The following is a 72089-nucleotide window of genomic DNA, read 5'->3' on the forward strand; positions in this document are numbered from 1 at the left end:
TACTGTCTATGCTGTGCAGCCCAAAGATTTGTCTCTTTTTTCCTCTCCAGAACATGCTCTATGATTCCATTAGCAGATAATACGCTTCAAAAAAGTGATTTCACACGTAGACAAATTCCAGCTCAGTAGCAAGCAATTGTGCGTCAATGTTTCTGAAATGGAATTAAAGGTTGAAAAATGATAGGAATCCTTCTATTGTCAGGGTAGATATTTAGAGTATTTTTACCCAGGAGCTTCCTCAATACATTATCCATTATAGAAAAATGGAATTTTACCTCATCTATTATGCCAGGCAGGTTCAAGGAGCTTTTAGGAGACATCAAAGACCTTAAGTCCCTATTCTTCATGGATTAAATTATTTTAGTAATAGTGTCTATAATTCCTAGTCTTTCAGCATTTGAAATAGGAACATTATACCATAATATTCTATGGGTCTTTAGAGTAGTTCGAAGGTGCTCCTACACAGGCTAAGTGGTAAGTGTTCACAGGATTCTTATAAATGATATCAAACACCAGCAAAGAGTAAATCAGGTTGACACCTATCTACCGGTGGAGGTACTTCTTACACTTTGAGTTCCGGGCAATCTATAGAATAAAACATCACATTAGGGAAATAATGCTTAAAATAGCAATCCCATAATACGAGGAGGAGGACAGGACTATCACATGGAATGGTGAGAGACTATAAGGCCAAAGTATTGGACACTAAGTGCCTGTTTATACTTCTATACCGATGCATGCTGAAGATTTTTATTTGACTAAGGTGAAATGAGAACAACATGGACAATGTGTGTTTTTCACAGTCCTAACAATTCAGTTTTTTGTTGTTATATTATGTTCAGTTTGATTCTTTTAAGATTCTTTCATAAAATGATAATATGATGAGTTTTTTTAATGTCTTTACTTGGCAAGATAAAATGTTAGTAGTCCAACATTTATTTATTTGGTAAGGTTTAGGAAAACTCAGTTTATGAAATTTAAATTTGGTGACCACTGACCTAGGTGTCTTAAAATACACAGACTACTGAATGATTAAGCCCAGGGAAAATATCACATTCACCCTTTGAGTTCTCATAACATTGTTACCTGGAAAAACATTATGGCATTGGCAACCTCTGACTTTTTTGTTTCCTCCATTACTATGAAATAAAGGGGAATGAGCATTGTCCTTACCTCTTCCAGTGTGGCTCTGCAGCTGATGTTGCCTATGCATGGGCCATGAGAGCAACTCCAAGATCCCCACCACAGAAATGACATTTTTGTACCTATTGAGTGCAAAAGGAAAGCATCTGCCTGTGAATGCAGCCAAACTATATTACATGGCCACTCATTCAACTGTTGGCAGTCCAGGTGGTTAAAAAGTGTTTCTTTATATTGAATTCAAACATTCCACCCTGTAATTTTCATCCGCTGGTTTCAGCTCTGTACCATGGAACAACAAAAATTCAGGCTAATCCTTTCATTGTAACAGAATATATCCAACATGTCTACCTCTGTCAAAGCATTTTCCCCTTCAGATGCCTCCTTTGATAGACACTTATTTAAATTTTTCTTGTGATTATAAATACTTTTCTGAAACTATCAGGTATATTAGTATCAAAATATGGATATATATAAAAATCATAACTATTAACTTGTTTATTGTTTTAGGAAGCACTATATATCTTCTGTATGTATGACACTATCATCACAGAGGAAGGGTGTGAATATTGAAACCATGCTTCTTGCCAGGTACACAACTGTAATCCCAGTAGTTGGAGACTGAGACAGGAGGATTGCAGGTTCATGACCAGTCTCAGCAACTTTACAAGAGTCTCAGAAACCTGCTGGTGAGGATGTGGGGAAAGAGGAACTCTTTTACACTGTTGGTGGGAGTGCAAACTAGTTCAGCCACTATGGAGATCTGTGTGGAGATTCCTAAGAAAGGTGGGAATAGATCCACCATATGATCCAGCTATACCACTCCTCGGTATCTTTCCAAAGGGGTTGAATTCAGAGAAATACAGCAACATATGCATACCTATGTTCATAGCAGCACAATTTGTAATAGCCAAAATATGGAACCAACCCAGACCACCATCAACAGATGAATGGATAGCAAAACTGTGGGAAATACACACAATGGAATTCTATTCAGCCATAAAGAAGAACAAAATTATATCATTTGCAAGAAGATGGAAAGCCCTAGAGAACATTATGTTAAGTGAGATCAGCCAAGCACAGAAGAAGATACATATGTTTCCTCTAATATGCCCAAACTAGGAAACACAAAGGATACCAGTGGGGCTCCAGATAATGGAGGGGAAATACCAGCAAAGTTTGAATGGAAAGATAGGAGAGGAGGAAGGCTGATCTTGATTAATGAGGGTCTACATCTGAACATGTGTAAAATTATGAATAAGATATGGTTAACCTGGATAACCATTGGTGGGAGGGGGGAAGGGAAAATGGGGGCAGGTGGGGGAGAGGACACCAAATATAATATACCATTTATGTTCAATAAAAAAATTGTAAAAAAATAAAATAAAATAAAATAAATAAAAAATAAAATAGGGCTAGAAATACAGCTCAGGGGTACAAAACCCCTGGGTTCAATCCCCAGTACTACAAAAAAAAAAGAAAGAAAAATAAAATGTGCTTCTTGTTTAAATCATCCCTAAAAATAATACAGAAATGAGAAACATCCAAACACATAAAAATGAAATGGCTGGCATATATATAACACTATCAGCCAAGATAGTTTAAATTTGCATATTGCAACTTTTTAAAATCCTTATAATCCTATTAGGAGGGTGCTATTATTATCCCTACTTTGCACATAAAGAAGCTTAGACATGAATAGGTTAACTGAATTGCCCCAAACATATTACTAATATATGGAGGTGCTAACACCAAACTCTGATGGTCTGCCTCCAGTACTTGAGATTAACCACTTACCTTTAATGCAGAACATAAGTATATAAAACATATTGGGGTTTTTTTTGTTTGTTTTTTGTTTTGTTTTGTTTTGTTTTGTTTTGTTTTTGTGGTACTGGGGTTCCTGAAAGCCCTTCTTCCTCCAGGCTACACTCCCAGACCTATTTTATGTTTTTGAAACAGGGTCTCTTACGCCAGCACGGCTGGCTTCGAACCTGCGCGATCCTCCTGTCTCCGCCTCCCAAGCACGGGGATTACAAGCGTGTGCCACCATGCCCGGCTTAAACATATTGTTAAAGTTAGAACTCTACCTAAATGCCAAAAATATAAATGAAAATAAAATTATATTAGGCATATGGGGGGAGCTGTGTGTGAGTATGGGTGTATTTGGAGAGGTGGTTGGTCAAAGAATAAATGAATCTCATGCCAGACTTTGAATGCAAAAGAATACCCTTGATTGTTGGACTTTCTGTTCTTAACCTCAGCCATTCTAATATAGAAGGGACCTTAACAGGGTTTAAAACATATTATTATATGATAAGGTTATCTGGTTCGTGGCCTCACAAATAAATTTGAAGCAATTCCAGCATATGCATTCTATAAGGACAAATAATTAAAGGAAATAAGAGCTGATTTACAAGACTTTATGAAATGGACCATAAACTTTAGAAATTGGCCACAGCCGTTAGAGATGTAGTTAATCTTGTAGGATTGAAGAGTGAGTTGGCTATTCAGAAAAACTCACTGATATAAAAATCAATGTATCTTGAGTAGGACCCTGGGATAGAAATGGTGGGAAAGTGTTGGGGGGGCTGCATAAGGTCAGTTTTTACAGTAGCAAATGTATTGGTCATTAATTACCAACAAATGTTATTTGAAAACAGCAATGAATTTTCTAGTTGTTTTTTAACTTTTAAAAACAATGGCCAATTCACTTAAAGTTGATGAACCTTCTCTGGTTTTTATCATCATTTTGTATCAACTTATAGTTTTAATCACTAAAAAACATTGCTCTTATTTTCTGTCTTCTACTTGTAAATTTCTACATTGTATATGGGAATATTAAAAGAAAAAAAATGAGAATAACTGTTATCTTGAAAACGCAGTTCCATTTGCTTTCAGAACCATGATTCTTCTTTGAGTAGTTTGTTTAAATAGTCAAACAGTTGCTTTTCATTAAACCCATGGTTTTGATTTTGGAGCTCTGGAACTTTGAACTTCTTTTCACCAGGTTAGGCTAAAATTAATTATGAAAACTAAAATCACACTCACTATTCGAAGCTATTCATGATATATTCTTTCACCTATTATTAGCACATGACAAAATACCTGATTCAGCAAAGAATTCTTTTTAAAAATAACCCATTACATTTTAGTCTCTTTGGAGCTAATTTATGCATTAAATATGTTTAAGAGAGGTGAACATTCTGCACCTAGAACAACGTGGCTATGTTTCTCTGACAAACATTTCAATAAAAGTGAAAATTTTAAATTATACAGAGAATTTCAAATAACTAGATTGTTTATAGCCATTAGCAGAATGTCCTTGCTAATGTTGTTAGTGTGGCCTGATTTTTTCCTATTCATCCTTGTTTTCTGAGTACTTTTAATTTGTGACAAGTAGTATGCTTCTCAGGATGACACACACATGTCTTGCAGCCCAGATCTTAAGGCAGAGTCTATATATCTATCTTGCATCACCAGAGTATAGCAAAAAGTTGATCTCTCTAGATGGTGCCAATGAGAATATATGGTCTTCAAGGCTCTCAAGGATCAACAAGTGGGAACAAAATTGGCCATGTAAAATTATATATATGCACATATTTATGCACAGAATTATACATTGAGGCATTTTCTTTAGTTATGCCCAGCAATTAGCAAGTAATCAGAAATCCTCAACTAGAATTTATCAAGTCCATTAAGGTTCCCATTACTGAGCAAGCGTCAGAACAATACCATCAAACATCTAAAAAGCAAATATTTACTAAACAACCATTAAATCTCAAGTCTTGTACTGAGTACTAAGAATAGGAAATGGAATCAAGACATATTCCACATTCTCAGAGTGCTTTCAAACACTGAAGATGACATACAAATGAATAACCATTAATCATCTGTAGTAGAGCCAGTTGTACAAAGGCTATATTACAGAGTAAACCATAATAGGATTCAACTTCCAGTCCCAGTCTGCTTTGACCTACACATATCTGTTCCAGTTTTTATCGGAATGCCCTCCACAGAAAGAGAAAAACCCAACCATGGAAGAATGTTCCAGCTTATACCCATGTGGCTAAGCAATTTTGTCCAAGGTGGAGTTAGAGAATGGAAGTTACAATAAGGAGACCATGAATGCCCAATATATCACATTTCTGCTGCATATGATTAAGACATAATTGTTTAAGTCATATTGGACTCTTCAAAATGGTTACCAAAGTTGATGGATGCAATTACTAGACTTCTTCCTACATTGGCATTTTATTCCACAGATGGCATTTTTGGCTTACAAATAAATTAAAATTAACCCTTTCCCAGGAAAGATGAACTTAAAGAACTTGGACTTTCCTTTTTAATTGCCTTATCTATCAGCAGCTGGGCCAAACTTGCTAGATAACACTCAATCTCATCTCTTGCCTAAGAAAATTGCTGCCACCTACTGATAAAAATGAAAAATATATCCCCCACCCAACACAAAAGGAATAATAATAACAGATAAACTTCCCAAAGTGTTCAAATTTCCCATGCAGTAGCTTATAGTTCACTTTATCTTATTATTTATTATTCCTATTTCTTTCTTGGAAGAATTTTTCTTAGGGAAAGCAGTGTTGTTTTGGTTTGAGTTTTCAGGTTCAATTAAGTAAAGAAAAAGTCTCAGTAAACATTATGCTAAGTAAGATCAGCCAGACTCAGAAAGTCAAAGGTCATATGATTTCTTTCATATATGGAAGCTAGAGAGAAAACAGGAAAGAAAATGAACTTCATGATAATAAGGAGTGAGACCAGTAGAAGAGTGGAGAGGTATCAGGGGAGGGAGAAGAGGGGAAAAAGGAGGCTTAAGGAAGGAAGCAGACCAAATAATATTATATCCTTATATGGAAGGTATCTCAAACAAAGAGATGCTGTATGCATATATGCATGCATCACTTTGACTCTCACTACAATATATAATTATATCACAAAAATAAAACTATTTTTAGAAAAAGAAAAACCCCCAGCTGATCATTGTATCTTTCTGTCATTACTGAGAAAAGAGTAAATATGGGGAAAAACAGAGATCTTTCAATGCTTAATCCTGCTGAATTCACATATATGTTTATGTAGAGATATAGACATTGATATAGATATGGAGAGAGAGCAGCAATGTGGAGTAGTCACAAGATTCCAGGCTCTAGACGTACTTCCATATAGGGCTGAGTTCCACCTTCATCACTTTGTCATTCATTCATTAGGCATGAACAACATTCATTAATTCTATGTTTGTGATTGTTCCTAGTACAAAACATACACTGATGGATTTAACAGAATGTCTGCCCTCACAGCATTTCCATTCTGGCATGGAAAAAAAGTAATCAACAGATAACAAATGAATGAATTAATTTCAGATACTTAAGTGATGGCCATGAAGGAAAATAAAACAAAGTAGAGAAATGGACTTGGATGGGAGGTCCTCTTTTGGATGGAAAGCCTTTAAGAAAGTTTGTGAAAGGGGGCAAATCACCAACCCAGGAGGGTCAGCTTTTCTCATCTAGAAAATGGAAATAATAATAGTTCTTACCTTAAAGATTCATTGTGAGTTAGACATGAAACATCTAGGGCAACCCCTGGCATATCATAAGCACAAAATGATTGGGAAACATTGTTATGGGTACTAGTAATTGAATCCAGGGGCATTCTAGCTCTGTGTGATACCCTCAACCCATTTTAACTTTTGTTTTGAAACAGAGTACCATTAAGTTTCTGAGGGTCTTGCTAAATTTCTGAGGTTGGCCTTGAATCTGCTATCATCTTGTCTCAGCCTCCCAAGTACTGGGATTATAGGTGTTCACCACCATGCCCAGCTGGAAAATATTATTAAATGTTGTTTTGTTATTGTCATAGGACTCCAATGAACACAGTGGACACCAAATGCTCCAAGGAGTCAATGAGCATTGTTCTTCTTGGAATAAATATTGAGCCTCTCCTCTTCTTACTGTGTTTACAGAACACTCTTTGGATATAATGTGATTTTCTGTAAGACGAAACACTCTGAATGTAATTCATTCTTCTAATTGCATTCCTCAGCAACTCTGAGGTCTTGGGTGACTCTAGTCTTTTCCCACAGCAGTCAAATGCCATGACTATTTTCTCACTTCTGGCATTGAGAAGTGATCTTATCTGTGTGTGCTCTCTTAGAATGGAGCTCCTCTGAGCAAATGTAACTCTCTATGTAGAGTGCTGCGTTCTTTCACAGCCTCATGCATGATGCACTCTGATTTCCACCCTATTTCTTCTCCTTCAAAGGCTGCGAGCCTGTCAGGAAAAGGCAAACCACTAAGATCCACAAGAGAAGAGCCAGCTCACCCTCAGACCTACCTTTTCTCTTTGTTCCTCTGCCCTTGACCTGCCAGTCTGCTTTCTACTTTGTTAGGTTCCCTTGGCGTGTGCAGAGGTCAGCTTCCTTCCACCCTTCCCTAGCCTGAATTTGTATTAATCTTCCCTTTCTTTTATCTTAAAGCCTGTGCTGTGCCTTTCTTCCACTACTGCCTGATATTTGAGACTCTTCAACACTGAAACAGAGAAATTCAATAGAAAGAAGTTTTAAATAATTACCTTCAACAACATTTACTTTACATCTCACAATTTAGGTGGGTAGGGCAACTGTTATTAGTCACTGTTATGGTTAGATAAAGGATGTCCCCTGAAGAGCTCATGTAGTAATGTTCAGAGGTTATAACATAATTGTTATTAGGGTTATGATCTCATCAGTGGATAAATCCATTGTAATGGATTTACTGGATTGTTACCTGAGCAGGTAGGGTGTTGCTGGAGGAGGAATACCTGGGGATGTGTCCTTAGGGGTATATATGGATTCTTTTTCACTTGTACTCTCTTGTTTCACTTGTACTCTCTTGTTTCAGCCTCCATGATGTGAGAGTCCAGCCTTTGTGCTCTCTCCCTCTCTTTCATTCCCACAACTATGCCCTGAGCTCTGCAGACCCCAGCCTCACATGGACTGAACCTCCAAATCTCTAAAAACTGGAGCAAATAAATCTTTCTTCCTCTAAATTGCGTGGTCAGTTGTTTTGGATTACAGTCCCTCTTTCCCCGCATCTTTGCCAGAATTTGTTGTTATTTGACTTCTTTATGCGTGCCACTCTAATTGGGGTTAGATGGAATCTCAGTGTAATTTTGATATGCATCTCTCTGATGATGTTGAACATCTTTTCATATATCAGCCATTTGTGTCTCTTCTTTTGTGAAGTGTCTATTCGGTTCAATTGCCCATTTCTTGATTGGTTTATTTGTTTTGCTAGTGTAGAAACTTTTGAGCTCTTTGTATATTCTGGATATTAGCCCCCTATCAGAGTGGTGGCTGGTAAAGATCTTCTCCCATTCTGTAGGTTTTCTCTTTATGTTCTTGATGGTTTCCTCGCTGACAGCAGCTGGGAGTCAGTATGTGCAGTTTTTAAGAGCTTTGGAACCATAACCAGATTCCCAAGGTATTGAAACCATACTACTGCCATTTTACTAGCTGTGGTAACTTTTCAAGTGTCTTTACTTCTCTCTTCATGGGTGTTTTCATCTATTAACTTGGGAAAATAATAGTACCACATCACTGCATTGAGTTAAATATTACATGAGTAATGCTATCTTGTTTATACAAATGCCTAACACATAGTAAGAATTCAACAAATTCTAGTTATTATTGTTGCCACAGAGGTCTAAGGCCCTAATATTCTCACTGTTGATCAATTCTGTCAAGGCAAATTCTATATTAAAGAGATCATTTCTGGTTCTTTGTTCAGGTCAGCTTAGCCCACCAGGGGCTAACTATAGTTGAAGGTCTTTGTTCACTGGTGAACACTCCACTGGTTGTTCTGGACATATCAATAAATCTATATGAAAGGGAGCAGATTAAAGTGATATCAACTGTTAGCAACGTTGCAAAACACAACAAAAAGACAATGATGGTGACCCAGTAATAACTCTCCAATGAATGCTGAATTGGAGAAAGTCTCTGAGCTGGTGGTCACTGTTCATGGCACAGCTATTTCAAGCAATTGTAGGCAGGTGCCAACCTAGTGGCCAACTGGAAAGGCACTCCATGTACCCTGGGCACTAGTACATCTGCTTAGATGCTATGTCTGCCTGATTTCTGAATCTCTGGGCACTATCACGCAAGGCAAAAATACCCAATTTTAGACACACCATAGATCAAACTGTGTTCCCTAAAATATAACAATTCCACTCAAATCTGCCTATAACAGTCTTAGAGTACATCTAGATGGTTATGGTGGCACATACCTGTAATCCCAGTACATGAGAGGCTGAGACAGGAGGATCACAGGTTAAAGGCAGGTTCAAGGCAAAACTCAGAAACTTAGAAAAACTCTTAGCAACTTAGCCAGACACTTTATCAAGTGAAAATAAAAAGGCTGAGAGTATAGGTTGAAGTAGAATACCCTTTCAATTATGAGGATTCAATTGTGTCACTTCCAGGAAAATGGATGGAACTGGTGAACTATTATGCTAAGTGAGAGTGGGTTAGTTACAAAAAGTAAAAAATAGGATACTCTCCCTAATATGTAAAAACTAGGGAGAAAATGGGTCATAGGAGAAATTCTAGATGAAGAAGGAGAAATCATAGGTGAGAAAATAAAGTGACATCATCTAACAGAGGTGGATGGGAGGGAGAAAGCGAAATTCCCTAGTATACATGATGTACATTCAGAAACATCAAAGTCAATCACTAAGCCAAACATGAGAAGCAGGGAAGAGGGAGGGAATAGGGTGTGGGTTGGGGAAGGACTAAATGAGTGGTGTGTGCATGAATGTCTCTAACATCTTGCACCCCATTAATATTTTTAAAGAATTTATTTATTAATTTTTATTGTACACTGTATTCATACATCATAATGGGATAAAAAAAACTTGTGTAGAAATACATGCACACATCGCCCAGTTAGCCCCTACCCAATCCCCACCCCATTCCCTCCCCATCCCTCCTTCCCATGCTTGGCATAATGGTTGACATCTAATATTATAGCAATTTATCCAAAATTAACAATGATAATCTCACATAACAGATTCATCTGTCTGATATCAAACCTTTGATCACTTAGAGATAACATTTCATATTTCTTTTTGCTTTCTTTCTTACCAGAGGATATTTTTTTTCTTTTCTTTTTTAAGGTAAAACTATCATACATTTATTTTTTTTTCAGAAAATGTCTATCGTAACAAGAAATATGAACTCTAAATACCCAAACCACTCTCGAAAAAGAATAAACCTAGTAGATGTACATTTTCTGATTTCAAACCTTATAGAGCTACAATAATTGAAATAGTGTAGTACTGCTATAAAGGCAGATTATAAACCAGTGGAGTAAAATAAAAAGCCTAGAAATAAATTCTTCCATATATGGTCAAGTTATTTTTTACAAAGTTTCCAAGAACATTTGGTGAAGGAAATAGTAATCTTTTCACTAAATAGTTAAAAGATAATAATTACATGAAAAATTATAAGATTGGACCCATACCTAACACCATATACAAATATTAACTCAAACTAGATAAAAGATCTAAATGTAAATCTTAAGACTATAAACTTTTAGAAGAAATCCTGAGACATAATACTTCACAACATTGAAATTGGCAGTGATTTCTTGGATATGATTTCAAAGGCACAGGCAACAAAAGAATAAACAAACTTCCTAAAAAATAAAAAATATTGTACAATGTAAACAGAGTTAAAAGTTACTGATAGAATGGAATAAAATATTTCCAAATGCTATATCTGAACGTATATTACTATTCCAAGTAGAGATCCTAAAAATTAGCAACAATAGAAGCAAACAATATAATTTAGAAATACAATTTAGAAATAGGTAAAAGACTGAAATAAATAATGAATCTCCAAAGATTGTAACCTGTAAACCCATGAATATATTCCTCTTTGCTTAGTTATTTGCTGGATAGAAAATCTTGTTTCTCTGGTTCTGGTGTGTATTACCTATTTCTTCTTTGTAGTTAATTTCTTTTAATGTTTTATCTAGTGCTGGTTTTGAAGACATAAATTCCTTCAGTTTCTGTTTGTCATGGAAGCTTCTTATTTCCCCATCGAATTTGATAGATAGTTTTGCTGGGTAGGAAAGTTTTGGCTGCAAGTTGTTTTCTTTCAGAGTTTGGAATATGTTACTCCAAGCCCTTCTGGCTTTCATGACTTGGTTTGCGAAGTCTGGAGTGATTCTAATTCGTTTGTCTCTGAATGTCACTTGGCCTTTTGTTTTTATTGCCTTTAAGATTCTCTGCTTGGCTTCCACATTGGTCATTTTGACAATTATGTGGCATGGGGATCCTCTTCTTTGATCCTGTCTAAAGAGAGTTCTATAAGTTCCCTGGACCTGTGTATCGACCTCTCGCTCTATGTTTGCAAAATTTTCTGCTATTTTTTCTTTGAAGAGATTATTGATCCCTTTGGTTTCACCTTCTTTTCCCTTCTCTATTATGATTTTTCTTAGGTTAGCTCTCTTAAAATGGGCCCATATTTCTTCAATGTCAGATTCCTGCTGTCGGATTTTTTTCTAAGTTATAAATTATGCGCTCGTTTTTGGAGTGATCATCCTCTAGGAGCAAGATTCTATTTTTCATGTGGTCTAATCGATTATTTATACTTTGAATTGAGGCCTTTACCTCAATGATTGCTTCCTTTATTTCTTTAGACTCTCTAAATTCTTTTCAAAAGTTCTGTATTATTTCTACAGTTATAGTCCTGATTTGATCTTCTGGAGATCCCTGAATTTCTGTGTTATCAGGTTCTGATAATATGGGGTTGTGGGCATTCATTGCTCTATTGTTCCTCTTTCCCATGATTTCAGAAGTTTGTGCCTTCCCTAGGTCACTACGACTTCACTTAGGGTGCTCTGTATCTCAAGTCTGTTGTAATCTCAGCTGCCACTACTCCTTTACTGGGTTATATCTCAAAGTCTCATACCCAGGAAGTTAATTGAGGCTGTGCGAGACTGTAGGGGTGCCAGGCTGGGTGTTTTCATACAGGAAGCTGCAGCTAGGGTGTGGTATCTCTGCCACTGCTACTCCTTCACTGGGTTGGACTGCAAAATACCCGACCCAATGAGATTATCAAAGATACGCAAGTTCCTAGGAGTGCAGTACAGAGATTTCTCCATTAGGGGCCGCAATTACACTCATGGTTATTGTGCGCACAGATCTGGAGCTGTGGTGAGGCACGGTAAACTTGCTGTAGCTGCTGGCCTTGCACCCCATTAAGATGTATGACTACAGTGTACCAATAAAAAAAAATGTTGATCCTATCCTCCAACCCCAAGTGTTATAAAAGTGGCCCCTGATGAACCAAAAGACCAGGACTGTCCAAAGAAAACCCCAGTGCTTCACAATGCATCAAGTACATACTTTTCTTACACAATATAAAAACATTCTATATTCATTTCAGGGGAGAAATATTTGCCATATTTTATCATGATGGGAATGTGCCTCCATGGTGCATTTATGCCAGGTGAACTTCCAAAGGGAATTGCAAGTGTAGTACCTAGAGAGACACAGCTGCAAGAAATTTACTAGGTGGGAGGAAAAAAGTCTTCATGGCATTCTCCCCAAAGGGAAATTTCTGTAACCTTTTTCTGACAGGCAAGTAATAAGTATTCACACAGGAGCATATTGCTTATATTCCCCTGACAGGCAAAAATGTTTTTACCCTGGCAAAAAATATGGAGGATAAACTGCAGGTATATTTCTTGTGCTAATCCAGGTGCAAAATTTCATTGCTTGAATGAAGCCAAAGGCAAAGAGTCAATAAAGTACTCAAAGACTATAATAGAAGAAAAAAGTAGATCTTAAGGTAAAGACAAAAGACAGGTCTTCAGGGATCCTAGTTGCTCAAGGTAGCTTCAGTTCCAGAAAACAGACAACTCTTTTGGGTACCTCTCTGCTTATCTCTAAATGGAGAAAATGTAACTATTAAGAGTTATAGTCTCTAACAGATCATGGTTACTATCCACTAATAAGAGTTATAGTCTCTAACAGATCATGGTTACTATCCACTAATAAGCAGCATTATACTGGCATCCTCTTTTTGTAGTAATATTTTTATTTAGACTGCCATATATATGAATTGTGATTATTGCCATTGTTGAGATACATATATCAACAGCAATAATATTAGTGATTAGCCTTGAGGACTACAAATAAAATATGATTAGTTTATTTTCCAGGGTCAGTGAATATCATTATGAGTTGCTAGTAATCCCTAGCAATGGTAGCTGTGAGTTAATAGAAGGAACTACACAGAGAAGAAAGATTTCAGCAGAAATTTCATGGGGACTGATAGGCATCAGTCATGGAATGTGCATTTTATCTCTAACTACATGTGACAGTGTCTGTAGTCTTAGATATTCACTGAAAAGATTCACTGGATATATCTGAATTGCTGATCTAGGCACTGCCATAACTTGTTCTGTGGAGTTTCACTGTCTGTCGAGCTGGTTGCAGGATGGCTTCAGCAGGCTCAACAGAAATGCTAAGAAAATAAGCAAGGCACAGCATTATATATTTGCATAATGTGTGGGCCAAAGGAGAACTGGATTGGTGAGGAAGAAAGGGTTTGATGGTAAAGAGTTGTGATATGTCTTTATTCTCCTAGTGATGTGACTTGTTCAATTATTCTGTTATTTCCTCCAGACATTCTTTCCAAGAATGTGGCTTAATCTGTTCACATCTCAGTTTTCAAATGTTTGCTCTTGATTTTCATTTTAAGCTTCTCATTCCTTTTCTGTTTCTGTCCTTTTTTGTATCATTCCAAACTGCATTCTTTGCTTTAGCTCCCGTGATGTCCCACCATTCCTGATTCTCTATAGGATATACACTTTCCAAGGTTCTCCAAGGCAAAGTCCAAGGTGCACTTTTCCCAAGTTTACCTAGGCTTTCACTTGGCCTCAGAGATTTTAAGGAATCTTTTCTCTTGTACCCAGACATTCCACTGAAGCAGAAAATACCCCACTGGTTCAGCTTTTTCCACCCTGAGTGCCATATTATCCATATGCAATTTTTATGCAGTGCTAAGAAGCAAATGTGCATTAATGGCTAATGGGTTACTCTGGCCCTTGTGACTTATTACATTTCTTTTACTGAAAACTTGCTGGCGATAATGTCATGATCCTCAAAAAGGTACTCCCAAACTGGGATTAGTAGGCATCTTGTCAGGACAGAGAATTTCTTCTGGTCAGGGAAAATCTCTAGGGTAGGAAAGTGGCATCCAGATCACAACTTCAACAGGGTCAAATAGCAAGAGAGCTTTAGATAACAAATCTTCTGGCTAGCAGTCAGCAGGGTTCTTCTGCATCCATCCCTGTAAAGCAGATGGCACAATGTGAAAAGATACTGCCAGGCAAGGTGAACTGCAAAGTGTCCAAGGCCAGGTGGCATCTGTCCCACTGGAAGGTCACTCTTTTATACTAAAAGCAATGATTAATAAAAATTAAAGTGACAAATTCTGTGGAAAAGTATATACAAGATACCCATCACAGGGAACAATTAGGTAACCAACTAATTATAAGAATTCAAATGGTAAGACATTCACAAGTTTCTAAGTCAATTGCTAATGTCTAGCTCTTTGCTCTCTTCAATGGATTAAGAGCAGGAACATCATTATGCCAAGGCTGTTTTTTTACCAAGTGCTTGAGGAGGCACTTGAATTTAATTGCAGCCAGCCAACCTACTTCCCAGGAGCTGTTAGGCAGGTGTGGAGCAAGAGAAAGGCAGGATGTGGGTGGGAGATGAATTAAGTCTTTCCCAAGACATGCTAATATGCTTTCAGCTACCCTTGCTTTATCTAAGAAGGATTAAAAGGGTCCTGAGAGCCCTTCCTTATCACACTGAAATTTTTGTTTCCAGATCCTTTACTTCTTGGCAAAGGGATCTAGAGGTAAAAATGTGTCCAGCTAGAAGACCTGATAATTAAAGATCACACAGAAATATAAACAAAGCATTTTTTAAATATTGATATGAATTCTAGGTGTGGTAGTGCACACCTATAATGCTAGTACTCAGGAGACTGAGACAGGACGATCATGGGTTCAAACCCCAGCCTCAGCAACTTAGTGAAACTCTCAGCAACCCAGTGAGACCTTGTTTCTAAACAAAAAATATAAAAAGGGATGGCAAATAGATCCGGGATAAAATGCTTCTGTGTTCAATCCCTGGTGCCTCAAAAAATGTGAGACATTTTTAATGTGTCATAAAACACATTACCTGGAAGACCATATGTAGGTTTGATGCTCATGCATTAATTCTGGATGGTGATGAGCTTATAAAATATCCACAATTATTCCAGAAATTCTCTGTCTTGGTCACTAAGGTCCCCTCACTGTTAACATTATACTAAAACCCAGTACTTGGGAATTTGAGATAGGAGGATTGCATGTTGGAGGCCAGCTTCATCAATTTGGCATTTTTAATAAAAAATTAAAAAGGATAGGGGTGTAGGTCAAAAGTAGAATGCCCTTAGGTTCAATCCCTAGTGCAAAAGAGAGAGAGAGAGAGAGAGAGAGAGAGAGAGAGAGAGAGAGAGAGAGAGGCAGGCAGAGAGGCAGGCAGACAGACATGGTGTGTTGCCTGGGGTGGTGTTATATGCCTATAATACCAGTGCTTGGGAGTCTGAGACAGAAGTATCACAGGTTCAAGACCAGCCTTAGCAATTTAGTAAGACCCTGTTTAAATTTTAAAAAATAAATATATTGAAAGGGCTAAGGGTATAGCTCAAAGGTATAATGCCCCTGGGTTCAATTTCCAGTGCCAAAAAATAAAAATGATTATACTAGAAGCTCTAACATAAAATCTCTGAAATCTCAATAGCTCAACACAATGGAAGCCTCACTCAAATGAAACCCAATATGTGTGTTTCTGTGGGTGACGGGTGTCACAGTCATCCAGGCGGCCACATTGGTCAACTTCACCAACCTAATTCCATGATCACTCTGAGCAGCAGCATCTAGCCAGTTGATGGGACAAGAGAAATGGTGGAAGATCACAGGAGATTTTGAGAGAGGCCTAGAAGTGACGCAACTTCTCTCTGCATTCCATTTGCCAGGACTCAAACTCTGTGGCTGCTAGAAAACGCAGTCCATGCGCCTAGGAGTAAAAGACAACAGATCTGGTGACTAGCCAGCCTCTGCAACATAACACATTCTCATCCCCTCCTCCAGCACCCCTCTCTGAATCGCTCCTCATCACCTCTTTTCCAAATCCTTCCCACTCTTCCAGACTTTGTCCATCGCTCCCTCATGTCTCCCCATTTTCACAAATATTTTAAACTACTACTTCCCTAAATATGATTTAGGGATCCCCAGTCGCAGAATCACTTTGAAAGCTTGATTACATGCATATTCCCAGACACCACCCACATCTTGCAGAATCAGGCTTTCTGGAGTTGAGGAATTCGTGTGTTGAACAGGGATCTTGAGCAACTCTGAAGCACACGAATGCATATAATCATTGACCTAGAAAGCTTGCAGTCTGTGCCCTTGATTATACAAGATTTACAGCCCTCTCTAAATTTTTTCCATCTTCAAATAATCTCCAACAAAATCTTAGGCTTTCTGTAGGCCAAGGTGATATTTTTCCCTGCTATCGCTTCCCCCACAGTGTCTAATGTCACATTGGGCAAATAATAGAAGCTTGAAATGTATTGCTGGTTGATTGTGAATTGATCAATGGAATGGGCAGCTGCCAAATAAAATGTGCTAAAGAGGTTTTTCGAACTGGAAAGATAAAGACTTAGACGGGACATGATGAGAGCCCAGAAATCATGAAAGGCAGAGTTAGAGGGAATTAGAACTGGGTCATTTCTTCCTGGAAACACTAGAAATGTTCTTCTCTTCCTCAATAATGACAAAAAAAAAACTAATCACACTCTTTTTCGTGGTACTGGGAATGGAACCCAGGGGGATTCTACCTCCAAACTACACCCCCAGCCCTATTTTTCTATCTTTTATTTTTGAAACAGGGTCTCACTGAGTTGCAAAGGGCCTCACTAAGTAGATGAGGCTGTCTGTGAACCACCATTCTCTGGTCTCCACCTCCTGAATGCTGGGATTACAAGCATGTGCCACCACGCCCAGCCAATCACACTTTTTAAAGACAAAGAAAAAAAGGAAAGAAAAAATACATACATATACTGCGAGTGTTATTGCATTGGATCTACACTTTTGAAAATTCTTTGGAAAGTATGTATGTAATTTTTTTTTAATTTTGTGGTTCTGAGAATTCAAACCAGGATCATTCTATCTCCAAGCGACATCCTTGGCCCTTTTTATATTTTATTTTGAAATAAGGTCTGGCTAAGTTGCTAAAGGTCTTGCTAAGTTGCTGAGGCTGGCCTCAAACCTGCAATCCTCTTGTTTCAGCCTCCCAAGTACTTAGATTACAGGTGCCTTGCCTCTATTCTTCCCCCTGTTCTTCTGCTTCCCTGTTTCAAACAAATTTTGCCTAGTTTCTGGGCCTTTGCTTTTATCTTCTGTTAATGTTTCACTCTCGCCCTTTTGTACTCAAAATAGGAATTTGTTTCCATTGCTTTGGATTTTAGAAATTACACTTTACCACTTTGAAAATAAAACCTCATCAGTCCTGAATCGAGCCCTGAGGCCCAAGTCCCAGCACCCAGCTGGACCCACTTTCAGCCCCTTAGAAGGAACACTCAATTCCTAGATGCCAAATTTGGGGCCATTTCCAGAGGTGAGCCCTGCCATTCTTTCCCCATTCTAAAGTCATAAAATGATTTCTAGGAGACAATCAGCCACTGTACTCTGAACTTATCTAAACCAAAGGGAGGCAGCTTTGTGGTGGAATCTCTTATATCTCTCAGCCCCTGGTTAGGGGCCAATATTCACAAGTACTATCCACAATAATAGTAGTTTCATGGAGTATATATCTTGTGCTGGGCACTGCATTGCTTTACATGATCTAACATACATTATCAAATAATTTATTATGTAATTCAACCACACAATGACCCATGAGGTAACTACTATTGTCTTCTTTAGGAAAGAGGATATTGTGAGGCTATGTATCAAAGGAATTAGATAACTTGTCCATAGTTACACAGCTAGGAACCAGATAAGCTGAATTTGAACGCAGACTTGTTTGACTCCTGAGCTAATATAATGCCTATGCTATAACTGGGTGTTTTTTTTTTTTTTAGCCATACTACGGATAGAACCCAGGGGCATTCTACCTCCAAGCTACACCCTCAGTCCTATTTTTTACTTATTTTGAAACAGAGTTTCACTGAGTTGCAAAGGACTTTACTAAGTAGCTGAGGCTGGCTCTGAACCACAATCCTCCTGTCTCAGCCTCCCAAATGCTGGGATTACAAGCTTGCACCACTACTCCAGGCTTGCCATAACTTTTAAAAGACATATCATAGCCAGGTGTGGTGGTGCAGGCCTGTAATCCCAATACATGGGAGCCTGAGACAGCCTTAGCAAGTAGCAAGACATAGAAATTTATCAAAACCCTAATTCAAAACAAAAATAAAAAAGAGCTGGGCATGGTGGTGCAAGCTTGTAATCCCAGTGTTTGGGAGGCTGAGATAGGAGGATCACAGGTTTCAAAACCAGCCTCAGCTATGCAGTGAGGCTCTCTGCAACTTAGTGACACCCTGTTTTAAAATAAAGAAAAAATAGGGCCGTGGTGTATCTCAGAGGTAGAATGCACATGGGTTCCATCCCTACTACCACAATAAATAAATTAATTAATTAATAAAAAATGTCTGTGGGTGTAGCTCAGAGGTATAATACCCCTGAGTTCGATCCCCAGTGCCACATAGCACACACACAAAAGATACATCAGAGATATTAATGAATGGATTTGAAATGGAAAAATCCCAAGGACTCTATTTGGACATGATGTTGTCTGTCAATGAACATATATATTCTAAAGGCCAAGAACACATGTAATCTGTGCATAGGAATAAGGAAATAATATTATAAAGTTATTACTGGTGCATGATGCTAGGGAAGATGTTGCTATCTGAAAAAAAATTAAATTTCAGATGCTGGTTAAAGAGTAGAGCAAGGAGTGGAGTTTGTGTGGAGGGATGAGGTGAGAGGGAGTTCTTCATCTAGAATAAGCCTAACCTGGAGTTTCAAAGAATGTAGATCTTCAAGAGAAGATCACTTATAGCAATCCCAGCATTTGGGAGGCTGAGTGATCACTTATAAAAATCACTTATAGCAGCACTATAGGATAAATTTTGTCATCACTTCAATTCTAATATGTGGAAAGAGGGGGCAGATAAGAGAATAGAACTGACATACCATGAAGGCTCTTAATTGGGAAGATATAAAACTTACATTATCAAAGATGGGGCAACAGCTTTGAAATCATCCTTAACAATTCCAGTGAGTCAAGTTCTTAAAATTCCACCAGCTCAACAATAGGAGTATTATAGTATTTGCTCCTAAAAATGTGTCTCAAATTGCTTTAGGAACTCTTTTAATCCTAAAGTGACTTGATAATAGTCATAACTACATCTTTACATTATAACATCGGTTCAGGACAAGAAATATTCTTAGCCCACAGAAAGGATAGTTTAAAGGTCAGAACCGGTTTCTGGGTAGTAAAATAAAAACTCATTTAAATGAAATAACTGACTGGTTAAAAAATAAGTACCTAAAGACAGCTTATGAATAGTATCTTGGTATCCTAATAAATTAGTAAAGAAGCAACGAAGGAACAAAGATATTTGTTAATTTCCCATTACTGTCCAAGCCAAATAAGAAAAAACCTCTATATATACAGTTTTGTATAAATTGTTGGTTTACACTTTTTTTAAATGTCCTTGATCCCATTTCATCATATAAATATGCAATACCACTAGAGGTACTTATTATATTTTCATATAACTTAGTAAGCAACTTAAGCCACCAGTTCCTTATTAGAAGAGATTAATAACTTTCAAACAACTGAACTTTCAAACAACTGCTTTAGCAGCAAACCATACTAGAATCATGATCGCAGCTGTCCGCAGCAAAATCCTAATTGAATTAAAAAAGAAAATGCCCCCAAAAAGGGTCTCATTACTTTTTCAATTTAAATCACCATCATCACATACACAGAGTGTAAACGAGCAAGAGAGCAAAAGGCAAAAGATACAGCATGTCGATAATGTCAAATGTTTTTATACTGTCACATCAAGGATTTGGAAATGTTTGGATAGATGACATTTTTACATTTAACTAAACAGCAACATTTTTTTAAAAAAAAATCACTTATTTAGAGCTGGGCATGATGACACATTTGTAATCCTAGTACTTGAGAGGCTGAGATAGGAAGATCCCTGTTTTCGGCCAGCCTCAGCTACTTAGTAAGGCCCTCTGAAATTTAGTGAGACCCTGTTTCAAAATAAAAAGAATACAAATAAGGCTAAGCATGTATCTTAGAGGTAGAATGCTTCTGGGTTCAATCCTCAGTACCACAAAAATATCACTGATGGACTTCCGGGAAGATGGCGACCAAGAAAAGCAGCATTTACGAGTCCTGCTAAAACTAGATTTCTATTGACATAAAATCAGTGCTTTTCATAGACAGAAAACACTAGCAACAGAGAAATAAAAATATAAATACAAGAGACAGAGAAAAAAAGACTAGAAGAACAACCAGAGACCAGAAAAGAAATCAAGCCCACAATGCGGCGGCAGAGCTGCACCTGCACCTGCACCATCTTCCCTCACAGCACCAGGCTCCAGAGAGGAAAGATAAACAAGTAGCTGAAGTAAACACCTGCAGATCATTCAGGTGTAATTCAGTAGTTCTTTCAAGCGCAAAGAACATCTAAAACTCCCAGTGGCCAAGCTCATCACGCCTTCCAGGGACTCAGGACAGCTCAAAATCAGAAAAGAAATACTCCAGCCTCACGGCCGAGGGTATGGCAGCGGCGCCATATTGCCAGCAGTGGTGGCAAGTTCACTACACTTGAGACAGCTCTAAATCAGCACAAATAATAGCCATAAGTGAAATTGCAGTAGAGAAATCCCCAGGGACTTGCACAGCTTTGATAATCTTCCTGGGCCTGAGATTTTGCAGTCCAACCAAGTGAAGGAGTACTGGTGGCAAAGTTACTACACCCTAGTCTCAGCTCCTCATAGGAAAACGCCCAGCTCAGCACCCCCATAGTCTTGTGTAGCCTTGATTAACTCCCTGGGATTGAGACTTTGCAATAAAACCCAATAAAGGAGTAATGGCATCTGAAATTACCACAAACTTGTTCCAGAGCACGCTAAGTGAAGTCGTGGTGACCCAAGGAAGAACGCAGAGAAGGCACAAACTTCTGATATCATGGGAAAGAGGAAAAACAATTGAGCAATGAATGCCCACAACCCCACAACATCAGAACCTGATAACACAGAAATTCAGGGATCTCCCGAAGATCTAATCAGGAATATAACTGTAGAAATAATACAGGGCCTTCGAAAAGAATTTAGAGAGTCTAAAAGAAATAAAGGATGCAATCATTGAAGTAAAGGCCTCAATTTAAACTATAAATAATCTATTAGACCGCATGGAGAATAGAATTTCGCTCCTAGAAGATTATCACTCCAAAAACGAACACATAGTTTATAACAAAAAAATCAGAGAGCAGGAATCAGACATTGAAGAAATATGGGCCTATTTTAAGAGAGCTAACAGGGGCAGGGGGAGAGGGCACCAAATATAGTTTAAATGTATACTATTTATGTTCAATAAAAAATTGTTAAAAGAAAAAAAAATAAAAAATTTAAAAAAAGAATAGAGAAGGGAAAAGAAGGTAAAACCAAAGGGATCAATAATTTCTTCAAAGAAATAATAGCAGAAAATTTGCCAAACATAGAGCAAGAGGTCGATACACAGGTCCAGGAAACTTATAGAACTCCCTTTAGACAGGATCAGAGAAAAGTTTCACCATGTCACATAATTGTCAAAATGACCAATGTAGAAGCAAAGGAGAGAATCTTAAAGGCAACAAAAGGCCAAGTGACATTCAGAGGCAAACAAATTAGAATCACTCCAGAATTCCCAAACCAAGTCATAAATGCCAAAAGGACCTGGAGTAACATATTCCAAACTCTGAAAGAAAACAACTTCCAGCCAAAAATTTCCTACCCAGCAAAACTATCTATCAAGTTAGATGGGGAAATAAGAAGCTTCCATGACAAACAGAAACTGAAGGAATTTACAACTTCAAAACTAGCGCTAGAGAAAATACTCAAAGAGATCAACTACAAAGAAGAAATAGGTAATACACACCAGAACCAGAGAAACAAGATTTCCCATCCACCAGACAACTAAGCAAATAAGAATAAACAGTATTTCTAATAGAAATAAAATCTTAACATGTTAGGAATTAAAAGTTATCTCTCAATAATTACACTTAATGTAAATGGCCTCAATTCCCCAATAAAAAGACATAAAGTGGCAAAATGGATTAAAACCCAGAATCCATCCATCTACTGCTTACAAGAAACACACTTTACAAGTAAAGATAGGAACAAACTCGAGGTAAAGGGCTGGAGTGAGATAATTCATGTTAAGTAGCCATTCTAACAAATGTGAAGTAGTATTTCACTATAGTTTTTATTTGTATTTCCTAAATGATTAGTTATATTATGATAATGATGAGTGATATTCATGTGTTTATTGGGCATATAAAAATCTTTGGAGATTCATTACCTATTTTAGTCTTTTACCTATTTCTAAATTGTATTGTTTGCTTTTATTGTTGCTATTTTCTAGAATTTCTATTTGGAATATTAGTATACCTTCAGATATAGCATTTTGAAATATTTTATCCCATTCTATCAGTAACTTTTCTGTTTACATTGTCTTTGGATGTACAATATTTTTCTATTTTTTATGAAGTTTGTTTGTTTATTCTTTTGTTGCCTGTGCCTTTGGAATCATATCCAATAAATCACTGCCAATTTCAATGTTGTGAAATTTTATGACCCAGGCTTTTTTCTAAAAGTTTATAGTCTTAATATTTACATTTAGGCCTTTTATCTATTTTGATTTAATATTTGAATATGGTGTTAGATAAGGGCCCAATTTTATTCTCTTTCATGTAGTTATTATTTTTCAACAATATTTAGTGAAAAGATTAGTATTTCCTTCACCAAATATTATTGGAAACCTTGTCAAAATAACTTTACCATATATGGAAGAAAAAACACATATCAAAGTTAATCAGGAAATCAAGCATGGGTACGAGGGAGGAGAAGGGAAGGGTTTGGAATTGGGTAGGGGCTGACTGGGTGATGTGTGCATGTATATCTCTACAAGTTTTTTATCCCATTAAGATGTATGACTACAATGCACCAATAAAAATTGATTTAAAAATCTCTTATTACTACACTATCCAGTTTTTTTGTCTATATATCTTTTGTTCCAGAAAGCCTAATTTGAAATCAAAACACCAAGGGAGGGGCAAGCCAGTAATCCTTTAATACAAACTTGCTCATTAGATTTGCTTTAGTCACCAAGAATGGCAGAAACTAACTAGCAATCTATTAAACCCCTTCAGCTAGAGTATATTTCTAGACACACCAAAGAGGCCAGCAGAAAGGAAGGAGTTACCTGGTTCTCCCCTTTCAAAAATCCACACAGCACAGAATGAAAAAAGACCCCTCTGATTAAGGAAAGGACAGAGAAATAAGTCCAGGCCTTATGCCAAGTACCAAGCCTGACCTAGTAAAACCCAATGCCAAGCAGAGTCCTATGTCCTCTACCACCAATCAAATACCCAGAGACTGACTGAGCCATTGCAACTGAATTAGTCAGGTGGCAAAAGTACTGATTCTACTAGCCCTTTTCCAACATCTGATAACAGAGCATAGAGCAATAGTCCACCCATCTGCTTTGTCCTGGAGGCCAGTGCCAGAACCCCAGCTATGAGACCCAGAACCTAGAAGAAACCAAAGGCTTCCCAAGTAAAACTTACAAATGGAAACTTTAGATTAGCTCCATCATCATGCAGAGATCTGTGCACCAGCAGGAACAACTCAACTCTCAGCAACTTAGCACCAACCTGATTTGAAATAAGTGAAAAGGGTGGGGTTATAACTTGGAGGTAGAATGCCGCTGGTTCCATCCCCAGTACCAAAATAAATAAATAAGCTGCCATAAACAGAACAAGCAGTAATCACTAAGGGAGAATGTCCAGGTACAAAATTTAAAACAGCTGTTTTAAAGAATCTCAACAAGGTTGAAGAAAACACATAGAAATGATTTAATATTTTAACAGAGAAACTTTACGAGATGGAAGCAATTTAAAAATAAAATCAAAGTCCTCAAGCTGAAAAAATATTACCAGTGAAATTAAAAATGAAATAGATTGTATCAAAATCAGGAATTATTCACTCAAAAACAAATTATTTGAAAATACATAGTCATAGGGAAAAAAGAATGAAGAGGAATGAGGAAAGTCTACAATAACTTTGGGATAATACTGAAAGAACAAATATTGAGGTAATTGGAGCTCAAGAGGGTCTTGAGAATGGCAAAGGGATAAAAGGCTTATTCAAGAAAATAATAACAGGAAACTTTCCAAACTTAGAGGATACAAATATCCAAATGTTACCAGTAAAAGTTAAATCAACCAAATATACTTCAAGTTATCTTAAAACCAAGCTCTCAAAGGTGAAAGATAAAGAGATTATCAGGGCTAATAGATAAAAAGAAACAATACATAGAGGTTCCACAATTCACCTGACAGTAGACTTCTCAGGACAAACCTTACAAGACAGGAAAGAGTGGCATAAAATTTTCGAGTACTAAAGGGAAAAAATTCTTCATGAGTATTGTATCTAGGAAAACTATTCTTTAGAAATGAAGGACATATTAAGATATCTGTAGACAAATCTTGTGTAAGGAAATATAACTCTACCAGACCTATCCTACAAAAAATTCCAGAGATTTTTTTTCAAAATGAAAGAGATGTTAGTAGGACAGAAAAATGGTGATTGTGAGATGCAACACATCTCAGTAGCATTAACAAACAAAAATCAACTACCAAGAAGGAAGTTCCTTGACCAGAAAAACAAAGCAGCAAAGATACATACAAACAAAAACACAAAAAAGGGAACAGAACCATGACAGAATAAAATCCAGTAGTCAGAATAGGAGATAGCAAACAGCCAGAGTGAAGCAGACCTGGTGAAAGCCATCGCTGCAGAGGGCCATGCCATCTTGTGCCTCTTGCCTGAGCCACATCTGCCAACTATGTAGCCCCAAGAAATCCCAAAAAAGGAAGCCAAGGACTTGAGATTAAGTAAGCAACAGCAGAACTCCAATATCTTAAGCGATCAGCACCTCCTTCAAGAATGTAAAAATGATCTAATAGTCTGAGGGCTCACCAGAATCCTGCACCTGCAGAAATGCACTGTGCCTTCCAGAAACCAAGAGCCCCATAGGACAGAATCAATTCAAGATGGATCAAAGACCTGAAAGTCAGACCAGAGACTGTGAAGCTATTAGAGGCAAGCATAGGTTCAATACTCTAACATATATACACAGGTAGTATTTTTCCAACAAGACCTCCAATGCTCAGGAAATTAAAACAATAATTAACAAGTGGGATGGTATCAAACTTAAACATTTCTGCTCATCAAAGGAAACCATTAAGAAATTAAAGAGAAGCCAGGTGTGGTGGCACATGCTTGTAATCCCAGCATTTGGGAGGCTGAGACCGGAGGATCATGGTTTACAGACAGACTCAGCTATTTAGTGAGGCCCTCTGCAACTCAGTGAGACCCGGTTTCAAAATAAAAAATAAAAAAAATAGGGAAGGGGTATAGCTCGGAGGTCGAATGCCTCTGGGTTATAGAACTGATCAACAAATTCAGCAAAGTATTTGGATACAAAATCAATCTTTAAAAATCAGAAGCTTTCCAGTACACCAACTATAAATCCACTGAAAAAGAAATTCAGAAAACACTTCCACTCAGGATTTCCCACAAAAAAATAAAATACTTAGGAATAAACTTGACCAAGGAGGTAAAAGATCTCTCAAAGAAAATTATGAAACACTGAAAAAAAGAAATTGAAGAAGTTCTTAGAAGATCAAAGGATCTTCCATGTTCGTGGATTGGCAGAATAAATATCATTAAAATGGCCATCCTTCCAAAAGTGATCTACAGATTTAATGCAATGCCCATTAAACTACCAAGATCATTCCTCACAGACATAGAAAAATCAGTCCTTAAATTTATCTGGATTTTAAAAAAGCCCAGAATAGCCAAGGTAGTTCTCAGCAACAAAAACCATGCAGGAGGAATCACAATACCTGACTTTAAACTATACTACAAAGCCACTGTAATAAAAAACAGTATGATACTGGCAAAAAAAACAGATACAAAGACCAATGGAGCAGAATAGAAGACCCAGAAACAAGTCCACATACTTTCAGCCAATTGATTTTTGACAAAGGGGCCAAAAACATACACTGGAGAAAAGATAGCCTGTTCAACAAATGGTGTTGGCAAAACTGATTAACCATATGCAGAAAACTGGAAATTAATCCCCATATCTCACCCTGTACAAAAGTCAATTCAAGATGGATCAAAGACTTGGAAATCAATCCAGAGACCTTGAAGCTACTTGAAGAGGGCCAACACTGCAACACATAGGCACAGATAAACACTTTCTCAACAAGATCCCAAAGGCATAACAAATTAAAAGGCAAATCAATACGTGGGATTGCATGAAACTGAAGAGCAAAGGAAACTATCAAGAACCTCAATCGAGAGCCAACAGAATGGAAGAAGATTTTTGCCACCTACACCACTGATAGAGGACTAATACCTAGAATATACAGAGAACTCAAGAAACTCAACACTAAGAAAACAAAGCATCCAATAACAAAATGGGCAAGCAAACTAATAGACACTTCACAAAAGAAGAAATTCAAATGGCCAATAAATGCATGAAGAAATGCTCAACATCACTGGCAATCAGAGAGATGCAAATCAAAACTACCCTGAGATTTCACCTAACTCCAACTAGAATGGCAATCATTCAAAACACAAACAACAACAGATGCTGGAGAGGATGTGGAGAAGTGGGAACTCTAAGACATTGTGGGTGGGATTGCAAATTAGTGCAACAACTTTGGAAAACAGTATTGAGAATCCTCAGAAAATGGGAACAAATCTACCATTTGATCCAGCAATACCACTTCTGGGTATCTACCCAAAAGATAGCAAACCAAACTACCAAACTAATGCATGTATATCTATGTTCATAGCTGCACAATTCACCATAGCCAAACTATGGAACCAGCCAAGATGTCCATCAACAGATGAATGGATTACAAAACTATGGAATATGTACACAATGGAATTTTACTAAGCCATTAAAAAAAATCTCAGTTACATCATTTTAAGGGAAATGGATGGAACTGGAGGACATTATGCTAAGTGAGATTAGTCAGTCACAAAAAATAAGAAAGCAGATGCTTTCCCTAATGTATTAGAGTTAGGGAGAAATGGGTCATAGGAGGAACTCTAGATGAAAAAGGAAATCTTATAGAGGAGCAAAAAAGGCAACCTAAAGGAGGAGAAAGGAGGGGGGAAGAAGAAAATCTCTAAAAAACACAATGTACTTAAACATATCAAAGTCAACCACTAAGTGGAGCAAGGAAGGAGGGACGGGGAGGGAATGGGGTGGGAATTGGGTAGGGGTTAAATCAGTGATGTATACATGTATGTACACACAAGTTTTTTTCACCCCAATATGATGTATGAATATAATACATCAATAAAAATTTAAAAATTAAATAAAATAAAATAAAAAAGAAGAAAACAGGAAGATATAAAACTCAGTGGTAAGGGTAATTACACAAATTCAAGTTTTTCTGATATTGTAAGTATGGTGTATAAAGCATATCTTTAATCTGAAGACTGTAAAAAACAATTGAAAATAAAAATAAGTACATTAATATGTCAGGAGATAGTCAATATAGAAAGATATAAGATAGGGTATCAAAAATTTAAATTGTGGAGAGGAATTAACTCTAAGTGTGAAGTTTTATTAGTATATTATTTATTGTTTCTATTTTTATCATGTTGAATTGCTATAATTTCAAAATACTTTGTTATAAACAAAACATGTTTTGTAAGCCTCATGGTTAACCACAAAGGAAAATACATAGGCAAGGATTCAAAACATTACTAGACCAAATGATTTAACCAACAAGGTAGAACATAAGAAAGTGAGAAAAAATGAAGAAAAGAAGTTACAGAGTAACTCTAGTAAGACCTCACTTGTCCATAATTACCTGAATGAAAATGGATTAAATTTTTAAATGAAAAAGGTAGAGTAGCTAAACAGATTTTTAATAAAAGCAAGACCCAACTATATGTTTCTTGCAAGAAACTCACTTCACATCTAAGAATACATGTAAAGGAATATTTCATGAAAATGGTACCCAAATAAAAAGATAAAACCCATACTTATATCAGATAAAAAAATCTTTAAGTCAAATGCAGTAGAGACAGAAAAGTTTATTATCTAAAGTGATAAAAAGGTCAATTATGCAAGAAAAATGGTAATTCTAAATATATGTGCACCTAATATTGGAGCACCCAAATATTAATAAACCTGATAAGAGAGGGAGACTCTAATACAATGATAGTAGGGGACTTAAGCCCGCATTTTCAGTAACATATCAGAAAGAAAATAAAAAAGAAAGTTAAGTTGCACCCTAGAATATTTCCCATTCTCCCTTGGCATTACATGTGGTTACAGTCTGTGAACACAAGCTATACTGCCATTCTTAGCTCATAAAAACCTCACACACATGATTCTCCGTGTTCATTCTTCTTCCAGTTTGATGCAGAAGGCCATGGTAGCCTTAGAGTAGACATATTGAAGATTATAGATACTCAAGCTACAATAGCATTAGTCACTACATAGGGAACCTCCAGCCAATCAGGTGTACCCAGCTGAGACTTTACATGTATGAGAAATCAACTACTTATTCAAGCCATTGAGCTGTTGGAATTTTACTATTACTGTAAATCTGTAACTTGGACGTTCAGCAAAGTACTTAGAGCATTAAATACAGGACAGATGCCAGGCATGGTGGCGCACGCTTGTAATACTTGTGCTTGGGAGGCTGAAACAGGAGGATCACATGGGTTTGAAACCAGCCTCAGCTACTTAGTGAGGCTTTCAGCAACTTAGTGAGACCCTGTTTCCAAATAAAATATAAAAAAATTAAAATAAATAAATAAATAAATAAATACAGGGCAGATACATATTTGATCTCAGAAGGAATAAAAGAACTGGATGAGTTCTGACATAGGACATAATGGCCAGCCATAGCAAAACTCAGATCTGGAATACTGGAAAGTGAAGAGGCAACAAAGATACACTTCTCTGCTTTGCTATTTTGCCTGAAGACAGCCCTTGTTACAGTAATAAACCTGAAACCACAAGATGAATTGCCTCAGCATGGCACTATTTATACCTCTGATCTCTACTCATGTTCCTGTTCAAAGAGCATAGATTTATAATTTTAATTATCTAAAACTTGTAGAGATTTAAACATCTGTTTTAAATGTTCAATAAGTATTAGAAAAGCAATCCATTTTTCTTTAAGCCAAGCAATAATTTACAGTTTTATGCAACTTGCACAACTCACTGCAGCCAATGCCTAAGGGAAAACCTGACAGAGAAGCAGGGAGCACTTTAATTAGCCCACAATTAATTCTATTTAGGCTGCCTCCATGAAATGCAGCCACCTTAAAGAACAGTAAATCATTCAATTACTGATATTGATGCATTATTCAGCCCTAAAGACAAAAGCAATAGTATTGATGGTGAGTGTTCTCAGCATTGCATTTAGGTGGCAATCCTATGACCTGCTCAGGCCAAGGAACATTTAGTAGATATTTTAGCAATTCAGAAGGTAACACCTGGCTCATAGGATGAAGGCCTGATCTAAAAGTAATTTTGATTTGATTCAGGAGATTTGATGTATCACCTCCTCTAGAAAGTGGAGTTTATTTTGTTTTTTTGTGGAATTTTTTTAGAGTAGGGGCACAATACCAAAAGGAAAACACAGGAGATTTAAAGGGTCAGATTTTCAGAGTTAAACAGCTATTTTTGAAGTACCCTTAATTATACCATCTCTATATTCCCTCTCTGCAGAAGGAACACATTCAAATGGAAATAAAACTTAAATAAAAAATGTACAGTCCTCCTTTCAAAACAATAATTTAGTATGGTGCTACTACTCAAAATCTTTTAGAGGCGTCTCTGTACTTTAAGGATAAAATCTAAAATTCTTATCATGGTCTAAAAATTTGAAATCATGTGGCTTCTCTCTACTTCCCCAACTATATCTATTTGTTTCATTCAAATTGACCTTTTATTTCCTCATTAACACCAAAATATTTACCTCTGGGCCCTGGAAAAGATCCTCTGCCTGGAATGCCCTTTTACACTTCTTTATTCAACCGACTCCTATTCATCCTTCAGGTTTTTGCTCAAAATGTCCCTTCCCCAAGATCTTCCTCATTCCCCCAAAGGCGGCTCAGGCCATCCATTATCTGCTCTCATAGCCCTTCTCTGTTTCTTTCATTCCTAACTACCTACAATGTGATCATCTTAATTAAAGTAAAATTTTAAAGTGAACAGACATTGACATAATATGCAATACTACAGTATATCAGCCAGCTGGAGGTTTGGATGTTTGGTTGAGGAGGAAAGAGGACAAAGAACAAAGATGGATTCTGAGGCACTTTTAAGGAGTACAGCAGCAAAAGAATATCACTGGGGAGAGCCTAGGAAAACCTGAAGAATGGAGACCCTGCCTAAACTTCTAGGAGGCATCTTGCTTCTGAATTCAACTCAAAAACCCTTAGGAAGAAGGATCCTGAGGTAGAAAAGAGAAAGGAGATGAAGACAAACCTCATAATTTGGCTAATTATCTCCCTTTCTCCTCAAGTCAGTGATATTGGACTGGACTATAGGAGGCGATATTTTGATGGTCCCCTTCTAACTCAAAGATTCTGACAAAGCCTAAAATAAACCATTTGGGACTCTTAGTTTGGGTTTTAGTTACTGTTATAATTCAGACCTGGAATATCCCCCAAAGTCTTGCATTGACTTGCATTGGAAGGCGTTATTCCAAAGTGGCAAGGTCCAGAAGTAGAGCTTTTAGGTGATGATTGGCTCATAAAAACTCTGACCTCATCAGTGCATTAATTCCTTTAATGGCTGAAGGGACCACTGGGAAGTGAATATCTGGTTAAAGGAAGGGCCCTGGGGGAATATCCTGAAAAAGTTTCTTTTCTCCCCAGCCCCTTCCTCTCTTTCTTGGCTTCCCAGCTGCCAGGAGCTGAGGAGGTATTCTCCACCATGACCTTCTGCCATGATGTTCTGCCTCACCTCAGATCCATAATACTGGAAGTACTGACAATGGACTGAATCCTCTAAAGCCATGAGCAAAAATAAATCTTTCCCCTTCGAATTTGTTCTTATCAGTATTTTTATCACAGCAAAAAAATGAACACACCAAGTAATGTGCAAAATAAAGTCAAAGATAAGGTAGAGATGAGATGGGGGTCAGGGGTTGGGTGGGAGTCAGGCACATCTTATGGTCACTCCACATTTAACCAAAGTTCCATGATTATCACACATACTAACTCAAAAAGAGCTACACATTGATCATACAGAGCAAAGTGTCGAAGGAATTTATTTGCTATCTGAATAGTCTGCTTCTCAAATTTCCTAGTATTCCTTCAGGATAATAATTTTTAATGACTAATGTAACTACTTAATAAAATTTACAAATATCAATTGGAAAATCTAGAAGACGGTTCCCTTTGATTTTTGTAGGCTTCCTAATTATACAAACTTTATCTAGTCAGATATCTGATAGTATTAAGGTAATATACAATAGGCCCACAGGCAACATCATATTAAATAGGGAGAAACTGTTAAAAGTTCCCCCTAAAAACAGGAACAAGACAAGGATGCCCATTATCACCACTTCTGGTTTTTTTTTTTTTCATTTTTTATATGGAACATATTGAAAATGGTGTACATTTAGATTGTACTTTGTGCCCTCTCCCCCCATTTCCCTTCCCCCTCCCAATAAAGAGTGTCCAGGTTAACCATGCTACATTTATACTATTACACATATTCAGATGTAGCTCCTCCATTGAACAACCTCAGCTTTCTTCCTCTTCTATCCTTCCATTCTAGTTTTGCTGAGATTTCCCCTCCATTTTCTGGATTCCCTCTGGTATTACCACTACTCCCTAGCTTGGGCATATTAGAGAAAACATATGTCCCTTCATATTCTGTGCTTGACTAATCTCACTTAACATAATGTTCTCCAGTTCCTTCCATCTTCTTGCAAATGCTATTATTTTATTCTTCTTTATAGCTGAATAGAATTCCATTGCGTGTATTTCCCTTAATTTTGCAATCCATTCATCTGTTGATGGAGATCTAGGTTGGTTCCATATTTTATCTATTACAAACTGTGCTGCTATGAACATGGGTATGCATATGTTAATGTAGTTCTCTGATTTCAACCCCTTTGGAAAGATACCCAGGAGTGGTATAGCCAGATCTCTATTCCCAGTTTTCTAAAGAATCTCCACACTGATCTCCATAAAGACTGAACTACTCTGCACTCCCAACAACAGTGTAAAAGAGTTCCTCTTTCCCCACATCCTCACCAGCATTTGTTGTTATTTGATTTCTTTGTTTGCCACTCTGATTGGGGTTAGATGGAATCTCAGCATACTTTTGATTTGTATCTCTCTGATGGCTAGTGATGTTGAACATCTTTTCATGTATCTACTAGCCATTTGAATCTCTTCTTTTGTGAAGTGTCTATTGAGTCCAGTTGCCCATTTCTTGATTGGGTTGTTTGTTTTGCTAGTGTAGAGTCTTTTGAGTTCTTTGTATATTCTGGATGTTAGCCCCCTATCAGAGTGGTGGCTGGTAAAGATCTTCTCCCATTCTGTAGGCTTCCTCTTTAGGCTCTTGATGGTTTCCTTTGATGAGAAGAAACTTTTTAGTTTGATGCAGTCCCACTTGTTAATTATTGCTTTAATTTCCTGTGCTTTGTTAAGTCTTGTTGAGAAAGTCATTGCCTGTGCCGATATGTTATAGTGCTGATCCTATGCCTTTCTCTAATAACTTCACAGTCTCTGATCTAATTTCTAAGTCTTTGATCCATCTTGAGTTGATTCCTGTGCACGGTAAGAAGATTCAGATCCAACTTTCTACAAATAGATAGCCAGTTCTCCCAGCACCATTTGTTGAAAAGGCTTTACCACTCCTGGGTATTTTTCCAAAGGGGTTGAAAACCGAGAACTATAGCAACATATGCATACCCATGTTCATAGCAGAATTCTATTCAGCTGTAAAGAAGAACAAAATCACGTCATTTGTAAGATTTAAAGTGCTGGAAAGCATTATGTTAAGTGAGATCAGCCAAACACAGAAAGAGAAGGGACATATGTTTCCTCTAATATGCCCAAACGAGTGAGCATTGGGGATACCAGAGGGACTCCAGATAATGGAAGGGAAATCTCAGCAAAGTTTGAATGGAAAGCTAGGAGAGGAAGGAGGCTGAACTTGATTGATGAGGGGCTACTTCCAAATAGGTCTAAAAGTATGAATATAGCAGGGTTATCCTGGGTATTAATTGTTGGGAGGGGGGAAGGAAAAATGAGAGGGGAGAGGGCACCAAATACAGATTAAATATATAATATTTACTTTCAATATAAAATATAAAAATAAATAAATAAATAAATATAACCAATCACTGAAAAAAAAAAGAAAAATAAGAAAAGGCTGTCTTCTCTCCAGCATATGAGTTTGGCCCCTTTGTCAAAGATCAGTTGACTATAGATGTGTGGGTTTCTGTATCTTCTATTCTGTTCCACTGCTCAGTCTGCCTATTACTGTGCCAATTCCATGCTGTTTTTAATACTATTGCTCTATAGTATTATTTGAAGTCCAGGATTGTGATGCCTCCTGCCTCATTCTTGTTGCTGAGAATTGCTTTGGCTATTCTGGGTCTTCTCTTTCTCCATACAAAATTCATAACTGATTTTTCCAGGTCTATGAGAAATGTTGTTTGTATTTTAATGGGAATTGCATTGAATCTATAGATCACTTTTGGCAGAATGGCCATTTTGATATTTATTCTGCCTATCCATGAGCAAGGGAGATCTTTCCATCTTCCAAGGTCTTCTTCAATTTCTTTCTTTAATGTTTTGTAGTTTTCTCTGTAGAGGTCTTTTACATCTTTGGTTAGGTTTATTCCTAGGTATTTTATTGGTTTAGAGCCGTCCCGTGAATGTGCCACTGCTGCTGGCAGTATGGCACTGCTGCTGCGTCCTCGGCTGTGAAGCTGGTGTATCTCCTCTCTGGTTTTGAGCTCCATTCTGAGTTCCCCTCCTCTCTGGAGCCTGGTGCTGCGGGGAAAAATGACATGAATTCTTTTAGCTTCTCTTTGTCTTTGAAGATTTTTATTTCTCTGTCAGTTTTGAAAGATATCTTTGCTGGATAAAGTAGTCATAGCTGTACATTGTTTTCTTTGAGGGTTTGGAGACATTGTTCCAGGCCCTCCTAGCTTTCATGACTTGGTTTGAGAAGTCAAGAGTGATTCTTATTGTTTTACTTCTAAATGTCACCTGGCCTTTTGCTCTTAATGCATTTAAGATTATATCCTTGACTTCTACATTAGTCCATTACTTCTACATTAGTCCCTGACTTCTACATTAGATCCAAACTCAGCACTACAGATGGTCACAACATTGAGCTGCACTTTATCACCCTGAGAGATAGCAGGTATGGTCTGTGTACTGTCTCACATCACCCCCTAACCTCATGCTAATCTGCCAGCAGTTCACAAGCACTGTGTTGCAGCTCCCTCAGGTCTCAATTGGGGGAGCCAACTCCATCAGCTAAAGACATGCTAATAGGGTACAGGCTCTGCAGAAACACTAATCACAACTTTCTGTTAAGTCTTTATTATCCTGAGAGATCTCCACTGCAGTCTATGTCCTGTATACCTCTAGCCTTCTGTGAGGAGTGGCTGGTTCCACCTGTCATCTATGATCACACTGGTGTTAAGAGACCCAGCGCTGGCATGTCGATCAGGTCCAGGCTTAGTGGTACGGGTGTTCACAATTTTCCATTGTGTTTTATCACCTTGAAATACCACAACTGGGGTCTATGGACCCTGGTTTCTGGGTAGCCTGGGGGAATGAGGTAGACTGCTCCCTCTGCCTGCCCTGGTACCACTAGGGGCTGCAAGCAAATTCTTGCTTTCCAACATGTCTGGATTTAATGGCCCGGAGTGAGTCAATAGTTTCCACAACAACCTAATCCCCACTTCATAGCCACACAGTCTCCCACTGAAACTGACTATAAACTCAATCACCGCAAGGCTTATTAGAGTCTCTTAGGATTCTGTAGAAAAAGTCCGTTTCCTCACAATTCCAATTCTAATGAGTTCTGCCACAGCCACAGTGATATTCTCTGGGCAGCCTGGCTAAACTGTCTAGAGGTTTGCATGTGTAGAGATCAGATTACACTTGTCCTTTTAGCTGGTACTCTGTACCCACTGGGTCAGTATTATTCAATTTCTTCCTGGTGATCTTCTCCTGAGGGTAGGGAAGGCCCGTCTCTAACCTAAACTGCAAATCAAAGCTAGAGAAGCAGTCTTTACACATATCCCATAATATTCCCCCCACAAATATCCATATTTTAACATCAGTACATTTCTTTTTTGGGGGGAATGGGTACTAAAGCCACAGGTGCTCTACTACTGAGTTACAACCCCATTCCTTTTGATTTTTTTATTTTGAGACAGTGTCTTGCTCAATTCCTCAAGCTGGCCTCGAAATTGTGATCCTCTGCCTTAGCCTCCTAAGTTGCTAGGATTACAGGCATGTGCCATCATGTCCAGATTTATATTGATTATTTAAGACAGGACTAGAGGCTTATCCATTTCTTATCCTTAATGATTGTTTTCTTTATTGATGTTTAAGTTAATATATATTTATGCAATTGTTAAAAAACTTGAATATAATAGTAGTATCATCTGATATTGACTAAACATTTACTAAGGAAGTACACTAGCCAGTATACATCCATAGCACTACTACTATGATCTCCATTTTTCAGAAGAGGAAATTGAAACTTAAAGACATTATATCATATATTCTTCCTGAGGTCACATAGCTGGTAAGTGGTAGATAGTACTTGGACCCAGGATAGAACCTAATGGCTAACATGGCTTAACCATTACTCTATACTACTAAATAGTAAACTAGGGTTAAGCTCAAGGGCCAAGGATATCTTTTGTGAACATCATTTACTTTTACAAATAAGCAATATTTTATAGTTTGGCAGGATGTTTTTTATGCCATCTATTTCAAAATGACTGTAAAAGTACCCTGCTTCTGAATTCAACCCCAAAACCCTTACAGGTAAGGGTCCTAAGAGTAGATGAAATACTTAATGGCCAGCTTGTGCCCTGGTTCCTTGCTCATCCTGGGTTTAGCATAATGACTCATCTCTCAGTTTCTCAGGAAAAATTGCCACTACACCGACTGAATCTCCAAAACCAGAAAAATCCAAATAAGGACTATACCAAAGGATAAGAGATCTACTGATAATTAACTTTTTGCTCCTTTAATGTAAAGAAGACAAAACAGAGATCTATTGCTCTCGCTGAGATATCTCTCTCTTTCTATTTCTCTCCCTCTCTCTCCCTTCCTCCCTCTCTCTTCTTTTTCTCCTCTCCCCATCCCTCCCCTTCTCTCCTTCTCCCTACCCCTTTCATCCTCCCTTCCTCTGATCACCCTAGAAAAGAATAATGACAACCATTTCAAAGATAAGAGGATTTTCATTCTCACCATCAAGCCAAGAAATACTCCAGCTTCTTGAAATTGAACTGAGGGCAGCAGTTGCCTGGGTCCCTCAAGTCACTGCTTTGTGCAAAATACACACAGCAGGAACACTTCTGCTCTTAACCATTCACAGAGCTCTTACTGCAGCTCTGTGATATCTCTAGATGGGTGCAGGAGAGAGTGAGACCTCAGAGCCTTTTAAAGGATATTATTTTTGGCAACTTTCCTCATGTGAACCTGCCCTAACTAGAATCCTAAGGAGAGCTGTTGAACAGCATCTGAGAAGACATTTTCTTAAAAAGGTAAGGGGCTATCATCTGAAATACAAATTTTCTTCAAAATGATCAATAGGCAGTTAGTGTTTCAGGAAGTGGGATGAAGGGCACCTGTTTGAGTCAGTTAATTCCCCCCCAAAAAAAGTGTCAAGCATAGATGCTGTCCTACCACACCCTGAGGTTTGTACTGCCAAAAAACACAAATTAAAGATAGGTATGGTAGTGCATGCTGTATACCAGTACTTAAGCTGAGGCAAGAGGATTGCAGGTTCAAGGCCAGCTTCAACAACTGAGCAAAATCCTGTCTCAAAACATAAATAAATAAAGTAGTTTTGAAACTAGCTCAGAAATAGAATGCCCTTGGGTTCAATCCAAAGAAAGAAAAAAGGAGGGATAGAGGGAGGGGAGAATAAAAGGGACTTAGTAAAGAGAGACTTTCTTCAAAAGGATTATTGTGAGTGAAGAAAGAACACTGTTGTTTTAAAAAAATGATCAGCTATTGTTTTCATATTGTTTAATGCCCAGGTGCACTCACACAAACATTACACCCTGATCAATATATGAACATCATCAGGGAGAAAAGAACAGGGAAAAGCTGAGGTATATTGGAGCTGATATAAATGTGGACACTGCTTCCACTGCAATACTTTCAACTGGTGGCTTATTATTTTCTCACAACTCAAGTACCTCAAGGACAGGAAGTTTGCTGGGTGTCATCCTTGATCCCCCTTGCTATTTCTAGTCCTCTTTATTCTTATAACCATCCTTTTGGCTTATGTCATCTAACCATACTGACCTCTCTCCCTCTTTGTGTAGCTGTCAACAATTCCTTCATGTATTCAGACTTTGGCATTTTCTTCCCCAACCAACACCCTGCCATTATTCTTGGTGACATCTATATCCATATAAATGGCTTTCAAATTAGTGGCTTCTTAGTTCCTCATTTTCTTTTACCTTTCCCTGTACTTTATCTCAAACATGCATCCCTAAGATCCCTGAATCTGCTTCACTTTCCATCTCACTAACTCCAGCTTCCTGTTCTCCATCTAAAATCTCTTCCCCTATTTTTTTGCATTTTCAAGTATATCTATTATAACCATTGTTCAACTTCATTAAAGTCCCCAGTCCCTTGACTTACCCACTTTTTCCCAAACCATCAGCTAGCTTCCTTTCTTTTTTTATTTTTTTTATTGGTGCATTGTATTCATACATCTTAATGGGATAAAAGATGGTGGAGACATACATGCACACATCACCCAATTCAGCTAGCTTCCTTTCATTCATTCAATGATTCTTATTAATGTCCTAAACTCCCTTGTCTTTCTGTCATTCTGTCCCAACCATCTGGCACAATCTGAATGAATGCTACTGCCCACTTTCACCTTGCCTGCATCAGAGTGCTCAATCACTGATAGACAAAGATGTACAACAGGAAGGCTCAGACCAGATGTGCTCATGACTGCCATCCCCATTGGTGTACTCACCACCACCTGTAATTCTAATGCACTCCTTTAATGATTTCCATTTCCCACTCTCCACAGACAACTTGACATTTTCTCTATTATTCTCAAATCTCCACCCCTTGACTCCATTCTCCTCCCTCTCTACACAGGTTACAGAGAAAATTTAAACTACTAGACAGAAATGCCCAGTGCTTCATGATTACAAACATAAAAGTCACCTACACTTGAGTGTGTCCTTTTGGTTAAGAGCCAGCTCTACCACGTATTGCCTGTGAGAATTTTGTCAAACCACATAGCTTTTCTGTGCTTTTTGTTTTCTATAAAATAGGCTTAGTAGTGTCATACAACTAACATTAACATACAACTCTGGACTTTCTGAGACTAGCTGATCACACTTAGTGTAATATTCTCTAATTCTACCCATTTTCCTACAAATGACATGATTTTGTTCTTCGTGGCTGAATAAAATTCCATTGTGTGTACATACCATTTTCTTTATCCATTCATCTGTTGACATACACCTAGGTTGGTTCCATAATTTGGCTATTTTATTTCGTAGGTGGAAGCTAGAGAGAAAAATGGGAAACAAAAGGAACTTTAGATGAGTGAGGAGAGAGACCAGTAGAATAGTGGAGGGGTTTGGGGGAGGGAGGTGGTGAAAGGACAAAGGAGGATTTAGGAAGGAAACCATTCAAATAATGTTATGTTCATATATAAAATGATCACAACCAATATCACTAACATGGACAGGGAGGGAGGGTGGAGTATGGTGGGGTTAGGAGGGAACCAGGCCAAGAGATGTGTACATATATGAATGTATCACTTTGAATGTCACTATGATATATAATTACAATGAAACAGCAGAAGTATGAAAAAATTAAATTAACATATGTAAAGCACTTAGAATGGCGCCTGGCACATGGTAAGTCTTATTTAACTGCTTGCTATTTTAGATGTTCTTATCCTCCTTTCCTCCTGTTATAATAAAAGAATTATCATTCCTTCTAACTAAGGTAAATTCCTCCACCTGTTCTTAGTAGCCCAGCTCTTTCATTTATACCAGGGCCTTCTCATCATTCAACAATATTGAGTGCTCAGTGTATGCCAAACACTTTCCTAGGCATTGGGCATATAGGCGAGTATGAACTTGTAGTATTCAAAGTGCAGTAAGAAGTCTTATCAGGCATGGCTAAAGCAGACGATGAAAGGCAGCTGTACATGAGATATAAGAGGTAGTTGGTAGTGATTTACAGAGTTATTATTTGATGGACTCTCACTAGCTATCATTTGGTTTCAAGATTAAGGACAAAGCCACAAATTAAACTTTACATATGAACTGATAGTTGATTTTTTTTTTTGCAGGTCTGGGGAGGGAACCCAGGGGCATTCGACCTCCGAGCTACACCCCCTGCCCTATTTTTTATTCTTTATTTTGAAACAGGGTCTCACTGAGTTGCAGAGGGCCTCACTAAGTAGCTGAGGCTGTTCACAAACCGCGATCCTCCAGGTCTCAGCCTCCCGAATGCTGGAATTACAAGTGTGCGCCACCACGCCCGGCTAGTTGATATTTATTAAACATACAAATCAACTTCTTCAAATGATGCTATGGAATGTCAGGATCTACCCCAAAACCCACTTAGAAAATAGAAGGTGCTTATTCAGTGATTAAAATAAGCTAAATCAAGAACCTACATATGGTTTAATCAAACCTATCAACCATCATCTGTCCCTGGTGGGTGTGACTTGCACCTTGGCCTCTCAATGATCCACTCCTCATCTTCAATTCTATACCATCTCTGCTTCAGAATTTTACTTCTACCTCACATAATTTGCCTTTTATTTATGCTGTAGTGGATAAGAACACCAATTCTTACTGTTAATGAAATAGGAAAAGTTTTCAACTTCTATATATTTCTGTTTCCTCATCTATAAATGTTAGATAGTAAGAGCAACTCAAAGCACTGTGGTAAGACTTAAATGGTACTTGTTTGAGTGACACTCTCAAGTCTATACCAAATTAGCCATGTTAACTCAGGTAAGTTCATTTACATCTTTAGGCCTCCATTATGTCACTTGTAAACAGGAGATAATATTAACATCTGATCTAAAAGTCTTTGTGGGAATTAAATGAAACATAACACATGGAAACTACATACACAACAGCTAATCTTATTATGACTAGTCTCAAATTTTGCCTTTATTTATTTATTTATTTATTTATTTATTTATTTATACTGGGGATTGAACCCAGGGGCATTCTATCTCTGAGATACACCCCCATCCCTATTATTTTGTTTTGTTTTGTTCTGCAACAGCATCTCAATTAGTTGCAGGGGGTCTCGCTAAATTGCCGGGACTCTTCTCAAACCTGTAATCTTCCTGTCTCAGCCTCCCAAATACTGGGATTACAGGCATATTCCACCATGCCCCACTTCAAATTTTGCCTTTATAAGTCATGCTTCCTAGCCAAGTGTGGTGGTGCATGCTTGTAATCCCAGTACGTGGGAAGCTGAGGCAGGAGGATCACAGGTTCAAGACCAGCCTCAGCAACTTAGTGAGACTTTCAGCACCCTAGTGAGACCCTGTTTCAAAACAAAAAATAAAGAGACCTGGGGTTATACCTCAGAGGTAGATCACTCCTGGGTTCAATCCCCAGTACCACAAAAAGTCATATTTCCTGTGTCCCCGGCCTTATATAAAACTATATTATCTAACATCCTTACCCACTGGCCACTTTTTGAAATCCTAATTTTCTTTTTTCTCATTATAGGATCTCTCTAAGATTATTCCTATCCACAATCTGATGGCATATCTAACATTATATGCAAGTTCTGTCACCAAAACAAGGACTTCAGAGAGGAATAAACACATTCCAACAGTCTTTCTTCCATCTTTACCCAATTTATTTCCACAGGTGATTATCATATTTTGAAATTCATTTGCAAACTAAAGTAGTAGTACTCTGGCAACATGACAGAGTGGGTCTAAGAAAGGTCTGGTGCCTGACTGTGGGAAACTCCCCCTAAGGAAGTTCAGCCTTTTAGAGGATATGTCTAGAAATCCTCAGGGATGCTTACTGGTACCTATATCATCCCAGTCATCCCTTACTGTTGCAACTGGTATGAAAGGTAGCTAGGAGAAACCATTCCACCTTGAAAATTTACTCTGGCTGAAGTCACTACTGTCTAGGGACTCTGAACATTAGAAACTATTATGTGCTCTAGGCAGCCCGTTATTTTGATATGACCATCACAGCTTCTGCCAAGTCAATTCAGAAGATGCCACAGTCAGTAGGAAGTCATGTCAGGAAGAGAAAACCATTGCTGTCTATTGCATAGTCTTAAACCTTTAATAGGGCAGGTGACCACCTAGCCTTCAAACCAAATGTCCATTGACCACAACAAACTCTCCAGGGGACTCAACTACAATCAGATGCCCATTATCCAGGCCTTCCTTCTACTCTGAGGAGCCAAAAACAAGTGACAGAAATAACTAAAACCAATTATACTTCTCCCACCCTATAGGAAAGCTCATTCCAGGAATGCTTTTTTTCACTTTGATCATCTTCAAGGGTGCTCAGATTATCCTGGGGACTGAAACAAGTGCCAAATGAATATGGATTCCCTTGCTAGGAGTTCCCTCAGGATACTGGATACTGGCCTACCAAATCCAGCTAAGCTCAGGTGGAAATAATTTAAAAAATCTAACACTTACATGGCACACACAATTTGTCAGGCACTTTTTAAAGTACAATACAAGATAATTTAATGAGTTGCATTTTACAGGTGAGAAAACTAAACAACATAGAAGTAAATTGTCTTGCTCAAGCCTGTACAGCTAACATGTTTCATAACCAAGATTAAAATCCAGAGAGCCTGGTTCAAGGGTTTAAATAATAAATCGCATTTGACTTGAATTGTACAGCTATATTTCTGAGAAGTAGTGATGCTTTTTTCTCAGCCAGGTATGTGTCTTTGTTCTCTTCTTCCTTCATTTATACCAAGTATTACCATTCCACCTCACTGGTAGCCTTTTCTAACTTCTGAATGCACCTAGATACTTGTAGCCTTAAATAGGCCTGCCCCTAATGTTTGTGGTGAAATTAGACAAAAGTACAAATGGAGATCCACATTCAATATATCCAAAAAATTCCAATGATCTGTTAAATGACATATATTCTATCCTCCTAATTTGATAAATATGCCTCCATAAAAACTCAGAAGTCCAGGTTTTCATGATTCCTGGGCTCTCCAGAGCTTTTTACAAAAATCTGTCAGTACAAGGAAATCCAGATCTCTCCCCTCGTCCTCCCACTCCTGGATCCATGCTCTAGCTATACCATCTTGTCTTGAATAAGTATATAGATGGACACACTAATCTGGATATGCATATACTACTGTAGTTCTCTGGTTTCAACCCCTTTGGAAGGATACCCAGTAGTGGTATGACCAGATCATGTGGTGGATTCAGTTTTTGTTTTTGTTTTTTGCAGTACTGAAGATAGAACCCAGGAGCATTCTACCTAGGAACTACACCCCCAGCCCTACTTTTTATTCTTTATTTTGAAACAAGATCTCACTGAGTTGCAAAGTAGTAGCTGAAGCTGTCTGTGAACCATGATCCTCCTGTCTCAGCCTCCCAAATGCTGAGATTACAAGCATGCACCACCATGCCCAGCTCAGTTTTCTAAGGAATCTCCACACTGATCTTCATAGTGGCTGAACTAGTTTGCAATCCCACCAACAATGTAGAAGGGTTCCTATTTACCCACATCCTTGACAACATATATTGTTGTTATTTGAGTTCTTTATAATTGCCATTCTGATTGGGGCTAGAGAGAATCTCAGTGTGGTTTTGATTTACATTTCCCTGGCTGCTAATGATGTTGAGCATCTTTTCATGTATCTGTTGGCCATTTGAATCTCTTCTTTTGTGAAATATCTATTCAATTCAGTTGCCCATTTCTTGATTGGGTTATTTGTTTTTCTAGTATAAAGCATTTTAAGTTTTTTGTATATTCTAGATATTAGACCTTTGTCAGAGGAATAGCTGGTAGAGGTCTTTTCCCAGTCTGTAGCACAATTTACAATAGTTAAATTATGGAACCAACCTAGGTGTCCATCGACATATAAATGGATTACAAAACTATGGGAAATACACACAATGGTGTTCTACTCAGCAAAAAAGAAAAATAAAATTATGTAATTTGCAAGAAAATGGAAGAACCGGGGAAAACATTGTATTAAGTGAAATTAGCAAATCATAGAGAGTGAAGCACCTTATGTTTTCTTTAATATGTGCAAGATAGGGAGAACTTGGTATACAAGAGAGACTCCATATAGTAGAAAGAAACCTCAAGGAGCCAAGAAAAAGATATAAAGGTAGGGGAGAAGGAAGACTGAGATTCATTAATGGAAATACTACCATAGACTAGATGTATACATATAAATATATACCAACATAAATCTGGGTACTTTATAGTGAGAGAGAGGGAAATGGGGAGGCAGAGGGAGGCACCAAGAACCGTGTGTATGTATGTTATTGTCAACATGATTTACATCATAATGTGAGAGTATACTGTACTAATAAAAGCACAAAATAATAAAATAAAAAATAAATAAATACAAATAAAAAGACATAATATGAACACAGTACTTGATATATTTCCCTCTGTATACATTCCTCCTTCCCTCCCCCTCCCTATATATGTTAGTGAGATTGATAGTGAAATCTTGTGTGAATGTAACCTTATTTGAACTGTTCTCTTCCTCAGACTTTGTTTTCAACTTCCTACCTCCCTCTCCAACCCTTAAATTGGGAGAAATTTTGACCATGCTGTAACATGGATGAACCTTGAAGACATTACACTAAATAAAATAAGTGAGTCACAGAAGGAATATATTGTCTGATTATACTTAAATACAATACCTAGTGAAGTAAAATTCTGAGACAGAAAGCAAAATGGTTTCCAGGAGTTATAGGGAGGAATAAATAAGGTAGTTAGCTTTAATGGATATAGATTTTTAGCTTCAGAAGATAAAAAGTTCTGGAGATGGATAGTGATGATAGTTGTAAAACAATATGAATGCACATCATGCCACTGATCTGTACACTTATATGTAGTAAGTTTGTTGTATATATTATACCACAATAAAAATTTATTAACTACCTACCATAATATTTCTAATTATCATAGAAACTACATATTAGTATTTTTTATTTTTATTGGTACATTGTAGTCATACATCTTAATGGGGTACATGATGGTGGAAGCATACATGCACGAGTGGAATCTTAAACCATTTTGTATTCTAGAACATAGTATATTTGTACATGCTTTTTAAAAAGATCCCAAAATCTTGAAATAAACTTACTATTCTAGGAAGATATTTTCCCTGAGGCTATAAAACCAGGCACCTTGTCCCTTGAATAGCAATTTGAGAAGTGAAGGCATAGGGCAGTTTCTCAACTATGGAACAGATGGCATTTGGGGCCAGATAACCCTTTGTTGTTGGAGGGCTAGCCAATATATTGTAGTATATTTAGTAGCATTCATGGGCTCTACCCACTAAATGCCAGTTGCAAGAGAAATAAACTAAGCCCTGCAAGAGGCAGTCTTGGTAAAGCAAGAAAGTGAGGTTTCAGATACAGGCAGAGGGTAGACTGAGCATATTAAATGCCTATAAGTAAGTATGAAGGCATAAACTTTGCCTACTTGAAAATGTTGCTGAAAGTCATTAGGTGGGTATATGGAGAAGACTTGTTCACTGAAATTTTTTAAATCATTCTAACTTTTTAACACTGCTTACTGTCCAGGTAGGCAAAGGAATTATTTCTCTTTGAATTTTCTTTCTGTGACAAAAATGACTTCCTTGGAATTTTCTCTGTGCTTTCACTGCGCTCTTTAAGCCACACAACAAAGTCAAAGTACCTCATATCAGTGACTGTGCAACTCTTTGAACTTCACTCTGGGGAGGGAAAACTTTCTACCTTCAGCATTTTTGCTTTAATCTTAAACTATCCAAATAATGGATCTTATCTGAAACTATGAAACTACTAGAAGAAAACATAAGAGAAACACTTCAGGGCACTGACTTGGGCAAAGATTTTGATGGATATAACCCTAAAAGCAAAGCAACAAAAGCAAAACTGGACAAATGGGATTGTATCAAATAAAAAGCTTCTATACAGGAATCAATCTAAAAGACAACCTGCAGAATGGGAGAAAATATTATAAACCATACATCTAACAAAGGGTTAATACCCAGATCTTAAGAAATTCAACTCTCTAGCAAAAAATAATTTTAAAAAGATAAATAACCCAGTTAAAATTGGGCTAAAGAAGTAAATAGATATTTCTCAAAAGAAGATAAACAAATGGACAAGTATATGAAAAATGTTCAACACCACTAATCATCAAGAAAATTCAAAACAAACCCCATAATGCCACTTCACCTCAGTCAGAATGGCTATTATCAAGCAGACAAAAATAGCAAATGCTGGTGAGATCATGAAGAAAGGGGAGCTGATACACTGTTGATGGGAATGCATATTAGGACAAACATTATAAAAGTTCTTTTAAAGAAACAAAAATAAAACTACTGTATGATCCAGCAATCCCACTGTTGGGGATATACCTGAAGGAAATGAAATCAGCATGTCAAAGAGACACCCATTCTCCCATATTCACAAAAGCTAGTACAAATAAATAAATAAATAAATAAATAAATAAGCTTTTAAAGTTGATATAATCAAAGTTGAGAGTAGAAATAGTGGTTATCAGAGACAGGGAGAATAGAGGGATAGAGAAGGGGGAAAGATTAGTCAGCAGAGACAATGTACAATTACAGAGTAGTAATGTGTTCTGGTGTTCTATGGCACCGTAGGGTAAATACAGTTAATGATAATAAATCATACATCTCAAGATAGAAGAGAATATTCAGATTATCATAAAGAAATGACAGAGCCAGGTATGGTGGCACATGCTTTTAATCCCAATACTTGTGAAGCTGAGACAGGAGGATTGCAGGTTCACAGTTAGCCTCAGCTACTTAGTGAGGGCCTCCCCAACTTAGTAAGACACTATTTCAAAATAAAGAATAAAATGTAGGGCTAAGGAGTGTAGCTCAAAGGTAGAATGCCCCTGGGTTCCAGCTCCAGTACCACAAAAATCAAATGATAAAAGTTTAAGATGACATATATTTTACTTTCTCTAAATTGATCATATCCAATGTATACATAATTCAAAGCATCACACCTTAATTCCTAAATATGTACAAATGTTCAATCAATCAAAAATAAATAAATAAGATTAAACTACACTTGAACATGTGTAAAATTATGAATAAGACATGGTTAACCTGGACAACCATTGGTGGGGGGGGAGGGAAAATGGGGGCGGGGGGGAGAGGGCACCAAATATAGTGTAAATGTATACTATTTATGTTCAATAAAAAATTGTTATAATAAAAAAAAGATTAAACCGGGTGTAGTGGCACACACTTGTCATCCCAGCATTTGGGAGGCTGAGACAGGAGGATCGTGGTTTGCAGACAGCCTCAGCTACTTAGTGAGGCCCTCTACAACTCACTGAGACCCTGTTTCAAAATAAGGAATAAGTTTTTTTTTCTTTTTTTTTTTTTTTTCAAAATGGCGACTGAGGGACACAGTACTCCTCAGTAGCTGAAGCAAATAAAACTTCAGATACTTAGAAAGCTGTGTCTTAATCAACAAAAAAAATACATACCAGGAACCAAAACAAATCCTGGTACCTCGGGGGAACTCTGAACTTGAAGAAGAAGAAGAACATAGACCCGGACACCGGACCAGCTGCAAACGCTGATCGGCGGCCGCGGGCTGCTTTCGCGGGCCCGCGGAGCTGCCTGCCCGATAGCCCCGATAGTCCCGCAGCAAGATAATCCGGGACTGAAAACAGCGAGCAGCTCCCACGTCAGAATTCTGTGTACCCACCAGCGACTGGATCACAACAGCATAGAGACTCCCACGAATCCTGAACCAAGGAAGACAGGTACCTGCGGGCAACGGGAAGTGTGGACCCTAGTGTGCGCTGCACTCCAACCCCCCAGCACGCCCAAGCCTCATACCCGAGCACTCCCCTCTGCGCACCTTGTCGGCTCCCCGGTTCCCTGCTAGCAGTCATTGCCTGTCCCACTCTCTCCACTAAATTGGAGCCTACCTGGGTGGCTAGCCCCCCCCCCCCCCGCCGCCACCTTGCCAGAGACTGCCTTCAAGGCTGCGAAAGCCCTGTGTAAACCGGAAATCTCCTTGGGGCACCCCCAGTTTCTACGTCCCGCGGGAGGCAGAGGCCTTTACTGGGCACCACGCACTGGATCCTTGAGCACCTATCCTGCACTCCTGGCCCACCGCTGGGTGTTCCCACCCTCCTGCTAGCCAGAGGCTTAATTCTAAGCGAGAACGAGAACTCAGCTCAATACACCTTGGAAGAGCATACCAGCAGCAACAGACAGCTGCATCCACTCACTCCTGGGTCCAGTAAAAGCAGCACACCCAGCCTGCACCCTTGGAATAGGCAGAGCTCTGGCAGCAAGCGTGGGCACCCAGGAACCAGCACCCATTTGCCCAGGGTACATCTTGGGACCACACCGGCTAACCCAGCTGGAATTTCCAGAGACACAGGAAAATCCATCGGGCCACAATATCTGCACAGGACCTCAGGGGGAGGTTCTAATTATACCTTGGTCATGCTCCACCCGTGTCGTAGGGAAGCACAGGCTGGAGTCTAGGGTGGTGAGTGCAGAGGTACTGACCACAGGTTAGAATTTCGCAGAACCTGTGAATTGTACAGAATCAAATAAAAGTGAAACCAGACATCCGGACACATAAACCTAAAGCAGCTAAAGGAGAGAAGGTGTCCAAACACCCAGAGTGACCTAAGAAGATAAAAAAATAGAGTACAAAGAAAACTAAGAGACATTGGATGGTATTCTGAAAGTTACTAAAGCAATCACTTACGCACATATTATATAGGCCTGACCCCATATGCGTAAATAAGGAGGACTGTTTATTTTACTTTTAATGTGGATGTTTTGTTTTATATTGCTTTTACAGTGCTTTTGTTTTGGTATGGTTATTGCTGTGTTATTTTTTTTTCTTTCAACCCATACTTCTCTTACTTTCACATGTTGTTTTATATATATATATATATATATATTGGATAGTTTGCCTTATTTTTTTATTTCACACAGCTGCTAGCTCCTTTTATTTTATTCTTGTTCTTTTGTCCTCTTTCTTCCTCTTTCCTTCCTTTATTTTCATTCTCCTCCTTTGATTGGTCTTCCTCCCTTTTTCTAGGATTACATAATAGTCTTGGTATCTTGTGTGGATTTTTTTTTTCTATTCTTTTTTTGTGTCTGTCTGCTCCTTCCATCACCCCTATTTACAAACCTTCCCACACTAACCCTACATACTTTCCCCCCCCAAAACTTTTCCACATAATATACCTCCTGGTCTAATACTCTAAGTATCTCTTACATTCATAATTACTCCACGAACGACAAGAGTCCTAGTAGTTAACTCTCTCTCATTCCTAGCAAGATTTCACCTTACGATACTCAAAGTCTTTCTCAACCTAAACATATCCTCTACCTAATCTGACTCCTTTACTAATCACCCCAGCTCCTCCCACATCACCCACCCTCAACACTGGAAAGGCTCTGCTGACTAGCCGATACCCCAACTCCTAATATTAAGATTTGACTAAGCATAATACTCAAGAACGATGGGTAGAAACCAGAAAAACAGGACAGAGAACGCTACAAATATGAGAACCAGGAATTACGAAGAGACAGCAGAAATCACGAATACTGACCTACTAGAAATGCAAGAAGGGGAGTTCAGAATCTTGTTGTTCAATATGATGAAAGGATTCAAAACAAATATAGAGGAGGTTAAAGGTGAATTAGAAACACTAAAAAAGAATCAGAAAGAGGTCTGGAATGAAATGAAAGAGGCAATAAGTGAAATGAAGACAGCAATTGAAAGAAACTCTGGAAGATTAGATGAAATGGAAAACAGAATATCAATATTAGAAGACAGTACATCCCAAACCGAAAACACAGTCAGCGATATACAGAAATCTTTACAGCAACAAAACCTAAACATCCAGCAATTATGGGATAATATGAAGCGCCCTAATCTACGGATAATAGGCATTGAGGAAGGGATAGAGGTACAGACCAAGGGCATCTGTAATATCTTCAAGGAAATAATCTCAGAGAATTTTCCAAATTTGGAAAGAGACTTCGATCTTCAAGTACAGGAGGCATACAGAACTCCACTGAGACAGGACCAAAGAAAGACCACTCCACGCCACATAATAACCAAAATGACCAATATAGAGGCCAAGGAAGGAATCTTAAAAGCAGCGAGAACAAAAGGACGGGTGACATATAGAGGCAAAACAATAAGAATCACCCCAGACTATACAACCCAGGTCTTGAATGCTAGGAGAGACTGGTATGACGTGATTCAGACCCTGGAAGAAAATAACTTCCAACCAAGGCTCATCTACCCAGCAAAACTACTATTCAAGATCAATGGTGAATCCAAAGTCTTTCACGATAAACAGAATCTCAAAAAATTCATGAATTCAAAGCCAACACTAGAGAAAATTCTTAAAGAAATAAACCATAAGGAAGAAAAAAGAAGCAGACTTCAGAATCAGAGAAGAGAGGAAGTTAATAAGTGGGCCACTTAAGTAAAGAAGAAAGATCACACCACCCAAGAGTAGACAGAACACAAAATGGCAGAAAACAAAAATCATATATCAATAATATCTCTTAATGTCAAAGGACTTAACTCACCAATCAAAAGACATAGATTGGCAATGTGGATTAGGAAACATAATCCATATATATGCTGTCTGCAAGAAACACACCTCACAGCCAAAGACATTCACAGGCTGAAGGTGAAAGGATGGAAAAAGATATACCATGCCACCAGTGACCAAAAAAGAGCAGGGGTAGCAACCCTAATATCCAACAAAACAGACTTTAAACTAAAACACATCAAAAGAGACAAATCAGGGCACCTCCTTTTACTAAAAGGAACACTATACCAAGAAGATATAATGATAGTAAATATTTATGCCCCAAATATGGGTGCAACCACATTTGTAAAACAAACCCTTCTGGACATAAGATCCCAAGTAGACCCAAATACAATAATTCTGGGAGACTTTAATACGCCTCTCACACCACTGGATCGATCTTCAAGGCAAAAGATGAGTAAAGACGTTTTAGAACTAAGGGAAACCATAAACCAAATGGACCTAATAGACATTTTCAGAGTATTTCAACCAGGAACTACAGAATACACTTTCTTCTCAGCAGCCCATGGAACCTTCTCCAAAATTGATCACATCCTGGGACACAAAGAAAATACCAGCAAATTCAAAAAATGTAATATAATTCCTTGCATCTTTTCAGACCACAACGGAATAAAAGTAGAAATCAACAACAGGAAACTCGAAAGAAAGTATTCAAATTCATGGAGAATGAATGATACACTATTGAATGACGAATGGGTAAGAGCAGAAATTAGGGAAGAAATAAAGAAATTTATGGAAACAAACGAAAACAGAGACACAACCTACCAAAACCTATGGGACACCATGAAGGCAGTACTAAGAGGAAAGTTTATTGCATTGAGTGCCCACATAAAAAGGACGGAGAACCACCAAGTAAAGAACCTAATGACACAGCTCAAGGATCTAGAAATTCTGCAACAGTCTATTCCCAAAGCCAGCAGAAGGCAAGAAATCATCAAAATTAGAGCAGAAATAAATGAAATAGAGAACAAAAAAACAATTCAGAGAATCAATAAAACAAAAAGTTGGTTCTTTGAAAAGATTAATAGAATTGATAAACCCCTGGCCAACCTAACCAAAAGAAAAAGAGAATCAACTCAAATTATCAAAATTAGAAATGAAAAAGGAGATATCACCACAGATAGTGAAGAAATTCAAAATATTATCAGAAACTACTTTAAAAATTTATACTCCAATAGACTTGAAAACCTGGAAGAAATTGATAGATTTCTAAGCACAGTTAACCTTCCTACACTTAGCCAAGAGGACATAGCAAGCCTAAACCAACCAATAACAACCAAAGAAATAGAAATGGCAATAAAAATTCTTCCACCAAAGAAAAGCCCAGGCCCAGATGGGTTCCCAGCTGAATTCTACAAAACCTTCAGTGAACAACTAATACCAATACTGCATAACATGTTCCGGGAAATTGAAAGAGATGGAACTCTTCCAAATTCCTTCTATGAGGCCAGTATCACATTAATCCCCAAACCAAATAAAGATACCTCAAGAAAGGAAAACTACAGACCAATATCCTTAATGAACATAGATGCAAAAATTCTAAACAAAATACTAGCTATACGCATTCAAAACTATATCAAGAAAATAATACATCATGACCAAGTCGGTTTCATCCCAGAAAAACAAGGCTGGTTCAACATACGCAAATCAATACATGTTATTCACCACATAAATAGAACCAAGAACAAAAACCACATCATCATAGCAATAGATGCTGAAAAAGCATTCGACAAAATCCAACACCCATTTATGTTAAAAACACTGCAAAAAATTGGGATAGAAGGAAAGTACTTCAACATCATTAAGGCAATATACTGCAAACCCAAAGCCAACATTATATTGAATGGGGAAAAACTGCAAGAATTTCCGCTACAGTCAGGAACAAGACAAGGATGCCCACTATCACCACTCCTTTTCAATATAGTCCTTGAGACTCTTGCTGCAGCAATCAGACAAGAGAAGGAAATCAAAGGAATTCACATAGGAAGAGAGGAATTAAAATTATCCTTATTCGCAGATGACATGATCCTTTATCTGGAAGACCCAAAGAACTCAACCAAAAGACTTCTGGACCTGATTGACAAATTCAGCAAAGTCGCAGGTTACAAAATCAACCTAAAGAAATCAGTGGCTTTTCTTTATGCCAACAACGAATCCACAATGAAAGAAATAAAAACAACAATTCCATTCACTATAACCTCAAAACCAATAAAATACCTAGGAATAAACCTAACCCAAGATGTAAAAGACCTCTACAACAAAAACTATAAAACATTAAAGAAAGAAATTGAAGAAGACCTTGGAAGATGGAAAGATCTCCCGTGCTCATGGATAGGCAGAATAAATATCATCAAAATGGCCATTCTGCCAAAACTGATCTATAGGTTCAATGCAATTCCCATTAAAATACCAGTGACATTCTTCAGAGACCTAGAAAAATCAATCATGAATTTCATATGGAGAAAGAAAAGACCTAGAATAGCCAAAGCAATTCCCAATAACAAGAAACACGCAGGAGGCATTACAATCCCAGACTTCAAACTATACTATAGAGCAATAGTAGTAAAAACAGCATGGTACTGGCACAAAAACAGATATACTGACCAGTGGATTAGAATAGAAGATACAGAAACAAACCCACACATCTTTAGTCAATTAATCTTTGACAAAGGGGCCAAACACATACGCTGGAGAAAAGACAGCCTTTTCAACAAGTGGTGCTGGGAGAACTGGCTAACCATTTGTAAAAAGATGAATCTAAACCCCTATATCTCACCAAACACAGGAATCAACTCAAGATGGATCAAAGACTTAGAAATTAGACCTGAGACTGTGAAGCTAGTAGAGGAAAGCATAGGTTCAACACTACAACATATTGGCACAGGCAGTAACTTTCTCAACAAAACCTCCAAAGCTCAGGAAATTAAAGCAAGAATAAACAAGTGGGATAACATCAAACTAAAAAGTTTCTTCTCATCAAAGGAAACTATCAATAACCTAAAGAGGAAGCCTACAGAATGGGAAAGGATCTTTACCAGCCACCATTCTGATAGGGGGCTAATATCCAGAGTATACAAAGAGCTCAAAAGACTCTACACTAGCAAAACAAACAACCCAATCAAGAAATGGGCAAATGAACTAAATAGACACTTCACAAAAGAAGAGATACAAAGGGCTAATAGATACATGAAAAGATGTTCTTCATCACTGGCCATCAGGGAGATGCAAATCAAAACTACACTGAGATTCCATCTAACCCCAGTCAGAGTAGCAAGCATAAAGAAATCAAATAACAACAAATGCTGGCGAGGATGTGGGGAAAGAGGAACTCTTTTACACTTTTGGTGGGAATGCAAACTAGTTCAACCACTATGGAGATCTGTGTGGAGATTCCTAAGAAAGGTGGGAATAGATCCACCATATGATCCAGCTATACCACTCCTGGGTATCTTTCCAAAGGAGTTGAATTCAGAGAACTACAGCAACATATGCATACCTATGTTCATAGCAGCACAATTTGTAATAGCCAAAATATGGAACCAACCCAGATCACCATCAACAGATGAATGGATAGCAAAACTATGGGAAATACACACAATGGAATTCTATTCAGCCATAAAGAAGAACAAAATTATATCATTTGAAAGAAGATGGAAAGCCCTGGAGAACATTATGTTAAGTGAGATCAGCCAAGCACAGAAGAAGAAGATACATATGTTTCCTCTAATATGCCCAAACTAGGAAACACAAAGAATACCAGAGGGACTCCAGATATTGAAGGGGAAATACTAGCTAAGTTTGGATGGTAAGATAGGAGAGGAGGAAGGCCGGTCTCGATTAATAAGGGTCTACACTTGAACATGTGTAAAATTATGAATAAGACATGGTTAACCTGGACAACCATTGGTGTGGGGGGGGGGGAATGTGGGCGGGGGGGGAGGGCACCAAATATAGTGTAAATGTATACTATTTATGTTCAATAAAAAATTGTTATATAAAAAAAAACAAAAAAAAACAAAATAAGGAATAAGAAATAGGGCAGGGGGGTATAGCTCAGAGGTAGAATGCCCTCAGGTTCTATCCCCAGTACCACAAAAAAATAAAAATAAAATTAACAGCAGAACAAATAATGAGTTATTAGACCTTAGGATTTTTATTATTATACATTTCATTTATTTGTGCTTATTATGTGCAAGGTACCATGCATAAAAATTAATTAATATTTTCACTTTAATCATTATAACAGTTCTCACAAAAATACCTATAAGGAAGACATTGTTATCCTTTTTTTCTACATGATGAAACTGAAGCTCAGGAAGATAGAGTGATTTAAGCAAGGCTGCCTGATGAATAAGTGGTATATTCAGGGTCTGTCTCTCCTCTCATCTATATACACCCAGTGCCTCTCATGGTGGTTCTAGGCAACTTACCTCACCTCCAAGTGAATTTCACCTGGAAAACAGAGTAGAGTTCAACTGGAGGATTCTTCTAGTTTGGGGACTTGTGTGGGGATGGGGTTGGCCAGGGCAGAGGGCTAGGAACCATGTCAGTAAACCACATCAGACCACCTATGGTGAATTTCTAAGGATAAGTACATCTTCTTCCTACAAATTGATTCAATGATTGAGTCTATTAGTAAGGGTTCTCCAGAGAAACAGAACCCGTAGGATATATATATTAAGGAAGAGATTTAGTATGAGAAATTGGCTCATTCATGCAATTAGAGAGACAGAGAAGTCCCATGATATGCCATCTGCAAGCTGACAACCCAAGAAAACTGAAAATACAATTCCAGTCTGAGAAATCAGGGGAGCCAATGGTATAAATCCTAATATAATACAAGGCAGAATGAGACCCATGTCCCAGCTTAAGTAGGAGACGGGAAGCAAAAAGGAGAGAATTCCTCTTCTACCTGTCTTTTGTTCTATTCAGACCGTCAACAGATTGGATGATGTCCACCCACAATGAGATAAGCAATCTAACTACCTAACTACCGAGTCCACCAATTTAAATGTTAATCTCATCTGGAAACACCCTCACAGACACAGCCAGAAATATGTGTAATCTAGGCACGTAAAGGTCAAGTTGACACAAAACTTTTAGCCATCACACTGAGTTTGGCTAGCTAGAGTTAGGATATCAAGGAGTGCTGGTATTATCTACACATGTAACATGCCCTATTGGTTATCTTAAAACTTCAAAGACTACTGTTACTCAAAGTCTGGTCCTGGGCCAGTAGGGTGAACCATCCTTATTTACCCAGAAGTGTCCCATTTTAGTGCTCAAAGTCTCAAATCTGAGGCAAACGCTGTCCCAGCAGCGTCAACATCAACTAGGAAGCTGTTAAATGCAAATGCCATGCCATATCTACTGGATCAGAAACACTGAAGGTGGCCAGGCGTGGTGGCACACACTTGTAATCCCTGCTCTTGGGAGGCGGAGACAAGAGGATTGCGCAGATTCGAAGCCAACCATGCTGGCTCAAGAGACCCTGTTTCCAAATAAAAATATAAAATAGGTTTGGGAGTGTAGCCCAGAGGTAGAAGGATTTCCAGGAACCTCAGTACCACCAAAAGAAAAAGAAAAACATTGAAGGTGCAACACAGCAATGTGTCTTTACAAACACTACAGATGACTCCAATGCATGCCAAAATGTAAGCAAAACTGTCCAGAATAAGTGGTTTTCGTGCCTTGGAATAGTGTACATTTATCCTTCAGGTTAATTCCAATCTGTATCTTTCTCTAAACCTCCAAATGAAAATGCTATTGAGAAAAATCCTGTTGCTTTTGTTTCACTTTATTTTCTACTTCCAAGGTTGTGTGTAATTGCTAAGTCGGAGCTTCATGTGAAATTAATTAATCCATTAGTTGAATATTTATTGAGCACCTACTATGCATTCACTGCGCTTCCCACTGCTGACCTAATGTCCTTCCCTCTAAACTTAGGCAATTTTATTGTCCATAATGTTGGACATTAACCCCTTGTTAATATTAATGAAGAACAGAGCACTTCAGGCGGGATTTTGTAGATTTTGACCAGCTAAAAATAATTTTTCTATGTTGCCATTATGAACTTAGTGTAATTCTCTACAGGGTTCAGAATTAAGAAAAGAAAGGAGTGTGTGTGTGTGTGTGTGTGTGTGTGTGTGTGTGTAACAATTTGGAAAAATGCTAGGTCACCGTACCCTTCAGATTTCAGCTTTCACCTAAACAGAAGCAAAGGAGCCATGAATAATATGAGAAGATGCATTGGCGTAGATCAACAGGAACTGTGAGATCAGGAGTGTGAGAAATGAAGGCCTAACAGCAAGAGATGAAGTCCAAGAACAGATGATGTCAAAGGATGTCAGTTGATGTCAAAGGTTGTTGGGTAATGAAACCACATAACAAAAAGCAATGGACCATGTGTAGAAAGAACTTCAGTTCAAGTTAGATGCTGTGCAGAACATTGGCATTTCTAGCTCGTAAGCGATCTTGTTTTATGGCCTCTGCATGGGGTACAAAACACAATCATTTCAGTTCACCCAAAAGAGTCTCATTGAACTCAGGGTCAGGAAAGTTCCCTGGTATCTTGGCTTTACATCTGATTGTGCAAGGCCCAAGAGCTTTATGATATCTTTAAATCATGTGTTGCAAACTGAGACATATAACCAGTCAATAAAGGTGATATGTGCCTGGAAATCTTTGAGTGAAAAGTTATGGGGATGTATTCCAATAGGTTTGCTGTTATTAAGCTTAGCTAATAAAAGAGGTAGCAAGAGCACACTTCCAACTTCTGTTTAATGAAAGTGAATGCAGAAAATAAACTGTTCAAGATGCAACAAGCTTGATCCTACTCGATATTTTCAATTATCTCTATTAAATTATGTTGTAAATTGGGTAGATTAGCAATACATTAACACATTAACTCCAAGAGTCTAACCACCTTGTGCTCTGAGATGGTAACTGAGAGCCCTCATTGATATGCATTTGATTCACTCACAGAGGCTTTTCTGAAAGAAAATAAAACACATAATAACAAACACTAGGAAGACAATACAACAATAATTCTGAGGAACAATATCACAATTATGCCTTCAAATTCTGACAGTATAAATGCAAACCTACTTTAGGCAGGAATTTGTAAAAATAACACACAGATGGTATGTGGAAATTCATACAGCTTTAGAGAAATGCAATAATATTGTGCTTTGTGTTGACAGAGCTTCTTTCTTGAAAGGGGCTCTAATCTCCAGACGTATGCTTTGTCTCCTCAATACAACCTACTTGCTGAGTTACCCATGAGACTGAGTACAGACAGGCATGGTGTAGAAGGGCTGACACAGTCCCTACATCCTGCACACCTTTCTGTGGCCTGAGAAACAATTGGGCCTCCAGATAAAATTGGCACTTCCTGTTCTGCTCCAGACACTTTTGCTGCCTGTGCTTTCCAGCCAGACAACAGAAGCAAAGCTGACCCTCAGCACTGAACCTTTGACTGGTTCATTCAATTAATCACTGCTTACATAGAATACAGTCATTCATTCGCTTAGTGAAGAACTTCTCAGCCATGATTACATATTAGAGCCACTTGGGAAGCTTTTAAACATTACTGAAGCTAGCTAGGCATGGGAATGTATGCCTATAATAGCAGCTACTGGGGAGGCTGAAGCAGGAGGACCGCAAATTTGAGACCAACCTGAGAGACTTAGTGAGAGTGAGAACCTGTCTCAAAATACAAAATAAAAAAGAATAAAGATGTATTTCAGGAGTGAAGTGCTATTAGGTTCAATCTCCAGGACCACCAAAAAAAATCACTGAAGATTGCCCCCGTTCTCAAAACTTCTGCTTTTCACAAAAAAAGAATAATAATATAATTTATTAAATATGCACAAAGAAAGAATAATAATATAATTTATTAAATATGCACATTGGGGTTTGCTTGTGAACACATTTACTGGCATAAAATTTAGATGTCATACAATGCACTAATTTAAAGCACATATTTCAGCAGCTTTTAGTATATTGAAGGAGTACAACTATCACCACAATCAATTTTAGCACTTTCATCATCCCAAAAGTAAATCCTGGCCTAATGTAATCCAAGCCCTGACTGTGTAATCTTGGGCAAGTCACCTAATCTTTAAAATGTCATTTCCTGAACTAGAGGATGTAAATATTCTATTGTTGTTGTTGTTGTTGTTGTTGTTGTTGTTGTTGTTTTCTGTTTTGTTTTTGTCTTTTTTGGTATTGGGAGTTGAGCTCAGGGGTGGTTTACCACTGAGCTATATCCCCAATCCTAATATTTATTTATTTATTTATTTATTTAGTACTAGAGATTGAATCCAAGGAGCATTCTATCTCTGAGCAACACTCCCAGCTCTTTTTCTTTTTTTCATTATTTATTTATGTTTTTATTTATTTATTGGAAGCATGTTTTTGCTAAATTGCCAAGGATCTTGGAAAATTGCTCAGATTAACCTGGAAGCTGTGATCCTCCTGTCTCTGTCTCCCAAATACTGAGACTACAAGGCATGCACCACTGCACCTTGTTTATTTACTTGGTTTTGTGAGGATTAAGTAAAAACTGCAAGTAAATTTTTTTAAAAGAAAACAGTACACTTTAGCTGTCACATTCACCTTAGCCTTAGGAAAATGCTAATCTACTTTATGTTTGTATAGACCTTCTTCTTCTAGACATTTCATGTAAATGGAATCCTATAATATGTGGCATTTTGTGTCTTGCTTATTTCACTTGCCATAATGATTTCAAGGTTTATGAATATTGCAGCAGTACTTCATTCATTTTATGACAAAAACTATTTCATTGTGTGTATACATACACACAATTATATCTTTAGTCCACAGCTGATGGAGACATATTGTTTCTACCTTTGGCTATTATGAATGATGCTCATATGAATATTCATGTACAAATTTTGGAGTGGACATACATACCCAATTTTCTTGGGAATATACCTATAATTGCAATTGACAGATAAAATGGTAACTCTAGGTTTAACTTTTTAAAGAACTTCCAGACTATTTTCCAAAGTGGCTCTACCAATTTACACACACATTAGTGGTAATATATGAGGGCTCCGATTTCTCCATATATTCACCAACATTAGTTATTATCTAAATTTTTTGTGATACTGGGGATGAAACCCATGGGCATTCTACCTCCAAGCTACACCCCAGCCCTATTTTATTTTTATTTTGAAATAGGGGCTTTCTAAGTTGCTGATTGCCTTCCCATGTTGCTGAGGCTTGCCTTGAACCTGTGATTTTCCTGTCTCAGCCTCCCAAGTACTAGGATTATAGGTATGTACCATCATGCCCGGCATTATCTGACTTTTTAAATGGCTATTATTTTTTTTTAAGATTTAAAGAAGTTTATTAGAAAGATAGAAATACAGAAAATAGAAATACAGCTCCATATCAGACTGGCATGGAGGGGTGACTCAAAATGAATACACCCTTAAATGGCTATTCTAATAGGTATAAAGAGGTATTTTATTTTGGCTTTGATTACCGTTTCTTTCATGACTAATGGTAATGAGCATCCTTTTTTTTTTTTCGTGGTACTAGGGATGGAACCCAGGGGCATTCTCCCTCCAAGCTACACCCCCAGCCCTAGTTTTTTATTCTTTATTTTGAAACCTAGTCTCACTGAGTTGCAAAGGGCTTCACTAAGTAGCTGAAGCTGTCTGCAAACTGCGATCCTCCTGTCTCAGCCTCCCAAGTACTAGGATTATAGGTATGCACCATCATGCCCGGCATTATCTGACTTTTTAAATGGCTATGTTTTTTTTTTTGAAGATTTAAAGAAGTTTATTAGAAAGATAGAAATACAAAAAATAGAAATACAGCTCCATATCAGACTGGCATGGAGGGGTGACTCGAAATGAATACACCCTTAAATGGCTATTCTAATAGGTATAAAGAGGTATTTTATTTTGGCTTTGATTACCGTTTCTTTCATGACTAATGGTAATGAGCATCCTTTTTTTTTTGTGGTACTGGGGATGGAACCCAGGGGTATTCTACCTCCAAGCTACACCCCCAGCCCTAGGTTTTATTCTTTATTTTGAAAAGGGTCTCACTGAGTTGCAAAGGGCCTAACTAAGTAGCTGAAGCTGTCTGCAAACCGCGATCCTCCTGTCTCAGCCTCCCAAATGCTGGGAATACAAGCGTGTGCCACCACGTCCAGCTGAGCACCCTTTTATGTGCTTGTTGGCCACTTGTATATTTTCTCTGGAGAAATGTTTTCCTTTGCCCACTTTTAATTGGATTCCATTTTTATTATTTTATTATAACTATTCTTTATATATTCTAAATACAAGACTTTTATCAGATAGATGATTTGCAAACATTTTTTTCCTTTTCTGTAGGTTATCTTTGCATCATTTTGATGTGTCCCATGATTCATAAAAGTCTTTATTGTAATTTGGATGGCATTTGATTTACCTATTTTTCTTTTATTGTTAATGCTTTCCGTGTCTCATCAAAAAATCCACTGCCAGCCAGGTGTGGTGGCACACACCTATAATCGAAGTAAATGGGAGGCTGAGACAGGAGACTGCAAGTTCGAGGTCAGCCTTTGCAATTTAGTAATGCTCTCTTCAACTTAGTGAGACCCTATTTCAAAGAAATAAAAAATAATAAGCTGGGTGTGGTAGCATACACCTATAATCCCAGTACTTGGGAGGCTGAGAAAGGAGGATCACAGGTTCAAGGTAAGCCTCGGCAATTTAATAAGGCTCTCTGTGACTTAGTGAGACCCTGTTTCAAAATAAAAAATAAAATAGGACTTTGGGTGGAGCTCAGAGGTAGAATACTCTTGAGTTCAATCTGCAGTACCACACACAAAATACCACTGCCAAAGTAAAATATATCACTATGATTTATCTAAGAATTCTGCAGTTTAATTTGATGTATTTAGAGTTATTTTTGCATATGATGTGAGGTAAGGATCCAAATTTTCTTTTGCATGTGGTTATCTAATTGCTTTGGACCATTTTTGAAGAGACTGTACTTTCTCCTCATTGAAAAACCTTGGCATCTTTATCAAAAATAAATTAGTTTTTTTTTGTAGCTGAGACAAGAGAATCATAGGTTTGAGGTCAACCTCAGCAACTTAGTGAGGCCCTATTTCAAAATAAAAAATTAAATAGGGCTGGGCATGTAGTTCAGAGGCAGAATGCCCTTGGGTTCAATCTCCAGTACACAAAAAGTAAATAAATAAATAAATAAATAAATAAATAAATAAATAAATAAGCCAGGCATGGTAGCACACATTTGTAATCCCAGTACTTGGGAGGGTGAGAAAGGTAGATTGCAAATTTGAGGCCAGCCTGGGCAACTCAGCAAGATCCGGTTTCAAAGTATAAAATAAAAAGAGCTAGAGGTATATATCAGTGGTAGAGTTTGCTTAGGTTTAATCTAGTACCACAAAAAGTTTTAAAATAAAGATTTTTTAAAAACACATTCTGAGCCGGGCATGATGGCACACTCTTGTAATCCTAGTACTTGGGAGGCTGAGACAGGAAGATCATGCAGGTTCAAAGCCAGCCTCAGCTACTTAGTGGGGCTCTCAGCAACTTAGTGAGACCCTGTTTCCAAATAAAATATAAAATAGGTCTGGGAATATAGCCTGGAGGTAGAAAGTCCCTGAGTTCTATCCCCAGTACCTAAAAAAAATCAGATTCCATGTAACTCCAGTTAGAATAGTGATCATCAAAAACACAAACAGTAATAAATGCTGGCAAGGATGTGGGGTAAAGGAACTCTTATACACTGTTGTACAAATTAGTACAATCACCATGGAAACCAGGTTGGTGGTTCCTCATAAGACTTGGTATAGAGCTTTCATATAACCCAGCTACACCACTCCTTGGTATATTTCCAAAGGAAATGAAGTCAGAACATTACAGTGATGCATGCATATCCATGTTTATAGCAGCACAATTCACAATAGCCCAACAATGGAACCAGCCTAGGTATCTTCCAGTAGATGGGTGGGTTCTGAAACTGTGGTATGTACATACAATGGAATTTTACTCAGACATAAAGAACAAAATTATGTCCTTTGAAGGAAAAATGGATGAAACTAGAGAATACTATGGTAAGTGAGATTAGCCAGTCTCAGAAAGTAAAAGGGCCATTGTTTTCTCTCACATGTGGAAGCTACAGAGACAAGAGAAAACAAACGAACCTTCAAATAATGAAGATAGATACCAGTAAAACAGTGGAAGGGGATTTGGGAAGAGAGGAAACTTGGTGAAGGAATTGGTTCAAACAATAAATATTATGAATGAGGAAAAAGAAGAAGAAAGGAAATCTGGAAGGAAATGTACAGGGTACTGTGTACACATATGTTTCTATCACAAGAAACTTCAATAATATGATGGATGGTTACAATACACCAATAAAAGTATATTAAAATAAATCAATAAATAAAATTGACCATATATTCATTCTGTATTCTCAGTTCTCTTCCATAGGTTTATACATCGATCCTTATGCTTTCTGTGCTTTTATTGGTGCATTATAGTCTCATATCATAATATAAATCATGTTGACAATGACATACACTCACATGTGGGAACTGAGTCACTCAAACTCATATCTTTATACTTTTAAAACACTATGTGTTAGTGGTAAAATTTGAATTTGCAAGTGTGAGTCCTCTTCTCTGTTCTTATATTTCAAGATCTTTTTGGCTATTCAGAGCCTTGAAAGTCCATATGGATTTTAGGATCAGCATGTCAACTTCTACAAAGAAACAAGCTGGGATTCTGACAGAACAGAGCTTCTTATTTAATTGGTCATTATTAAAAAGGTTTACTGAACAATTACTGTGGATTTGAGACTGTGCCAGGAATTGGAGATATAGCAATAAACACAACATAGTATCTACCTTTGGACAATTTACAGTCCAGCAATCACCTAAAAATATTTACAGGAAATACAACTAGGACATACATATTATTAGGGTCCAACACATAGCTTAAATTTGGCTGCTGCTTAATTTTCTCCCCAGAGCCAACAGTGAGGAAAAAAAAATCCTGTGGATGGAGAGAACAGTAAGCACTTTAAAAACAGGGGCCAAAGAGAGAACAGAGGGTCCTGGGCAGTCTTCATCTTACAAAAATACACTAAATTGGGGGGGGGCAGGTACTGGGGATTGAATCCAGGGGAATTTTATCTCTGAGCTATACTTCCAGCCCTATTTTAATTTTTGTTTTGAAATAAGGTCTCGCTAAGCTACTGAGAGTCTCGCTAAGTTGCTTAGGCTGGTCTTGACCCTGCAATCTACCTGTCTCAGCCTCCCAACTACTGAGATTACAGTCATGGACTGTCATGCCCACCAAAATACACCAAATTTAAGCCCATGGACACTTATTTAATACTTGGGGCTTAATCACTGCACTACTGCACTGTATTTCGGGGGAGGAGCAGAACAAGAAAGAGAGGGAGATAAATAAAAGGAGAGGAAGACTAGAAGGAAGAAATATATTTTGAGCACCTAATATACAGCAGACACTGTGCTGTGTGCATTCAAATACTTCGACCTATTTTAACAAAACATAAAATGAACCATCCCTAGAGTACCTGCCTGTATTTGAGTTGGGAAAATAAACACAAACACCATTGAAGGATCCCTACCATTTATTAAGAAATCATTTGAAATTTTCTAGTCTGGACTATAAGGGTCCAAGAAGATAATCACAATATCTTGGGATCCAGCTGCTGTGGTAACCAATAGCTACCATTAAAGGAGAACTATCTCACACTAAACTATCTCCTCTGCACTACACTTTATTGTAAATACAGGTAATGTTTTGCATTCCACCTGCTTTACAACCCAATTGCTTCAGAACTGGGTTAGGAAAGAGGGTTCTATTTATTCTCCCTCTCAAAATCTCAACTCCAATGCATTTGGCGCTCTATGCTCTGAAAGTAACAACCAAATGGTAGGTACCTCTCTCTCTCTTCAATTGACAGATGAGGCTCTGGGGCTGAGAGAACACTAACACAGCCCACATTTCCTGAAAACTCAAGCTATACTAATATCTGGGACTGCTGGCAAGTCTAATTGAAAGAGAATTTGGCAAAATCCTCTTTGGCCTATGTTTTGGTGAGGCAATAACACAAAAATCTTAAAAGAACAAACTCTGGAGCCAGAATACCTGGGTTTGAATCCTAGTTCATTATTATCTGCGTGACTTTGAGCACATTATTTTACTTCTTATTGCCTTCATTTCCCCTTCTGGAAAATTAAGTGGGTTGTTATAAAAATCAAATTTGAATATAAACTGCTTAGTACAGTGCCTGGGATGTAGCAAATATTCTTTTGAATAATAGTTGTCACCTGCTGCAAAGAGTGACAATCACTCTGTCTTGTGGAAATAAAAAAAAATCCTCTTGCTCACCAACAGTATTGATGATTGTAATGAAAGCAGGATAACTTAGATTAAATAAGTAATTATTACTTGCCACAGAAATATATTCAAGTCTCTATGGAAGGAATGGATGCCTTAATCTTCTTGGATTACATAGCAAGTAGATCTAAAATTTCCCTCCTTTACTTCAATGGAATCTAGGAAACAGAATCTATCCTCAAATATTGTTGATTTGTTATTTAAAGACAACCATTTTTAAATTAAACGTCTAGGCCATAATTTGTCAAAATAACATTTTCTTTGTTTAAAAAGAAGTACATCCTCTCTATTTCAGGTAACAGGAAACACTTATCTTGTACCTTCCTGGTATTCATATCTAACTCATCCATTTTTCTTCTCCCTCTTGTAACTTTGTATGTTTCAGTAATACCAGGAGCTCTGAGACTATACAGCTTTTGGTTAAAATTACATCAGTGTAGCTAGGTATGGTGGTACACACTTGTAATCCCAGTACTTAGGAGGCTGAAACAGTATGATATCAGGATTGAGAACAGCCTCAGAAACATAGTGTGACCCTGTTTCAAAATTAAAAATAAAAAGGGCTGTGAGTGTAGTTCAGAGGTAGAATGACCCCATGTTCAATCCCTAGTACTACACACACACACACACACACACACACAAACACACACACAAACACACAAACAAACACACACACAAAGTCAGTTTGTATGTGTATGCACACCTATATTCCAAAATAAACAGATGAACTGAGTTCTGTATATCCTTAGTGCATTCCAATTTGGGGAAAGGACTTTGAGACAAGGATTTTTTAATGTTCCTTAGATGTCCGGTTTCTAAGCAGATATTAGTAATAGCCAACAGTTCTTGAGTGTCTACAATATGCCTAATTCAGAACTACATGCATATTTCATTGATCCTCATAGCAACCCATAAGATGGATACCATTATGATCTCCACTTGACATGTGCAGAAACTAAACCATAAAGAGGCTAAGTAGACTTTCCAAGGTCAGAGAGCTAGCAAGTGGAAAAGGTGGGATTGAAATCCAGCCAATAGCTACATTGCCTTCTGTCAATAGTGTTCCTTCCTTCCATTCAGGTGGACCCTGACTATAGAACATTTTGACCCTTTGCTAATCACAGAATGGATCAAAGACAGAAAAGGTTATTTTACTAGGCACAAAAGATGATAAATTTTAATTCATCTCCCTGTTAAGAAGAAGAAAGAAAGATGTGGCTGGCTCTTATCTCCCAAAATTTCCCACCTCATTCAATAACCAAGCACAGTCTCAATGAATGTATGCCATTTTCAATATGATCCACATAAAAATAAAAGATAAATTCAAAAAGACAAATAAATTGAAGAGCATGTTAGAAAACAGAGTGAATGGGGCAGGAATTGGGTAAGGGCTAAATGAGTGATGTGTGCATGTATGCCTCTACAATTTTGTACTCCATTACGATGTATGACTACAATGCACCAATAAAAATTTATTATTGAGAGCCTGTGACATCCCAGAGATGATTCCAAGTCCTCAATTCCATATGCCTTCTTTTCTGCTTCTCTCTCTCTCTCTCTCTCTCTCTCTCTCTCTCTCTCTCTCTCTCTCTCTCTCTCTCTCCTGTCCTGTCCTTTACAGGGTATTTCAAGCCTCTTTCAGGATGGGATGCTGAGCCTAATTCTACTCATTCGGCCCTGACCACCGCCTACTCTGCATGCTCTCAATACCCTCTCTTTATTCACTATGCTTCCACCATAGCATAGAAGACTATGCACGCAGCCAGAATTTATTAACTGCACATGGATAGCCTGTGCACGGACAGCCTAAGTAAAGAGTGGGGAGGAGTTCATTCCCAATTCTAAGCAGAGACACCAGGCACAGATGGTGGAGAGAACAGCCAGTACATTAGGGCTGTAGTCAGGGACATGGGCTTTGGAGTCAGGTATATCTGAGTTTGTACTCTGGCTCTGCCACTTACTAGCTACAGGAGTTAGGGCAAGGGACTTTACCTCTCTCCATCACATTTGCAAAATGGACATTGTCTCAGTTAGCATTCCCACTGCTATAATCCAAAACTTGACCATACAAATTAGAAGAAAGATTTATTTGCTCACAGTTTTCAGGAGATTTCAGGGTTCAGTCCATGTGAGGCCAGAGTCTTCAGAGCTCAGGGCATGGCAGCTGGAAACAGAGAAAGGGAGAACATATGGGCTCTACTCACATCAACGAAGCTGGATGCAGAGAGAGCAGCAGCAAGGGAGGAGGAACCACATATACTTCCCAAGGCCACACCCCCAGGGACTCACATTCTCTAGCCACACCCTACCTGCCATGGCCACCACCCAGATAAGTCCATTATATGTCAACCAAAAGCTTCTTCAGGGGCATTCTATATCTTACCATGACAAGCATGTGCTTCTGTGAGAATACAATGATTAGTGTAAATCATATAAATCCCTTAGCACAGAGAGTTAGGCACAGTGGTACATTCCTGTGATCCCAGTAGTTGAGAGGCTGAGACAGGAGGATCACAAATTTATGGCCAGCCTCAACAACTTAGCAAGGCCCTTGGCAACTCACCAAGATCCTGTTTCAAAATTAAATAGGTCTGATAGTATAGCTCAGAGGTATAATGGCCCTTGGATGAAACCTCAGTACCAAAAAAACCACCTCCTTTAGAACAGAGGCTGGCATATAAAACTTGGAGGCACTCTTATTGATAGTATCTCTGAAATGCCTACAGGTAATACTCAGGAACACGCCTAGGACAAATGAAATGAGCTGGCTGGCTGCCTTGGGATAGGCACAACGTAAAAAGAAGGCACATTACTTGATGGGGTAGGGATACCCTGGTTACAACCTGTCCAGAACTAAATGTTTCTGAACTTTACACCTTACCAATGACCAGGACAACTAGAAAGGGACCCCAGACCATACACAAATACAGTTTTTAAACTCCTACAGTTTCTAATCTCCAGAAGACAAAGGCAAAATGTCAACTATTGGTATACTTCCTTCCACTATTAATGCCAATAACTACTTTGTTTCTAGGAATGATGCCCAGGTGAACTCCAAGAAGAAAGCCCGACAGTTTTATATTGATTCCAGTACATTCTCAAGCATCAGCCCCTGAGGCCTAAGGCTGTGGAGGACCTCATTGCATTTAAACTACCTACTCCCAGATAAATATCTACAAGGGGGCAACCATCAGCTCTAGAGTCTCTTCCTGATGACTCACACACCTTGGCTGCACAGGAACGGCCACATACTAAGCAGCAGGAGTAGGCAGTCAACACCACAACTGGTCCTTTGTATCCTTTCCTTTTCAGCTCATTAAGGTTATTTCCACAATGCTCTACCATCAGTTGATAGAATTTCTGACCAAAAATAGCAACTCAATGGTCTGTCACATTTTGCATAGTGTATGCTGGTATCAGGTTAACCCAGGGAAAAGGCCCTACTCTGGGCCCACACTTTAGGGGACCATGGTCTGGTTTTCCTCTTGCTGCACCATTGGGTCAAAGCGATGTGCCCACTTGGACTCAAGTCCAGGGAAATAGATGCCAGAAATTTCAGCCAAAACAGCATAAATCCTACTGGGGCTATGGGTGATTGCGCAGGTCTCTTTTCTGCACCTGTATTTCCAGTAACAATGTCATAGTTGTATACTCCTGGACTGATGGGTGATCAAAATATAGATATTTTGTAATGGGCAGGAGGCCGTAAATGGAGCTTGGACACACAGGCTACCTTATCCATGTACATGTATATGAGTCTTCATATGAGACCCTCAACAACTTAGTGAAACCCTATTTCAAAAGAAAAACTCAAAAGTGCTGGGGATGTAGCTCAGAGGTACAATTCTCCTGAATTCAATCCTTGTTACCACACTCTCACAAAATTATGAACTCCAAGCCCTTTCCCATTTGGAAGGTCTCAAGCACCACTGAAGGTCCTCATGAGTGCTCTAACCCATGAAGCCCTCTTCTCCCTTTCACACACAAACACTTCCCTGTCCTGCATTCATGGCATGACAACACTACCATTCACTAGATCCAGGTTCCTGACACCCTGACACTCACTAGGCTCCTTGAGAAATGTGATTAGCACTCCACATTGACTATAATCTTTCACTGTGGGGTTCTTTTCAGGGGACATCTTAAAAGTATACAACTTCCATGATGCCAAACACTTAAAATGGCTCAGAGAAAATTCCAATCACTAAAAACTGATGGTGTCTAGTAAAACAGGATCCCATCCAAGAGTCTGGGCACCAATAATGCTGTCTGCAACTGCTCCCTCAGCTTTGAGTACATTTGAAATGGCAATCATTTCACCATGAGTAGCTGCCGTATTTCTGAGGCACCACACTTCCAAATAATAAGAAAACCATTCACCTGTTCCTCTGCTGAAAAGGCTGGCTGGCCAAGTAGTCTGGCTGGCAGAAGCCTCAGGGATCCCAAAGAGAAGCAATAGTTTGCTGACTGGCATTTCATCTAAGTACTAAGGACATCCACTGACGACAAGATGCTGGCTTTACTTCCATTGGCAGGTTAACAAAAGCCTCTCAAGTTGAAGCTTTTGCAGATCTGTCCCCTGCCCTCTTGCCTTCTGCTCCATGGCCTGTGACTCACCAAAGTGGGCATTTGGGGACACAGTCTTGGCCTTTAATACTGCATGGCTAACCTTCTCCAGACATGTCCACTATACACAGTTCAGGGGGAAATAAAGTTATTTCATTAATGAGGTTGCCATGACTCCAAACTCACTTCCCAAGCCCTTATCTCTACCCCCATTCTGCCTCACTAAATCTGCATCGGCCCTAAACAGCATGACAAATTGGGATAGATTTGCTTCTCCTCTTGACATCTCTCTCTCTCAGCACCAAAGATAAGGCTCCTAACAAGCCCCTTCAGCGCTACCCTCTTGCTTGTCTTCTTTGTGATTCTCCAAGCCTGAATTCATTTTTCTCTTAAAATGCTCATCACTGTCACTCTCAGTAAAACATACCTATCTCATATTGGGCCCTCTTAGATGATAAGAACAAATAAGCCAGCTTTTACAGCAATTCATGGTGAACAGAGGAAAATAAATTAAAGGTCCTATACCAAGGATCCTTCAATATCTTTGGAACTTAACAGGATCCTTCAATATCTTTAGGGGAAAAATGATTAAACATTTACTTAGCCAGATGCAGTGGTACATACCAGTAATCCCAATACTCAGTAAGCTGAGACAGGAGGATTGCAGGTTCGAAGCCAGCATACAATGACTTTGTGAGACCTTGTTTCAAAACAATAGATTAGTTAATTAAAGGTCAGGGTGTAACTCCAAGGTAAAATGTCCCTATGTTTTTTAGTGGTTTTGTTCAGTTTTTTTTTTTAATTTTTTAATGGTGAAATGTAGTTATGCATTTTTTTTGCAGGTCTGAGGATAGAATCCAGGAGCATTCAAATTTTGAGCTACACCCCCTGCCCTATTTTTTATTCATTATTTTGAAACAGGGTCTCACTAAGTTGCGGAGGAAGGACCTCACTAAGTAGCTGAGGCTGGACACGAACTGCGATTCTCCTGTCTCAGCCCCCTGAATGCTGGGATTATAAGTGTGCGCCACCACACCTGGCTGTAGTTAAGCATCTTAATGGAGTACAAGAAAGTAGAGGCATGCATGCACACATGACTCATTTAGCCCTTCCCATATTCCCACCCTATCCTCTTCCCCCTCCCTCCTTCTCATGTTTGGCATAGTGATTGACTTTGATATGTTTGTGAATATATATCAGGTACATTAGGAAATTTCTCTCTCCCCCCTCCCATTCCCCTCAGTTAGGTTACCTTATTTGTTCATCTATATTTTATCCTTCTTTGTCTAGAGTTCCTCCTATGACCCATTTTGCCCTAGTTTCCACATATTAGGGAAAGCATCCAATTTCTTACATTTTGTGACTGACTAATCAATCTCACTTAGCATAGTGTTTTTCAGTTCCATCCATTTCCTTATAAATGACATAATTTTGTTCTTTATGGCTGAGTAAAATTCCATTGTGTACATATCCCATAGTTTTGTAATCCATAGTTTGTAATCCATAGTTTGGCAATGGTGAATTGGGCAGCTATGAACATAGATATACATGCATTAGTTTGGAAGTTTGGTTTCCTTTCTTTTGGGTAGATACCCAGAAGTGGTATTGCTGGATCAAATGGTAGATTTGTTCCCATTCTTCTGAGGATCCTCCATACTATTTTCCAAAGTGGTTGCACTAATTTGCAATCCCACCAACAATGTCTTAGTTTCCATTTCACCATATCCTCCCCAGCATTTGTTGTTGTGTTTTAAATTATTGCCATCCTCATTGGAATTAGGTGAAATTTCAGGGTAGTTTGTAGTTTTGATTTGCATCTCTCTGATTGCTAATGATGTTGACCATTTTTTCAATCCATTTATTGGCCATTTGAATTTTTTCCTTTGTGAAGTGTTCATTTAGTTCACTTGCCCATTTTTTAATTGGGTTATTTGTTTTCTTAGTGCTGAGTTTCTTGAGTTCTCTGTATATTCTAGATATTAGTTCTCTATTGGAGGAATAGTAAGCAAAAATGTTCTCCCCTTCTGTTGGCTCTCTCTTGAGGTTCTTGACAGTTTCCTTTGCTGTAGAGAAGCTCTTCCGTTTCATGCAATCCCACATATTGATTCACCTTTTAGTTTCTTGTGCTTTGGGGGTCTTCTTGAGAAATATTTTATCTGTGCCTATGTGTTACAGTGTTGGACCTATGCCCCCTTCAGGGAGCCTCAAGGTCTCTGGTCTAATTTCCAAGCCTTTGATCCATCGTGAATTGACTCTTGTGAAGGGTAAGAAAGTGGGGTTTATTTCTGTTTTTCTGCATACGATTAACCAGTTTTACCAACACCATTTGTTGAAGAGGCTATTTTTTCTATTGTTTGTTTTTGGCCCCATGTCAAAAATCAAGTGGCGCCGGGCATGGTGGTGCACACTTGTAATCCCAG

The sequence above is a fragment of the Muscardinus avellanarius genome (assembly GCF_963383645.1).
Source record: "Muscardinus avellanarius genome assembly, chromosome: X".
Lineage (NCBI taxonomy): Eukaryota > Metazoa > Chordata > Mammalia > Rodentia > Gliridae > Muscardinus > Muscardinus avellanarius.